The following is a 72,089-nucleotide window of genomic DNA, read 5'->3' on the forward strand; positions in this document are numbered from 1 at the left end:
ACATTAATAAGAATAATCACCAGTAGATGGAACATGTACTTACTTTTCTCTTATGTGTAAGTAAAATGTTATAATCCGTTCACAACTTATACAAACGCACAGTAATAACACTAGTATTAATACTTGTAGAAAACAGATGGGATCGTGGCGTACGTAAAGCACATGTGCTGTAGTATTACTATCATTATCTACATAATGATATTAGTATTTTTTAGTAAAATAATTTTAATTTGAACTAAACGTGTATTCCTAACATCTACTACTTTCCTTACTGAATTGGTCGATATAAATTATTCCCCATGTATACAATCGCTCAAGGCAATATCATGGAAAAACAAACTTTGTGATCTCAGTCTGACATCAAAGGTTGCAAAGATGCAGCGCCGTCCTCGAGTTTATATTTAAGTCCACTTTATGCACAGAAAGGCTAATAGGGACTGGACCTACAGTTTGAAGTGGGATCCGAACCACTATGTGTTTCCACCGGGTGCATGGCTTTTTTTTAAAAAAAAATAAGAGCTGGATTTTTGTTCACAAGAATTAATCGAAGTTACTTCTGCAAAACATATATTGCAGAATCATGGGCCAATTTAAGCCAAGATATTAGTTATTTTTATGTCATTATGTAGGCATTAAATAAAAAACTTAGCTACAATGAACGTGTTCTTTAACAGTAAGACATAAAAGTATTTGAAAAATAAGGCTATTATTTTTCGCCATTAAAGCCGTAAAACATGGCCAAGGACGTAATTACGGAGAGAGTTCAGGGGATCCGGACACCCCCCCCCCCCCCGTCGAAAACTTAGCAAGTACATAAATTAAATAATGAAAATATAGTTTTAATAGCATTTATGTTTATTTATTTCCTCTGAACTTACTGCCGGCCCCCGTCGCGGAGTGGTCACATCGCGCTACGACGCCAGGGGTCCCGGGTTCGAATCCCTGCTTGGGCATAGATGTTTGTGAGTGTCGATTCATCAAATCATTACTTGTCGCCATCTTCGCAAATTAGCCAAAAGTGGCACAAAAATCGAAGTAAAATCAATCAATCAATCAATCTGAACTTACTGGAAGGGAAGGATTATATTGTGGTTATACGGCTCTGAAAGGTACTATCCACTACTTATCATAATATGCATAACATATTAATCAGGAACTTTACTTTTCGTCAACTTGATCTAACATCCTTTTCTGTTATTTAATAAATATTCAATTCCTTATCAATTTGACATTAATATCCTTGCACAAGTAGTTGTATCTACACAAATTTTGGCGATCTTAACAACATGTAAGCTAAATAAGGGATTAATTCATTCATTCCAGCTTTCCCTATTCTCTGCCTTGCGCTTCGTAATAGCATACGACCCAGTTAATTTAAAATCATCCATAAGCTGATATCTCTTTCTTCCACGGACTTTTCCTCCTTCAACCATTCCCTCCAAGGCATCCCTTAGCAGGCAGTTCCTTCTTAAACAGTGTCCTAACCAGTTATGTGCTATTATATCTCTATTATTATACAGTCTTGTTACCTATTGATGCAATAATAACAATACATTAATTAATTTACATACTTTATTAATATTTTAATTTAAGCATATTATTATTATTATTAGCTGGGACATTGGTTCGGACCAACCGAAATATTTCTAGATACGTGCCTGAACATGGCGTGTTTTAGATTGGATGAAGTAGGGGGCGCCAAAATTCCAGCTCGCCCGGGTGAAAATTTTGTCTTGTGCCGCCCCTGTAAACATGTATGACTGCTCGAAACTCTGGTACCTCAGAAAGGTGCTTCCAATGAAGAAACCTGACCATGCAATGATAACAAGTGCGATATAGTGGTTTATGTGAGCGAAGCATATCTCCCGGTTAGTCCGGGAAGACGCTGTGTATACCTACGCAACATGGAGATGTAACGTTGACCCACGTACAGCGAAAAAGTCAAGCCCTTCGTACACGCAACGACATAGCGCCCTTGGAGAATCATCCTGATAGTTCAGCAGGCACACAGCGATGTCCATTGAACCGTGGAAACTGCGGGCTGGCACGCAGAATAAAAATCAGTGTAAAATCGGTTTCGCAATGTGAATTGATACTGGTAATGGATTTTAAAAACAGATGCAAAGAGCTTCAACACAAAACCAATATTGTATTTGGAGGACTACCCAATATTAAGAGAAAGTTGTCTCGCAAATTTGAAAAGAACTGTTTCTGTCATTTTTTACAAATCTGAAATTTGAGAATTGTGTTTAAAATCTTTCCGTCTGCACCGTACTAAAATTTCATTACGATCGGACAACCCATTTTTGATTTGTAGAATTTCACGACGATAAATAATACAGAGCATTCCCTGACATTCGCTACGAGACTCGGCGGCAAGCGACCCGGCATCAGTGCTTGTCTTTCCCGGTGAACGGGTCCACGACAGTCGGTAGAGTCGGCTATTAAAACTACAGTTTTCAGATTGTGTACTAACTTTGACTACAGAAGGTGTTGAAAATTATGTCCCTGTGCTGCAACACATTCCTGGCATCTCCCAAGAAAATTCGGATTTACACGTGCAAATTCGTCTACTGTAATTCTCCCGATTTCTCGTACAATACTCTCTTTTAACTCACGGATGGTGTGCGGATTGTCTTTGTATACTTTATTTTTTAGATTTCCCCATTTTTCTTTCCACTTTTATTCAGAACTGACCCTGTTACTCTAAACTTTTTTCCGAGGTTTAATATAGTGGCCCTATGTGGAACGGGAACACCAGGAAATTTCGTTGCAAAACGTCGTCGCACTTCACAATTCCTTTTTCCGAAGTAACACTGGACAAGATAAATCCTTTGTTGTAAACCTTTGTGGTGTCATATTAAGGCACAATCTCCAACATACGGACACGATACAACACCACTTCCGAGGGAGGATTATACTGGCGTCAGTCTGCAACAGAAAGGGAAAGAGAGCGAAGGCAGGGAGAGCGAAAAAAAAACAGACTGAAGCGTGCGACTGTCGCGGACCCGTTCACCGGGAAAGACAAGCTCTGATGCCGGGCCGCTTGTCGCCGAGGCCCGTAGCGAATGTCAGGCTCTGTATAAGGCATTCTCGAAAAAAAAAAAAAAAAAAAAAAAATGGTTAGCATAGATTAACGCAGAATTGAATAACCTAAATTTTGATATAACTGGTTTCTATGTAGGTCTATTAGTTAATATTTAATTGGAGTCTATACTCGAGTATCTATGATTTTTAATCCATCTTTTTGCGATCATTTTAAAGAGTTTGGATTCCATATAAAGTTTTCCAAGAGAACAGATCAACTGAGATAATTAGCACCACAATCTAGTACAATATTTCAAGGTGATTTTCGTTCTTATTGTTGGAGCGATAATGTGGACAAAATAAACATCTTGCGTTTAGTTACTAAAAAGGAGATTATTTTGAAAGGTGCGTTTGTCATTTGAGAAAGGTTTAAGGGGTACAGTTCGAATCGAATGATTTAGAGGGCATATCTCCCGTTCCTGCGTCCCCGCCACTGTGCAGCTCAAATTTTCTCCAGGACTTCTGCATCTGATATTTCTCGATGGTTCTTACGATCTTGAAAGATTGTGAAGAAACTTGTCCGATTAGGTTCCAGTGCTTACGTCACACATGATCGATATCTTATATCCGGTCTATGCCTCGTGAAATGATTTTACTAAGTAAATAGACAGGCGATTAATTGGTTGAGGGAAGATGAGTCCTAGAACACGGCAAGAACGCCATATCCCAGTTTCTAGCACTACATATTCCCTTGTGGCAATGCAATCCTATTTCGAAATTAAATTTGCTGTAATTTTAAATGTGGAGCTTTGTACTTTACTATTGTGCTAATTTTTTTAATAACACTCGTGTATCGTACTATATGGCTTTGTGTACTAATCGCAGCTCCAACCCTCACTCCCTTACAATAACAGAGCCAATTTCACTCCCGAATCTCAGTTGAGAACGTAGTTCGATAGTCTGTAACAGATGGAGCAATGGTCGTTATATTCGTATGGAGTGAACGGTGATGCTCAATACTCGCGTCTTATCCCCCCCGGTTCAGCCTTCTCTAACACCCGTGCTCATGAGATAAGACAATTATTGAACCTGTATCCATTTTATTTGCATTTGTGTTATATTTTAAGAAGCTGTAGGCCTACTTAGTTAAGGGCAGGCCATGTGGCACGAATGGAAGAGGAAAGAAGAGTTTACAGGATTCCTGTTGGGAAGAAACCTGATGGTAAGAGACCTGTAGGAAAACCAAGACGAAGATGGGGAGATAACGTTGAGATGGACCTAAATGAAATCGGTAGGGAGGGAAAAGAGTATATAGTTCTTGCTCAGGATAGGGACAGATGTAAGGCCTGTGTTGCTGCAGCCATGAACCTTCGGGTTTAAGAAGGCTAGAGAGTTAGTTAGTTAGTTAGTACTTAAACTTCAAACCAGGGTGAGAAATTATTAAAGACTGGTGAGGGAGGAAGATCTTAATTTACACTTACACACGACATATATATTTATATGTATATATACACATGTATTTGAGTTACCACATATAAAGATAATCACTAAATATTTAAAATTTTGCATATTATCAAACATATATCAAGGAATTTGTTTGTTACTTTTATATCAGATATTTATAAAGTAGCAAAATTTCCTTTAGTTAAAAATGTCAATAAATTATAAAATAGTTTGAGTTTTTTTAGTTTTTGAATTGGGACTTGGCCTACAGTTTAAAGTGAGATCGAACTACTATGCGCAGTTGAAATGATTTTATTGTGTGTAACTTTTTTTTAACTTTTGTTCTCTATTAATATTATAAATCAATTAGGTTTCATATATATAGGGTGACCAGACACATACATTCAAAAAAGAGGACACAGCATGGCTAAAAAGGAGGACAAAGCCCAAAAAAGATTACACTTACCCTTAACCTTAGCTTATCCAAAGGGGGGGAGGCTGTCAGGACCACTACCTCTACTTCTTAGATTTTTCAACTGAATATTTTTAGAAAAAAAATGAAAATAAATTACATCGTTCCCTTAAGTGTTCAAAATATTTGGGTATTACATTTGTTCATAAAGACATAAAATGCAACGTAAAGGGAAAATTCACTTGGTTGGGCTATCAGGCAACCCCCCTTTTTTTTGGAAGCATGTTATTCGTGCCATTGATAATGGCAGTGTACAAATGGTTAGTTATTATAGTTATTATTATTTATAAATAACAGCAACTACATAAACACGAAAAAAAACATTTATGGAAAGATAATATTGTTATTGTGAGGTTCAGTGTATAAAATGTGTGTGTGACAATCATACAACAAGTGGTTATTTTTCTCATTTATGATGTTAATTTTTGTAATTATTACAATTATTAAATAACTGTACTTATGTTGATTGATTTTGTTTGATTTTCTTTATTTTACTTCGTGCCACTCTTGGCTAATTTACGAAGATGGAGATGAGTGTTGATATGATAAAATTGATGAATGGATGCGCGTAGCGTGATGTGTTAACCACTCCGCCGGCATCTGTACTTATATAAACAACAAGAGAATCAGTGACGGTTTCTTGAATTTTAGTGATAAAACAAAGTATGGGCTTTTGAGCCCCTCAGGTAAGTAAGTTTCTCGTACCGCACGGGTAAGCTAAGGTTACCTTGCTTATTTGTGAGAAAATTCTCTCAACATTTGTATTAAGTTGTCGCGGCACAGAAAATAAATATTTTGCTATATTTTGAGTAGTTCTGAATGACATTCGGCAGACTAACTTGAATGGAAATATTTAGTCTATTTCTCATTTGCATTTTCTAATTCAGAATTACCACCAACAAACTGCTTTAAGATGCAAAATTAGTAAAATCCTTAACACCATCAATATAAATTCCTTTAATTTAAATCATATATATTTCATACATTTTTTTACATCACTGTATTTCCGATTTGTTTTATTCCTTCACTTAAAACATTCAAATTCATCAAAACTTTGTATTCAACACAAAACTCAGAAGCAAAATGTATTGTTCTACCTCTTTAACAAATCCATCTTTTTCAGCACTTTCAATAATTTCCTCTTATCTTTAAACACAGAAAGCAATCTTCTAATAAATTCTCTAACATCTAACAATCATAGCTAAGAGTATCTATAATTTTAAGCACACAATTTGTTCCTTTTCAAATTCTTGGATTTTGGAATGAAATATCCCCATATGTGAAGAATACAAATGAAACAAGTAAGTTTCGTTTAACCTATTTCCGAAAAAAAAAAAAAAATTAAAATTTCATGTAGTTTAGGTTTGGACAAGAAACATTTTAATGATGCGAACATTTCTGGCACTCTTTCATCAACACGAAAATGTGACACAGATGGGGAGGGGGCTGATGGGGCTGCAGTCCCTCCACAAATATTGAGAAAATCAAAGTTTTCAAATGAAAACAGCAATGGACTTGTGAAAAACCAAAGACGTAAATGCAAACATCTTTTAAAATGAGCCCCGATTACAAATTTTGCATTTGCACAACTTTTAAAACGAAAGTTAAAAACTGCAATTATGATATATATTTTGTACTGTATCCCGTTCCGTCCCACCAGAACGCAATTGCAGCCCCCTCCGAAACAAAATCCTGCGTACGCCTATTTTACACTCTGCCTCATGTTTGATTCTTCCATCCTTTAAACGTTAATATTTTCAAGCTTTCATTGTTGAATTTACACTCTCGTAAAAGTAAATATTACTCAATAATCAAAATTCTCAGTATGCATTTCTGTATTGCGTATGTATGACTCGAAACAGAACTGCAGAGACTGTATGCGTTCCCGCAGGCAATCTGGGGCTCCCTCAGAAGGAGAAGCAACAAGTTAGTAAGTAATATAATACTGATGACACGTTCAGAAAAAGTGATCATGCGCTCCATGTAAAATAGCAAATGATGATCGTTAGCATTGATACATTCCCTGTGCAGCACATTCGCTATAGTCGATGCTGTACTCTTTCCGAAAAAGGGGCCTCTCCGATGAGGCAATGGTAGCGTCGTGGCATTATAATCAAGGGGCCCCGGGTTCGATACCTGGTGGAGACGCACAGTGGTTCGGATCCCACTTTAAACTGTAGGTCCAGTCCCAATTAGCCTTACTGTGCATAAGTGGACTTAAAACACCAACTCAATGGATCAATCAATCTTTCCGAAAAAGGAGGACATTTAGCGATTTCTAAAAAATCCGCCCGGACGCCGGACAGACACCTGAAAAGGAGGACATGTCCGGATAAAAGAGGACGTCTGGTCACCCCACATACATATATCTTTCTCGCATTATTGTTTTACTTTTGTTGTGGATACATTGTTACTGGTTATTGTTTCTCGGTGAAAAAGAGAGAGAATTATAGCGAAAGCATGCAACACAATAACACACAGAGAGAGAAAATATTCCTTGTTCTTGGTGTGTGTGTGTTTCGATATTACCCTTACTAAAGTATATTTCACACCTTTATCCTTGTGGTTTTCACAAAACTCTACCACCACCGGTAATGTTTTACGACATGACTGTTGTTGAGGGAAATCACCCCCATCCTTCTCCCCAAGATTTCGTATCCTGCTTTGAGCTAATAGTGACAATAAAAATATCGAGCTTTATGCTGAATGTTGATTGCACCACAACTTCACTGAGCGATATAAATATTAAAAATTGAGAAATTATTTACATTTTGCAGGATTTCTTCCGCGTGTCTTTGTTTCAAGAACCAGTCTGCTGAGTTAACATCTTCCCCAAACCATGTTTTTGCACGCCGTGTAGCAAAAAAGATTGCATTCCCTTCCAGCATGTGCTATCTTAGCCCCAAGTAGTACGGCATTCTCCCACAAGATGGCAGAATGTTGAAGGGTAGCTTTAGCGCCATCTGTTATTGGAACTCTGAACTATGTTCTCAGCTCTCGAGTTTTCAAGTTGATCCTGCACAGATTGCAAGCATTATTATGGTCTATTTTGAGCCTCTACGGAGTGAATTGGCTCTCTGTAATTATTTTTTTTCGGGGAGGATGATGGGGGGCGGGTTAGCGAGCGATACAAATGTTTCTGCGTGGTCATTATGGAGGCCGAGGGCAATTATAGACTTCGATGTGTAAGCTCATTGCGCAAGTTTTTTCATCCATGTGAACTGATCTGGTTACCTCTGATAACCAATTCCGCGAAACAATTGTTTTTGGCCAACGATATATTTCCGCTGCAAATGGAATAACATTGCAGAAAATCTGACACACGTGATTAAAAACGTTGGAATCAAATGAACACAAATTGTCCTAATAAACAGGTAGGCTCGTAGTTTAACAAATTGGTTTACATTGAGGATTAACCCTCGTTTAAACATGGAGTTAAATATCATGAAAACAGTTTTTTATTAAGTACCGACCACCATATAATATGCGCATATGTAGCTCTTTGTGAATTATTTTCTTTCTGTGAGTTCACGCAGTTCTGGATCCAGTGAAATCGGTCAAGGTTTCCAACCTTGAAATTTCGATATTCAACAAACATCGTAGGGGCAATTCGGGAAAAAACACGTAAGTAAAAAAAAAAATGCAAATTTGCAGCAGACAGTGTTCTATCCGGCATTATAAAACAAGTTGGTTCATCACTGGTTAGAATCCTTACATGTGCTCAGTAGCGGCGATTAAGGGGGCACTTGCCCCCCACACACACACACTTTTCGCCACTTTTGCCCCTGCACTATACTAAACCTTATCTACAAATGGAAATATACTGTCATTGCACCCCAGTTTTGGCACCTGCCCCCCCCCCCCGCCTTGGAACCCAATCCCCGCCACTACATGTGCTCAATATAAAATTACCCTTATATTACTTTCAACTTGACTCAAACCAAGGCAAAAGCAAATCTCAGTTTGTAACTTATGTGTCTTTTCCCGAACACCCTAGAATTGAGGAGCTACTTTATTAAGTGAAGGCGTGTATTCCGGTGCGTAAAGCGTGGACTAAAGACACCAAACAAAAATACGCTTGCTGTTTTCCTTAATGGAGAGTATACTGTTAGTTTTATTTATTTCTGAATTAAAAGATTATCATCGTCAGGATTATTATTACTGTTCGATCACGGAACATGTGCCAAGCCTGTATGGACAAAACCAATCACGACAGGGGTAGGCATATATGTACACGAAACTATTCTGTGGATTTCTGATTCACATTTCTCTTCTATGCGTTCGATTATTTATTTGGGGGGGAGGGTTGTGATTTGTGATCGCTGTTACAACTCCTAACATACTCTAAGATCATGATCGCGGTTCATTTGACTTCATTTTATAGCTTTCAAATGGATCCCGAACGTATTGTGTACATACACGTTTCCAAATTAAGATGTCTTGAAAATTTTTGTACGAAAAGTTCTGTATTGGAAATATACCACAACTTGGTTTTAATGTGAAAAATATTTCCTAATGGAATTGCCTGCCACTGTGCGACATGCTAAGTACCTGACTAGAATGTTATCTCAATAATAGAACAACTGTGAACTCCGAGATTTATCCGAATTAAGAACTGCAACGCAGTAGGCAATAATCTTAAGTGTCGTTGTGGTGCATGAGCGCCCAATGTAATCGCACGAATGCATCCCTCGATTCAAAACCGATTCGCTATACCTTATCTTAGAACATATGGAAACGGGCGCCAAGATTAAGAGCGACCAAGGAGCCTTGTAGAGTTGGATCCATGAGTAATACCGTGCAAATTGTCCATGACTATTTTCATTAATTTTTCTCTTACATTCTATGTGTTTTAAGCGATGGATGTTTATGTATGCTGGTGCAGAAGTTGTCAGCAGCTTGTTTTGAGTTTTCTTTTAATTCTTGAAGCTCTTATTGGGTCAAATAAAGTGCACGAGCATGGTGATGGACAATTTGCACGGCAATACTCATGGATCCCACTGTACCATCACCAGCAATAAAAATCAGATACCTACATCCTGAGATACTTGCTTCGCTGCAATCATTGTGCGTGTTGCTAATTCTACGGAGATGAACGAACTTGATCAATAAGTAACAATATGTTAATTTTGCAACTTGCTCTTCTCAATTTATAATTTGTTTAGATCTAGAAAGAACAAATTATAAACCAGAAGCCTCAAGAGTAAAATCTTATTCATAGTTCTTTCTAAAAGCTAGCACATGTCGTATTTTGTCTTTAAAATAACATGTGAAACAATTCACTTCGACACAACAGAATCAAAATGATTGATACTGACGTGCTGCATGTGAATTGACAACTTACAGTACTGAAACACTAGGAACATCTACTATCCGTTTCAATAAGCATCTAGAAAAACCGCAAATACATTTTGTATGAACCATTAGGCTTCCGTCTAATTTCACATTATCGTAGTAAACAAAAGTCATAATTACGGTATGACACGTTTCGTGACGATACTACTGTTGAGGAAATAATGTTCATGAAGTATACTTTTTAAAGAAAATAATAAACTTCCAAAGCAAGATGCGCAACAACGAAAACATTGCAGTAGAAAGGAATGTATGTACTTACCAAACGGCAATGAAACCTTCAAGATGGTTGACGCAGTTTGAACTTCTTACCTGCGCAAGGAAACAAAGAGTTAAAACTAATAATTCATGGCTAACGCGATATTACAGCTGAAATACAGGGTGAACATAAAGTCCCAGCCCATTTTGCAGAAATAATGAATGCATGGTTTTTATATTTCAGGTGAATGATACTCCGAGGAGATGCTAACAACAGAAGAACGAATTGTGATTGTAACGGCACGTTTGCGTGGTCAGACATTCGAGGAGATCAGGGAGACGTTTCGTAGAAAATGTGGACGAGAGGCTCCAACACGAGGTAATATCAGAAAACTGGTGAACAAATTTATGCGCACCGGATCTGTACTCGATGAGCAACGTACAGGTCGACCATCGATGTCGGGTGATACAGTAGCACTTATCCGTGAAGCCATTTAGCGTAGTCCCACTGCATCAACTCGTCGCTCAGTCGAGAACTGGTGATACCTCAATCATCGGTGTGGAAAGTGTTGCACTACACCTTAAAAAAGAAAGCGTACCACGTCCAGGTTGTCCACAAACTGGAACCGGAGGATTACGCTGTACGGAAAGACGTGTGCTACAAACTCTGCGTGGCTGCAGCACAGGATGGATTAATGGAGAACATCCTTTTCAGTGATGAGGCGACCTTCCACACCTGTGGAACTGTGAACCGTCATGACTGTCGTATCTGGGCTTCTGAACACCCGAATGCAACTATCGAATGGGAACGGAATACACCCAAGGTGAACGTATGGCTTGGTTTCACGAAACAAAAACTCTATGGGTCATTCATGTTTGCAGAAAACACCATCACAGCAGACACCTATCTCGAAATGTTGCAAGTGTTCCTCCAGCCACAGCTACAGGATGATGGGATTCTTGATTCCGTGATCTTCCAACAAGACGGCGCACCACCGCACTTCGCCTTGACTGTGCGGGAATACCTCAACAACATGTTTCCAGACAGATGGATAGGAAGAGGATCCACACGTGTTTGGCCATCACGGTCCCCCGACCTTACACCATTGGATTTTTTTGCATGGGGTTTTATCAAGGAACAGGTCTACAAGAGTAAGGTTGCAAATGTGGCAGTCCTCAAACAACGCATAAGGCACGCATGCGAACTCATCACCGGGGCGATGTTGGACACAGTGTTTCGAGCAACACTGACCCGTTGGGAAACGTGTTTTGAAATTGATGGACATCACGTTGAACAGCACTGATATGTTGTATACTAATGTTGTAATATCACATTCATGAATACATTATTTCTGCAAAATGGGCTGGGACTTTATGTTCACCCTGTATATAGATAAAACTTTCAATTTGAAATTTGAAATTTTATCATGCATAAAGATAGATAATGATTATAAATTCCAGTTGTTTGCACTGTAAACATATTTTCTAAAACTAAATAATGAAACTTGAACTAGTTAGGTTAACTATGCAATAAGTAAATACTTTAAAAACGGTCACGCCAGGGATCCCTGATTGGAATCCCGGCCTGGGCATGTTAGTGTCCCTCAATTTCATCATGTCATCACTCGTGCTTATCAACGCGATTAGCCAAAAATTGGAAGAGCGACGATAAATAACAAAACTAAAATCAAATCATTCTAGCCAACTCACAGAGATGCGGCTGGAATCACTAAAAAACGGTTGAGTTCCTGTTTATGTAAATTAACAGGCAGACCGTTGAATTTTTCACATGAGACAGACACTAGAGAAAAAGGGGGAATATAATCAAAATGTCCATCAGCTATTCGTTGATTTTAAAAAATCATATGATTCGGTCAAAAGAGATAAATTATACAATTTATTAGTCGAGTTTGGAATACCTAAGAAGCTTGTCAATATGATGAAAGTATGCACAAGTGAAACAGAAAGTAAAATTCGTGTGGGTATTAATGTGTCTCACAAATTTACAATTCATGATGGATGCAATATGAGTCAGTTTTGACCCTAAATTTCAGCCATTTGCATTATATGTAGTGAAAAAAGATACGGAACATAAAATGTTGCCTGAAATGTACTGAAAACAATGTTTTTTACCCCACATTTCTATAAGTTTTCTTAGCAGTTATCATAATTTTCGCAACTGTCTGCATAGGCCAAAAATGTTACAAGTCATGAAACAAAAATGGCCGCCATTTTCAAACCAAGTCTAGTTTTAGAAAAATAATGCCTGTTTTGAACTACCTTTGTACAGGGGTTACAACGACAAACAAATAAAAAATTAAAAATGGTCGAGCGACCAGTGCTGGACCATTTGGTACGGATTGACGCTGAAATTTTAGGCAATTTCCAAGGAACGTAAAATTTTCGTTAGAAGGAATAAATAAACCAAAAATTTTATTTTTTGTAGAGAAAGAGCATGTCTTTGCAATGATTTCCAACATCAAAAGTTTTAGGTTCGATCATACCCACATGATGAAAATTCAGATTTTCGTAACCTAGTTTTCCCACCACAAAAATTAGGCTGCAAATCCATTCTTAGTCTTTTTATTGGCATTTGTAAAATTTGTTTAGTGCTGATGTATTTTTTTCTGGAATCCTCATTATTTCATTGAACTTTGTGTAAAATTTCAAAGAGATCTGATGATTGGTTAAGGAGAAATGAAATAAAATATAAGCAACGGTATCTTGTGTCGAGGGTCTCAAGAGTGACAGACAATACTGATTTGATGACATTTCAAAGTGCTGTAAAATGAAAACCGTTTGAGATAGAGTGAAAAACATTTAGGGGGTTTCTTTCAACCATGATAGAAGGGTGTATACCAAATTTCATCGAAATCGGAGTTGTTGGGTGTCATGACCTCGTTGAAATGGCGTGGAATGACCCAAAAGTTAAAATTTACAAAACAGTAATTTTGCCTGTAGTATTATATGGATACGAAACTTGGTCCCATACATTGGAAGAGGAACATAAATTGAGAGTATTTGAAAATAAGATCCTTAGGAAAATCTTTGGACCTAAAAGGGATGAGGAGACAGGCGAGTGGAGAAGGTTGCATAATTTAGAAGTACATAATTTGTATTCATGTCCAGATATTATTAGAATGATTAAATCAAGAAGATTTAGGTGGGCACGTCATGTGGCACGAATGGGAGAGGAAAGAGGAGTTCACAGGATTCTTGTTGGGAAACCTGATGGTAAGAGACCTGTAGGAAGGCCAAGACGAAGATGGAGGGACAACGTTGAGATGGACCTAAAGGAAATCGGTAGGGATGGAAAAGAGTGTATAGATCTTGCTCAGGATAGGGACAGATGGAAGGCCTGTGTTGCTGCAGCCATGAACCTTCGGGTTTAAGAAGGCTAGAGAGTAGTAGTAGTGGACCGCTGAATTTTAACGTCAGAACATTATAAATATTCTTTTAACATTTAACAGTATACGCGAACTAATTAGAGAAATCTTGACACTCTGGACAAAAAGGGAGGGAAATCATTGATAGCATCCTCGTAGGGAGGCTAGAACCTTCGAAGCGGACATTGTAACACAATCAGGGTTCTGCAATTACGCATAAAAAAAGTTTTCTACATGAAGAATTAGTAGTAGTAATAGTAATTTAATAATAATCACTAACAGAAATAATAGCGACAATAATAGCAGTAATAATAATGATGATGATGATGAAAATAATAATAATAAAATTTTCTATGACTGCCACTGAGAAAAAAATCATGCGAGCGCCCTTGACTCTTTAATTGAAATTTTACAAACTTTGATATTCATATTCACATCATAATTAGCCTACGCAAGTGTACAATACGCATGGAGAAGGAATTTGAAGCTGTTACTAAAACTTTGAAATCCAATCCAAATAAATTGTCGTAAATAATTATGTTACGCCATAAATACAAGTACTAGTGCAAAACGTATATATCAACATGTTTCTCAATTTGTAAAAATATGTGAAACAACAGTTCTATTTTTAAAAATCTGTTGGTGTGGGTGTGAGGTGACTTTATAAACAATTTTCAGAAAATAATCATTTTGTGCTGAAATATGTAAAACAAAATGTAAGTTTAAAATGTAATATAATTAAAGTAGTCTTTATATTACTAATTTACGTAAGAAAATTAGTTCTTTACATGTGCGTAAAAAAAATGGTATTCTACGTGAAGCAATTTAAGTAAAAAACATAACAAGTAAATTACTTTGGGCCTCCCCGATGGCGCCGTGGTAGCGTCTTCTCCTTGTAATCAATGGGTCCCGGGTTCGATACCCGGTGGAGGCACAAGTGGTTCGGATTCCACTTTAAACTGTAGATCCAGTCCCGATTAGCCTTACTGTGCATAAAGTGGACTTAAAACAACAAATCAATCAATCAATCAAGTAAATTACTTTGCAAACCTTGAAAATGAAAATTCAGTTTTAGAGGGAAAACACCAGCGGTAAACCTCGAAGAACCTTCCCCACAAACAACCCACAAAGCTCTTCCATGGAGTAGAAATCTCCATTCGTTCGGCCACAAGAATAGATGGAGACTCTTGATATAACCAGGCTCCAACAAGGAAACAACATGTTTGAGTTCATGCGGAGAAGAAGGGCAAACGTCGAATTGCAAAGGGAAATGTGAATGGAGAAAAAAATAGTTGAGATTCTGATTTTAGTGGCGGTGGGGAACTTAGGTAACTCTCCCAAGCGGTTTCTCTCCCTCCTCTCTGTGTCTATCGTCACCTGTCCATTTATCTTCCTTTCGCTCTAATTTCTCCCTCCCCCCTTCCCCGTACTGTTTCTCTCCTCTCTAGGTCTTCCTGACTTTCCCTTTCCCAGTCTTCTCTCTCTCTCTCTCTCTGATTATCTCATTGCATTTACCTTTCTCTTCCCTACAGACGAATTATTCTTCCAACTAATTACAACTCGCTTCCTTTCTACGTTCCTCCTGCTCTCCCTTCTCCTGTCACTTTCTCTCTCGTACTGTCTCTTGGTGATTTTCCTGTCTTTCTTGTTGTATCTCTCTCGTTTCTATTGTCTTCCCTCGTTCTCTCACATGTTATTTTAAATTCCTTCCTCTTCCTCTCTACGTGTGTTTCCCTAGCGCTCTCTTTCCCTACCTCCTTTGTCGGTCACATGCCGATTTTAATTAATATCCTGAGACAAACTTTTCAGTTCTCCGCTCCTTGTCGTCCGTGTTGTGAGATGATGAGTGATTTAAGTAATTAAGTACTGTTTTTTTACCTTTCTGAGAAGCACGGACCTTTTATACTGTCTCGGAGGAAATTTTAAACGTTTTCTTATCTTTTTAATGTGCCGTGTATGTATATCCTCTGCTGGTCTCTTTACAATCTTTCTCAAGCGACTTGTTAAACCCCTGTTCTAATTTTCAGCTAAAGGATTTTTTAGGCAAGGGATTTTTCCTCGAAGCCCATATGTACCGAAGCACCCAAAAATTGTAATTAATTCCTTCTTTGTGTGTTTCTGTCGCCATCATACTCTCTCCTTGGGTGCGTTTCTCTATCTCCCCTCCTTTGTGTACGTGTGTGCGTGCATTAGTAAATTCTCTGACGTCTAATTTATTTGAAAACGAATGTCTATCTCGAGATTACCTTGTTTATTTTACTTTGAGCTTACAAATCGTGATTGAACTTCTGTTGATATTCTGATGGAACAATAACAAAAATAACCTTCACCTCAGAAATCACATTTTTGGAAAAGTAGAACACAGAATGCAAAAGTGAAAACTAAAAAATCAGGCACATATCCCACTTTAAACTGTAGGTTCATTCCCGATTAGCCTATCTGTGCAAAAAGTGGACTTAAAAAAAAATTCATAATTAAATTTAAACACTCCTGGCCACAGTCGACACAATTGCCATACCTCAAAAATATTACATATACAATTCGGAAAAAATAAATAACAACAACAGTATCAGAGGGCAGGGCACTTTAAAAAACAGATAAGAATACAGAAATAGGAATTGAAAGGAAAAGAGAAAATATAAATAAATCTGCAACAAAAACAAATGCATGGAAGGTATAGAAAGAAAAGAAACAATACATTCCAACGGAACATTATAGAGGGCAGTAAATGAAAAAAGGATAACTTATTATTGTCCATGAAGAATAACACCATCTTCTACAAAAGCGTCACTCCATTAGAAACCGCGCCAGAAGGAGAGCCAATTACCTGCCGCCTCTGAATCAGGTGACAAAAACTGATTGGATGTTTCAGTCACGTGGACGCTCTGACGTCAAAGTTTTGGCGCAAAAAGAACAGAGTTACACCTCACACACTATAACTAAAGGAATAAGAAGTTTAAAAGTAATACAAGGAAAAGAAGATATGAAAACTAGAATGTACTATAAATAAATAAGGAATCTTATTAAACAGCAGAAAGTTTAAAACTAGAACTAGGGAATACATTTAGGGAACTGTCTCACCTGTGAAACGGCCAGTCGGAATCCGTCGTAGCTGGTGCCGAGGTGCTTCGTCCGGGAAGGCTAAGTCGGGGAATTATCTTCAACGTGATTGGCCGCCTCCTTCGTAACGCATAATCTGCAACAATGGAAGATAAATTAGCAACACCCAACAAAGCTAGAGGTGATAGCGAATGAAGAGAGAGAGAAATGTGAGGAAAGTGAATAACCAACTTCACAACTTCAGTATTACTGTTGTTGTTAATTCTACTATTCAAGTTTTCTTACTGGCCTGAGCCTCCGGGGTGTAGGGGATGAGCATTTCGGAACACTCTCAAACGTCAACCTCTCTTCCACGTACTACGAGTACTACCCTGGACAGCACTTACAGACTAACGAGGCTATGCTGTCTGGACTCACAGCTAGAATAATCCTCTGTGGTGTCTATGTTGTGTGCCGTCCATGTGTGTTTGTTGATTTATTTTGTTTATTTTACTTCGCTTTTCTGTCACTTTTGGTTAATCGCGAAGATCAGGATGAGTGATGATATGATGAAATTGATGAAAGAACACTGGCAAAGAACATCCATGTCGGGATTCGAACTCGTGATTCCTGGCGTCGTAGCGCGCTGTGCTAACAACTCAGTCACGGAACCATATGTGTTTGTGATTCTCCTTTCATCCATTTATCCTCATCTTCGGAATTAGCCACAAGTGGCATAGAAGTGAGGTAAAATTAAACCAAATCCAATCATGGGCTTCATCCCCCTTCCCCCCACGAAAATTTCTGGCGACGCGCATGCCCTGAATGTGACTCAAACTACCCCATCTCTGCAAGATATTCCTTAGAAATTAACAACAACGAGGTCATTTCAGAAACCCAGGGATGAACGTAACAAATCTCTCCCCCCCCCCTCTTAAAATCAACATCTGGGATAAGCCACAACCGCAGCATCCACCTAGGAACAATATTTTGCCAAGGTTAATTTGGGTGCCGAGACGAGAACAATATGCGGATTTTTACACGTCAGCATCCATTAAATTGAGAGACTTCGCATTGCCTAGCAACGCTCATTCTTGTACAGTTTCTCAGATGTTTTCAAGATCATTTCGGTCACCCGGGCTACAGATACGCTTCACAATGTCATCGTTGAGGTAAGGGGAATAGGGGGATGTGACAGAATATGATTCACAGGGTACAGGAGTGTGTTGGAACGACGCGTCACTTATTAGCAGTTAGACTTAACCTGACATTTTAACCTTAAGCTTTCCGCTTTACCTTGACAAATAACGGTTTTATTGGAAACGTCTTTATTAGTTTCGAGGAATCGAAACGGGCAATTTGAAATTTGGGAAAATTTCCTCTGCTTAGAATTTGTTAATCAACTAGAGCAAGCCTCCGTGACAGATTGGTCAGCCTAATTCTCACAAAGCCAGTGGCCCTAGATTCGAATCCTTGTCAGCATGGACGTATCACTTGCCTTGTCACACTACCATGGTCGTATATACAGGGTGTCTCACAAGTAATAGCGCAAACTGACACAGGTGAAAGTACACGATAATAGAAGCAAAAAAAGTCTCAGTAAACATTGGTCTGCAAACGAGCCGTTTTCGAGATAATCGCGAATGTGTGATTACAAGCCGCCACTGACTTCATTGCTTGTAAACGTCGTCCTAGTTGGTAAAATGCTAATAATACAGTAAGAAAAGTCAAGATCTCATTGCTAGACTGTGTACTGATTGATTCCAACGCCACCTCTCGGAAATCTTCTGTTTTGTAAACAAAGAGCAAACCTCGGACCGCGCAAGGAGTAAAGCACTCGGTGTTTACAAAATGCAATCAATGACAGCTTATACCCACACATTCGCACACATTATTAGCATTTTACCAACTAGGACAATGTTATGGGTTCGATATTCGGTGGAGACACATGTAATGGTTCGAATTCCACTTTAAACTGTAGGTCCTGTCCCAATTAGCCTATTTGTACAAAAAGTGCACTTAAAACAAGAGTCAAACTCAAACAAATAAAAATAATGGGTGGGGTTAAAATTTAAGTTAAAAATATAATTGTTACCATTAATTATTAATAAATAATTTTACACACATCAAAAAAAAGGTTGGAAACACCGACAGTACCGGGTATTAGAGAAAGAAAACGAGGTATACGCGTCATGAAAAATGAATAGTGTATTTGAGGAAACCTTTGACCACAGTACAGTGAAACGATATGACAATCCCAGTCAAGTGACAGGCGATAAAACAAAGTATGCCATTATGACGAAAATGGAACAAAAAGAGACAGCACATGACCTGATCTCTGCAAAGCACATGATCCATCTCAGTAGCGAGTAACGTCTCCTCGTACGCGTCTCAGGTCATTCACACGTCGTGGCATACCATTGATGAGGCTGTCAATGAACTCTTGGTCCATCCTATCCCACTCGTCTTCTGCCGCTTATCGGAGGTCGTTTAGTGTTGAGGGAGGTGGTACACGCTTCCGGACAGCTCTTTCATCTTGTCCCATACATGTTCGATGGGGTTCATGTCTGGGGAAAATGGGGGCCAGTCCATTCGAGTGATACCTGCATTGTCGATGAACGCTTCTACAATCCATGCCTTGTGACAACGAGCATGTCATCCTGCAACACGAAAGCATCTTTCACAGCAGCACGAAAAGACGCAAAAAGACGTTCCAAAATACAGTCCCGATATGTGACAACATTCATAGACCCTTGGACAGCAACCAGTGGCGTGCGACGGCCCATCATGATGCCACCCCAAAACATGACTGAGCCACCTCCTTGTTGATGCCGCTCCAGCACATACCGAGCTCGAGCAATGCTACCCGACTCTTGCCACACACGTATTCTACCATTATCAGGTCGCAAACACAGGCGGCATTCATCAGTAAAGAGAGCACTGGGCCATCGCTGAATGTCCCAGTCGTGGTGTTGTTGAGCCCACCGATATCGCACACTACAGCGTGTCGTGGTTAACGGGGGCGCTCTCCAGGGACGTCGTGCATGCAACCGTGCATTATGGAGCCGATTGCGAATGGTTTGTGGGGTCACGTGTACACTTGTAGCTCCGAACATGTTATTTCTGATGTCTGCAACAGTGCGTTCGGTTTGTTTTTTTTCGGACAAGAATTCGGACATAGCGGTCCTGTGCAAGGGTCGACGAACGGGAACGACAACTGCCAGGACGATCGACGATGCCTCCAGTCTCCACATACCGTTTTGGACACGGCAGATACACTCACACCCACTCGTTGGTTAGGTTGACGATAAGAATAACCTTCCTCCACTAAGGTGACAATTCGAACACGATTGTATTCTGAGATCGTTACTGGAGGCATTTTTCTACTCAGGCAGGTGCGTTTCACTCACTGCAACACACGGAAACACAGCCGTACTGACAGCTCGGAGTGGTTGAGAGTTGCACTATTCCCACCCACGCCGCACGGTGGTGCTGCTATTTCTGTCTGCTCTGCTGGTATTGTCTGGCCTGACATCTACCATGAGTCAAATGCCAGGCATCGTTCCATATTTCACTGTTTCACTGGGCAACTGGGGTGTTCCCAAACTTGTTTTGATGTGTATATTATGACCAATAAAATTTCCACTTCAAGCAAGATATAAATATTTGCTTGTGTGTTTATTTTCATAACTTTCAAAACCTTTTCAACCAATGGGGTATTGATATATTCTTTCTTTGATCACACAATTAGTGTAACATGTTTATTAAACCAACAAGGCGTGTTTGGACCCCTCTCCTTATATACGGCCATGCATACTATTGAGTTATTCATACATCCTCATCGTCGTGATTAACCCAAGAGGCAGAAAAGTTTCGAAACGCAACAAAATAGAAATGCTCCAAAGTGCTCCCCTGTGCATAGCACCACGCCATGAAGGCGTATAGGGGGTGTGGGGGTAACGCCCCACACTTACTTGATCCGGTCGTGAGTGGGGGTGATGTGATCAGCATCACGCCCCTGACCGCCTTTACCCCCCAGGGTTTCCCCCAGGTACCCATGTTATTCGACGCTGGGTGGGCTCCTGAGAATTTATTTCACTGTTGTCTGTATAATTGTAAAATCTCTTTCACTTTAATCTCAGATTGTCTGGTTAGGACTGGGCCTACAGTTTTAAAGTGGAATCACAACTGCTGTGCAATGTGGCTCCACCGTGAATCGAACCTGAGGCCCATTGATTTCAATATGTCTCTTAGGCTATTGGTGGCTAGAAATAACGGCGTTTCTACTCTAAGGTAGACAAGTAGTGTTGCAACTAAACAATATACACGTGCAGACCGACAATCTAGAGGCTATTGTGCTTTCATTTAGAGTATATTACACTCTTGCCGGTGGCTGTAACAATTCTCACGGTGTTTACTTCATATTTAGAGATTGAGTCTGGATATTAAAGACACCAGTGGCGATAAAAGGGGTACCTTACCGATCGGTAGAAGGCTGTTTATGGCACCTTCGATCGACTGACTCGATAGGCCGAGGGAGTGAGGTCTCGAAGAGATCTCGGTGAGAAAGGTCTACGGCGATTTCCTCGATTAGCAAGTGTGCCGGCAGCAAACCGGGAGCCTCCGAACGCGGTTGCCATGGAGACCAAATCGCAGACCTCACCTGAGGGCACATTTCATCCACGGTAACATGGAGGAGATGGGGTGAGAGTGGCAGATACCGGAGACGAAGGTAGCAAGGGCGGTTATAAACGTCCTAATGGTATGTGCTCTGCTCAAGGTGATAACTCCACAGTACAGGTGAATTGAATTGAAGAGCTTCAAACCTGGCGCCCAACTTGGGCTGATAACCTTGAAACAGGATTTTGCGATTGGATGATGCACAACCAAGATATTTACAGATATGATGCCATGAATCCTTACAGAAAATTTTCGTCATCTTACAGTACCAGTTTCAGCCGTTATACTGATACCATTTCAGAGATAATATGGAATTACTTTGTGGATGCTAATTTTCTTTGAAATATTTCCAGTTTAAATAATCAATTTTGATCTCACAATACATTGTTTTAATAGCCATGGACTCACAGTTCAAAAATCTCAGTTCATTATGATTTTTGTTAATTAGAGACTTTACTGCTATTTTTTGCTAATTGAGACGATGCGTATGATGACATTCATGACGGAATACTCACAATAATGTCCAGGTCGGGATTCGAACCCAGAACACATGCCGCCATAGTGCGCTGTGCTAACCCCTCCACTACTTCGGCGAGAAATCTTAGTTGAATGTTAGTTATGGTAAAATTTTAGTGACCTTATCTTGAAGGCCCAGAGGAATTTTGCAAGCACTTTGTATCTTTACAAGTCTTGCAATTCCCGATACGGACAAAACAGGAGGATATCCTTTTTGATCAGTTTCTTTAGTTGAGTTTTGAGTTTGATGGAGTTTTTGTTTTCAGTCCACTTTATGCGCAGACAGACTAATCAGGATACGACCTACAGTTTAATATGGAATTCGAACTACTATGTGCCTCCAGGGGATGTCCAACCGGACACCTTGATTACAAGGCGACGATGTTGCCACTACATTATCGGTGAGGCCCAGCTTTCTTTAGTAATGCTCAATGCTAACAACCCGACTATAAACGGTAACATAATGGTTTCAATAAATTTGTATCTGGCTAACACCAGGGCAGTGAAATGTCCAGGAACAGGCACGTATCCAAGGAGGGGGCTTAGGGGGCTCGAGCCCCCCCCCCCCGAAAGTTTTCAGTTTACACTAGATACAATGAGGTTTTTGGTTCCTTGTGGTGTGAAAAAAAATATATGGATAATTTAAGGAGAGAAATAATTATCGAGGAAAGACGGAGAATGTTCTGTAACCCTATTATTGATAATAGCATGTATCCAAGTTGGAAATCAGGGGGATCGAGCCCCCTCCCCCAAGGAAATTTTTCAGTTTAGACTAGATAAAATTAGGTTTTTGGCTTCTTACATAATGTGACAATATTTAAGGAGAGAAATAATTATCGAGGCAAAACGGGGAATGTTCTATAACCCTGTTATTGTTAATAGCGCGTATACAAGATGGGGATCAGGGGCTCGAGCCCCCCCCCCTCCCCAGGGAATTTTTCAGTTTACACTAGATAAAATTAGTCCATTGGCTTCTTGAATAATGTGACGATAATTTAAGGAGAAAAATAATTATCGAGGCAAGACGGAGAATGTTCTATAAACTTGTTATTGTTAATAGCACGTATCCAAGATGGAGATCATAGGGCTCGAACCGGCCCTTCAGGAAATATTTCAGTTTACACTGCATAAAATTATGTTTCTGTCTTCTTGAATAATGTGACGATAATTTAAGGAGATACATAATTATAAAGACAAGGCGGAGAATGTTCTATAACCCTGTTATTGTCAATAACATGTATCCAAGGTGGTTATCAGGGTGCTTGAGGCCCACACACACACACACACACACACACACACACACACACACACACACACACACACACACACACACACACACACACTCACACACAAACAGAAAATTTTCAGTTTACACTACATAAAATTATGTTTTTGTCTTCTTGAATACGTAATTATAAAGACGGAGAATGTTCTATATAACCCTGTTCTTGATAATGTTGCACGCAAACTTTTCTTGCGCTTTCGGCGACTTCGGTGCTGTCGCAGACAACTTTTTGGAAGTTGCACAACAAAGGTAGCGCCACAAGTAGGAGGATTCGTTGTAATTTTTAATCTCTGGAAAGCGCGAGAGGAAACGTTCTTGAATAAGAGAAGGAGTCGAACTACTGGCAATATTAACGAATCGTTTTATCTGCGGAACGTTCTAGAATATAATGAGGATATAAATATGCGGCTTCAATTTACCGGTTGATCTGTACAACAGAATCGGTTAATGAGACTTCAGAATTTTCAGAGTATGGCAATTCATACAGTCGATTAGTGATCTGTGAGTGTCCATTGCTTGCTTTGTAAGATCTAGTGATTCGAAAATAAAAATAAAAAACAACTGAATATCGTAAAGTAACGAAGTCTACTAGTTCGGGTTCAAAGCTGAAGACATTGACGACAGCGGAACTTCTGGAGCCTCAGTGTAGTGCAGCTAGTTCAGGTCGAGGGCCGATGAGATCGAAGGTCTCTCTTTCTAAAGTGAATATTTCAGCTGTTTATTGAAACAGAAATAAGCTTCACAGGTCAACTGAAAATCAAAGTTTTGAGTGATGATTTAGCTGTGCCCGAACAAAATTTCATGTATGCAGTCCGAGAATTTCATGGCATAAAAGAAATAATTTTGTTTAAGCCTACTAGGTTCGCACACAAACAAATACTTAACTACCATGAAGGGACAGCCGAAAATGTTATGAATGTCGAGAAGAGAAAGCAAGAAGATGTTGCAAACGCAGTTATTTTAACGGAAATTGCAGGCTCTACCAGGACCCGAATCAGGGCTCTAGCATACCATGCCATTGCTCTACCAACTGAGCCACCGATCCACCCTTGACTTCGACTGAGTTTGCGCTAAAATGTATAGGCTAGGCTACATAGTACATGTTCTGTGTATGTCAAATTGTAAGATGTTACCAGTTTTATTAACAAGCACAGAAAATAAAGGAGAAAGAAGAAATCTGAGGGGCATTCCCTCCGGTTGAGGAAAAATTTTGTCTTCGGTGGTCAATACGAGCTACCGTTTCGAGATGACGATGACAGTGGCCTCCTAAGGGAGATTTCACACTGTGTTGCCTGAGGATTTCACAAGTCGAACGTTTGTTTGTGAGGCCTTTTGTGTCGCTACGGTGTGAAACTTTTTTTGATTGGCTCATTCCATACGTCATGTATTGCGCATCCCCTCGGTCTGAAATCTACTTAAGTCTTGAAGATCCAAGTCACAAGGATGGAAAATTAGGACTTCGTTAAGGTTAGGTGCGAAGGCAGGCGAAATCACCCTAAAGGATAATATCCAAACCTGCAGGAAGAACGCACTTTACCTAAGTCTCGAATACGAAATGATAAAAACTTCTGGTGAGTTGATTTAAAAAAAAATGTGTCCGAGATAAAGAATGGCGTGACCAGGATTATCGGTAGGGAGAAGGGTTACGAATACTATTTTTGGTAGTCAGTACTCATTTTGCCATCTTTTCCTGTCTTTCACGTTCTTTTTTTAAGGAATACTGGATCAAATGGGGTTATGACCCCACCAATCCTCCCTTGGGCACGTCACTAGAAATAAATAAGTAAGCATTTGATCATATTGGGAGACGAAACATTATATGTGTTGGGAACTGAAGGGTTTTCAGAGGCCTGAATATGAACAATTTAGTGGGTTTCGGCTTTGATAAGAGCTGCAAACATGGGAGGACAAGACACAGTAGTGGTGTTCAGGCTCGAATCAGAGAAATATTAGAGAACTTTCTGCGTCCACCTCGTAGCCCACAGTTTGAATCTCGCGTTGTTGAGTGGATTGTCCATCCCGTGCATGTGTAACGGCTTCGTAAAAACACCCAGACACCATAGATGTGTTGATGCCCGATGAGAAGAAATGGACAAACACACACACTCAGATGGTTCTGGCACACAATATTAATGCATGGAAACAGGGGAGTCGAGTGGTAAAAAACGTTCCGATTTCACGTTCTGATTAAAATGGTAGCCTTAAACAGTGGCAACCATTTAAGGGATAGTTGCTCCCCATTTTTTGCCTCTTAATCCTAGGCCTTGGAACCCAATCACCACCACAGGCCTTAAACATACAATTGTGAGGTTCGATCAATACCCCTTAAAGATATGTAGTTCAGCCCCCCCCCCCCCCCCCCGCCATGGGGAATTCCTGGATACGTGCCTGTACCGTGCCATTCTTTGTTCTACCAAGTGAGCTACCGAGTCATTCTTGGCTTCGCTTGATCTTTTGCTGTCGCTGTAGAGGAATGGCACAGTATGCCTGGTGGAGCCTACATTTTCCGCTAAAATTTCTGCATGGCACATTTCTTGTGTATGCCCAACCGTAAGATGTTGCCTGTTTAATTAACAAGCACAGAAAAAGGAGATAGAATAAAACTAAGGGACATTCCCACCGGTTGACAAGATATTTTTCTTCTGTGGTCAACATGAGCTGCCGTTTCAAGGTGACAATGAGATTGACCCACCAGGTTTCACACCGAAGCTACAAGCTATACGTGTAGCTTGAGGATTTCACAAATCGAACACAGGCTTGTGCAGCCTGTCTTGCCGCTACGGTGTGAAAAGTTTCTGTTGATTGGGTCACTCATTCCAAACGACGTGTGTGTGCCTTCGGTCTGAATTCTTACTAAATCTTGAAGATCCAAGTCACAAGGATGGAAAATTAGGATTTTTGTTAATGTTACGTTTCGAAGGCAGGCGACAACACCATAAAGGATCATATCCAAACCTGAGAGAACACATTCGAATGGGCCGGACCCTGTGGCTGAGTGGTTACCACATCGCACTGTGACGCCAAGAGTCCCGGGTTCGAATCTCGCTCGGGCATGGTTGTTTGCGAATGTAAAAGGTAGAAAAAGGTAAAGCATTCCCCTGTGCTTAGCACCACGCCATGAAGGCGTATAGGGGATGTGGGGGTAACGCCCCACTTTTTTTTGATCCGGTCGTGTGTGGGGGTGATGTGATCAGCATCACGCCCCTGACCGCCTTTACCCCCCAGTGTTTTCCCCAGGTACCCATGTTATTCGACGCTGGGTGGGCGCCTGGGCCGCTTCCAACGTTAGAAAAGTTTCCGGATTTGAACCCCATTCATCAATTTCATCATTTCATCACTCATCCCCATCTTCGCAAATTAGCCAAGAGGCACAAAACGCGAAGTAAAATAAAATAAATCAAATCAAAACATTCGAATGGATTGTCCATTGCATAACAGCTTCGTGAAACGGACACATACACATACTGAGATCGTTTCGGCACAAACACAACGTTCGTACATTGCAACAGAGGAGTCGAGTGAAAAAAAAATGTCCCGATATCACGTTCTAAAAGAAAAAAAAACAGCAGCTTAAACAGTGGCAAATTTAGGAGACAGTTGCTCTCCATTTTTGGCCCCGCACTATGGCTTTTTAATGCCAACCTTTGTCTACCAAGAGAAAGTAAACTTTCCTTTCCCCCTCCCCCCCAAACCGTTTTGGAACTAAATCGCCACCATCGACCTTAAACCTTGTGAGGTTCTATCTATACCCCTGTAAAAAAAATGATGTTTAGCCCCCCCCGAAAAGAATTTCTGGATACGTGCCTGTCCAGGAACACATAAATTCTAATGAGTTCCGCTGCAGCACTGGAACCTTTCTTCTAGCACAATTTAAATTCGGCCCAAGTTGCGTATTGTTTCACTGAAAAAAGGATCCTGGACCATATTTAAGTTCATCCTGAAAAAAGGTTCCCGGATCGAATTGAAATAATTTGTACATTAAAAGGTTCTTCACGGCCTAGAACCCTTTACATTTGCTGATTTTCTCTTCCGGACCGGAATTGAATTTATTTAAAATACCTAGAAATTAACAACCCTGGGATGGAAACCTTTCTTCTAGATCCAAGTTGCGTTTTGTTTAATTGAAAAAAAAAATGTTCCTGGATCGTATTTAAATTGATCTGGAAAAAGGGTTCCTGGACCTTATTTAAATACTTTACAAATAAAAAGGTTCTTTACGGTCCAGAACCCATTTACGCTTGCTGGACCGGAATTGAATTTATTTAAAATTCCTGGACCTTCAACAACCCTGGGTAACACTCGTTGAAATCTGATACCAGAATAAATCCAATACAGTTGTATCTACATCAGACTACCGCTATTCATTTTCAGATTTGATTTCTTCCATCTTCCAGTGCTGTGAGGTTATCGGCTTCTGTATTATGAGCGCGTTACGTATTCATTGTCCACTGATTGCTTTGTGAACCCTCCACTTTGCCCTAATTGTCACGTAACAGCCACATTACTGATAATTGTTTCGATGGAATGATGTCAGTGCGTTGTCGCTTCTGCTGGTCGGCGTGTTGTGAATACTTCAAGTCTGGTCTTGTGTCGAGATACGAGAGAACCAAGTCAGGCCTGGTCAACCAGCCGTATTCGTGAAAGAGCGCTCTCCTATGTACGTGTGGGCTGCACAGCGAGTAGCGGTACTGTAGCGTTGTAAGAGTGGTGGAAAGGAAGGGAATGACCAAGGCAGAAGGCTTCGTCGGTTATGTTCGTGCAGTGTGGAACTTATCGTCATCTTGATTCCTGAGTACGGTGTGACATTACAATCGTAGCAGAAGGAGCAGGAGGTGGTACCGTGAAAAGGGGGGCGCCTTCCCCCGCAGGGGTCTGATGCGGGGCAAGTTCACCTGCTAACAGTCACAAAAACTAATTGCTAAGAGTTCTAAATCTGGCTCTCCTACCTTAACCACACATTCACTATTAGAACTAAGCGGAATTGTTAGTTTAAGTTAGAGCCAATAATTCGCTGAATATTAGTAACAAAGGTTATACATTAAGATGTAATGTTAATGGACATAATACATTGTCTCCTTCCCTGTGTTGGCGTAATATTACGCCCGCGAACATCTCTGACTGAAGTAACCTGTGTTGAACGGAATAATACGATTTTGTTGGTGAAACATATGTTTTGAAGAAACAATGACCTATTATTTAGTCACGATTTTCAGTGCCTACAAAGAAGAAGAAAAAGAAGTTCAGAGGAAAGTAAACTGTTTTTGTGTTACGTTGACAAAGTGCAAACGTGAGTTCGTTTGTGTGCCGCGTTTAGTCAGTTGCTTTATGTACATTTTTTGGTGTTGCGTTATTTGAACTGTTGGTGATTTATTTTTGGTTTTTGAGTTTCTAATAGTATTGTCAAACAGGATTGCGAAATATTTTTTCCCTCATCCCTCATATCTATTGAAGATATTGCAATGAAACTTGGCGGACGCATTACGTATACACCATAGTATTTTTCAAGGTAGATTATAATCGGGTACCTATATCCAGGGCCGGTCCAGAGGGCCCCAAAGTTACCAAAAGGGATTTTTCGGAGGACAATTTCCCGAATTATCCCCGATATCCCTTTCCTCATACTTGATGTACACATGTGCGTGGTACCATTTGAAAGCCTGTTCTATTCTGAAGAGAAAGACGTATGAACCATGATACTCGGATGAATTGTGCTCAAGCAGTAGCTACTTGAAAATATTACTACGCAAACTCAGGAAAAAAAAATACACAGAACGGGAAACCATTTTGTCAGAAAATTTCACAGCGAAGGGGTTAAACGGGGGCGCCGTGGAGTAGTTGTTAGAGCAACGGATTTGCAGTAAAAATCACAGGTCTATCATAGGTTCGATTCCCACCACTGGCAAAATAAATTTCTCCTTAAGACGTGAGAAAAGGTGCTCTCTCAACATCTAGTGATAGAATAACTATAGTTTAAACCACTAGACAATGGATAACGCCCAATTGACATTGCATGCTACCTTAGAGCTCCCAGAAATTAATTTTAGTTAGCAGCTGGATGTTTCCCGCAACAGACCCAGTATCTTGTGTTACAGTCACGGACACTACTGGGTTGAAATTTCCATTGACTGTCAATGGGATCGTTAAAACCCAGACGTTTCCGTGACTGTGCCTCTGAACGCACTCCTGCTGTCCTTGAGGTTAGTGTGCAGGCGTGAAGCTCACACAGCACGAAGCAGTCTCTGGCCTCCACGTGTACGAGCGCTTGTCTTAAACTTTCTTCGGAATAGTTGTCGTAATTCCGACTTCCGGGAGTTTTCTGGTATTTTTATCTGACCATAGCAAGTTACTCAGCACCAAAAATGCCTGTTTAAACAGCATTACAATCACAGGAAGCACATGTACAATACAAAGTACAAAGTATTTTAACGTTGTGACGGTAGTTCTAAACCCACTTGAAGACCTATGAAATATTAACCTCATTTACGTAAATATTTTTGAATGGCATGTCCATTTTTTCTATGTGAATCAAAACAGAACCATTCGATAGTTATCAATTCCATAGAAACTATTTCAGATACAAATATGAAACTTGGTACACTATAGTACAGTTCCGGTACTATTACAAAATAACATAGCTTAAACAGTAGCTACCTTCTTCCTCAGTTGGAGGAACTCCAACCAACCATAATTTTTCAATAAGATGGGACACCCTCTCATTGGTCCAAGGACGTTCGAGGCATTTCCCTGGCTGGTGGATAGGCCGTGATGGACCTATTCCCTGGCCACCGCACTCTCCTGATATCACACCCTTGGATTTCTTCTTCTGGGGGTATGTCAAAGATGGTGTTTACCGCACTCCTGTTCCAGATGTTGCTACTCTTCGAAGAAGAATAACGGAGAGTATCCTAACTGTTACTGGTGATATGCTGGGGCCTGTATGGGCAGAAGTGGATTACCGCCTTGATGTTCTGAGAGCAACTAGAGCAACACATTGAGGTGTATGGCATATAATCGTGGAGAGTTGTATCTCATTTTGCAACCAACAGCATTGTTCTATTGCATGTAGTTTCCGAGCTATGTTTTCTCGTAATGGTACCGGGACTTCATGAACATTCTGTACAATTCAAGTACTATTTTGGTACCGTATAAATTATTTCCTTTCATCAGTTAGTAACTAATGAACCTTTATTATTTGATTATTTGAGTTCTTATTTTTAAGCCCACTTATGAACAAACACACTACAGTTTAGAGTGCGATCCGAACCACTACATGCATCTACCGGCCATCGAACCCAGGACCCCTTGATTACAAGGCCACGACGTTACCACTGGCGAGATCCTAGTAACTAGTTAGTACTCATGGAGCATCTCGTGGTTTAGAAGCACACAACTCCAACTTGCTTATGACTGACGAGTCACATAATTTACTTAAACTTGCCTCAGAGATCCAGTTAGCTAGAAATGTCAACGATTTGCTCACAGTTTCTAGAACTCCTCCACCAGTTACAGAACTTGTTTCATTTGCTGCGATGGAAGATCTCGAACCGCAAGAATCGATTCTCGAAAACTATCACGAAATTAAATCGAATTCTGTGCGAATCTGCGCATCAGATGTGCCATAACAGGAATTCAATCTGTCTCTTGCGGGAGGAAAAGCTTCACGCAGGTATCTCCCTTTCCTATTCGCCTTAATAACGGAAATGAAAATCCGAAGTCGGGGGAGGTATTTCTGGAAATCTTGGAGCAAAAATTGTTGGCGTTTTCATATACTTTATTTTGTGTTTTTCTTATTTTGCGGTAATATTCTTCTCTCATGGGCCCAGAGATTTATCAAAACTCACTCCTCCAAACTTACTCAACACTCCCCTAATTTTCTTCTCACAATTTCCCAAATTTGGTGGTTATGGTTTAAACTTTCCCTTACACTCCCTAAGTACGAACACTCTCAGGACAAAAAAACATTGAAACATATGCAGTGCTGTAGTTTGGGAATGAAAATGTCTAAACTTAAAAAAAAAAATCTTACATTTTGGAAGTATCCGATCATAATCAACCTTCAATCATCTGGCAAAGATGTATGACGGAACAGGACTGATACACTTGTTATTTACACAGCATGTTATCATTTCCATGCCCTGTAGCCTACCTCCGTGGCAGAGTGGTTAGCATAGCGCGCTACAACCAGGGTTGGCCCGGGTGGGTCCAGCCCAGTTTTCCCCACACGTTTTTTTTTTTAACAAAAACCCACCTTGAAAAACCCACCAAAAAACCAGTCAAAATTGGTGTTTTTTTTTCAGAAAATGTAAATTATTGCTTTAAATCCTTGTGAGGTTCTATAATTGTCATTTTTTTTTGGAAAACTTGTAAAGAAAAGGCTTATCAGAGCTTATAATACTAAAAATAGTGAATGTAGTACAAGTCATAGTGGGTGTTTCAGGCTGTTTTCCTCAAATCATGCTAGATTGATTGATTGATTGATTTAGTTTATTTTACTTCACGTTTTGTGTCTCTTGGCTAATTTGCGAAGATGGGGATGAGTGATGAAATGATGAAATTGAGGAATGGACATTCACAAATAACCAAGCCCGAGCGGGATTCGAACCCGGCACCCTTGGCGTTGCAGCGCCATGTGCTAACCACTCGGCTACAGGGTCCGGCTCAAATCATGCTAGAAATGAACATTTAACACAAATAGAAATATCATATATCTAAGAAACAAAAAAGAAAAGGTATCGGAAATTTTTAGATAAAACGTTTGCATTTATTGATGCAGCATACTTGAACAAAGCTTATAATTTGGAAATGTGGTAGCACTTTGGTTATCAGTCACTTCCTTATGTGGGGGAATCCATAGTGGCACATCATCATTTCTACTGTGATGATCAATTGATACAAGAAATTTTTGCATGTTTAAATATTACAAGGGAGAATTGAGTAATTTTATTGAAATGTCGTTAATTGTGACATAATTAAATTGGAACACTCTTTAAATTATTTTTGTCATTTATCATCCTAATGGGTTGCTTGCCTATGCAATAAAATGTTATTTATGTCTGGTTAGGAGCTCTGTAGCCATGCAAGTCGTGCATCTTCATAATTACCACAATGTCAGCTTTGTGCATGAAACTTACCGCAGCAAAATTATCAAAATATAGTGCATGATTTAGGAGGAGCATGAGTTAGGGTGGATGGGCACAGAGGGATAAGTCTTTAATGATGATAACTGCTGTAAATTTAGAATCATTTAAATAAAATTATTTCTGCAGCTGAAAAACGTGTGAACAAAATTGAACAATTTGTTTCAAGATGGTGGATGAAAAACTTATTTTCCACATGTTGCGGGCAGGCTCTATGCTATGCTCTATAATGTAGTAAAACTTATAAAATAATATTTCATAGCTTAGGAGAGGAGTGGTGGTAAAAGGTAAAATCACACACGTTCTATTTTTGATAACCGGCATAAATGCAAAACTTTTGAGTTGCAATTTTTATAGTTGCAAGATAACTTGTTGGTCTCACATTGAATTTGAGAAAAAAATGTCATCATGTTTAAAGATAGTAGATGACAGACTGGTTTAACATGTCTTGCGAAAACTTTAAATTATGCTCATAGTATTTGACTAGGTTATATTTTCGTAGATTAAGAAACACAAGTCTCAGCAATGTTACGGCATCACTTGAGTTTTAAGTTTTTAGTAAAAACTCTGTAATGTAGAGTGTGTTCTAAGAAGGTTAGGTAAGTCACCAATTTTGAGACCACAATAACTGCAGAAAATTTAGAGATTTTTATCTGAAATTAATCACATCTAAATACACCTCGGGAATGATTTTGTTTTTCTTTTGCATTTGTTCAAAATATTTCAAGATTGTAGATAAAAAAATAATTTTTCTTATGCTGAGAATTTTCCAAATTCTGATGACACATTCAAATCTCTGCCTAAACTACATTTTTGGAGATTAAGAAAAGAGACTCTTTAGAATTTTAGGGCTTGGCTTAAGCTATAATTTGACAATAAATGTTTTGAACTATAGTGCACGTTGTGAGATCGTTGTGGACCAAATTGGAGGTCACCAATGTTTTGACCATGGAAATTGCCATTCTCATAGCAGCCAGATATTTTGGAAGATGTATAAAGTATTCCATTTGGATGAAATCATCCAGACAATTAAATACGGCTAATTTGGAATGGTTAATACACGGAGGAGTTATTTTTGCTTGAAACATCCAGAAAAACAATGGGAAAACACAACTGTGTAGCAGATTTAAAACATTCTGTTACATAGTATTTTTGGATAATTTAATGGTCTATGTCATATGAAATAAATGAGATAAAAAAAACGTTTTTGTAGCTGTAGCATAATTCATTCCAACATAGGCACAACACTGCCTGCATTCACAAAATAATGTGTTTCATAAACTGAAAGTTCAGAATGGTTTTGATTGATTTGCTTTATTTTACTTCGCTTTTTGTGCCACTTTTGGGTAATTTGCGAAGATGGGGATGAGTGATGATATGATGAAATTGATGAATGAACACTCACAGTCACAAACATCCATGCCCTGGCTGGGATTCGAACCCAGGACCCCTGGCATCGTAGCACGATGTGCAAACCACTCTGCCACGGGGGCTGGCGAAGTTCAAAATGGAATATTCACTAATCGTATTAACTAAAAATGTGCTTCATCTTGATAAACATATACTTAACATGTCTAAATTTGAGTATTATTATGGAAGAAAAAGGTAGCAAACCTGATTGTTAAAATTAAGTCTGTAAAAAGTTACAGTTATTGCTTTTTTCTTCTGGGAAAAAAGGTTCGGGCACTATTCAAGTTGATATGTTACCTTGTTGTTTGTTAATGTGTTCATCAGAACAACTACTCAAAATTGTGTTATGTTCATAGACGATGATGCATCAAAGCATACACACACACACACACATGTATTTCTTTTGTTTGTTTCACTGATTGATTGATTGATTTGCTTTACATTACTCCTCTTTTCTGCCACATTTGGCTAATCGCAAAGATGCAAGTGATGATATGATGAAATTGATGAAGGGACACAAAGACTACCCATGCCCAGGCCAGGATTCGAACCCAGGACTTCTTATCTGGGATCGTAGGTATTTCTCTTGTTAGAATAAAATGTTATTAGTCCTCACGTATAATAAGATGCCAGGATGGAGTACCATTGTTGACTACCAGGGGGAAAAAACACTGGTCATAACATATTTTGTACCGCCCACCCCTCGGTAGTCTGACTCTTGGATACACCAAAGTATGCAACCCTGAAAACTGATCACAAAGCAGCAGCTTTAACTATTACACCCTCCTGGAAGAATAGAATCAAACTGTTCGACGAATATTTTAGAACAGATTATGTTAGCAGAATTGTTAAATAGTTTTTGATTCAGTCAACTATTCCCTGTCACAGTTATTTCTGGAGAAAGGGTGCGCATAGCATCAGAAAAGGGGAGGAAATCGAGTGGGCAGAGCGAAGCTGTACATGCTGCTGTGAAGGCTGGTAACTGCAGTCGCTTGCCCCCCTCCAGGCAATCCAATTTTCTCTCCGGTGTTCATTGGTGGAGCTATCTCGCGTTACTACTTGCGCAGAGACTTGTTTTCGTTCCTTTGCTCCAGAGATAGTTGGGACAGGGTATAAAGCAATACAAATTGAATGTTACAATGCATTACTACTAGGAGAAAAAATATTTCATTTTTAATATATATATTTTTAAACATAACCTGAACAAACCCAAATAATCCCAGTTTTGTCCGGGTTTTATTGGGTTTTATCTGAAAAAAAAACGGGCAGAATGCAAACCCTGGCTACAACGCCATACGGTTCGAATCCCGGTGTGGGTGTTCTTTATGAGCGTCCAGTCCCTTCATCAATTTCATCATATCACTCATTCTCATCTTCGCAATTAGTCAAAAGTGGAAGAAAAGTGAAGTAAAATAAACCAAATCAGTGGATCAAAATTGTTTTTTAATCTTGGTCTTCATAAGAAAGATTGAAAGCTTAAGTACACGAGGGAGAAGGAAAATGCGACCTACACCAAATCACATATTGAACAACATCATCTGCGAATGTGCTGTACAAACTACAAACGAGCGAATTACGTTGTGTACTAAATGAATTTAGACTTGTAAAGAAAACCAGTCGTCGAATTGGAATTGGCACTCAGCCCAGTAGCATATCTATTTACGCAGGTAATGGGTTTAAGTCTACAATCAAAGTACCTAGCGCCCTGACTTCGTGACCCAGCAACAAAGGATTACAAATGCAATATACCTCCATCTTCCGCAATATGACGTAACATATGCTCCTTGATGTCGCGTTCCCAGAACACAGACTACTACATTCTTTCCCCCTTTCTGCCAATTTTTTCCAGCCCATCTTCCACGTCCTCGGTCATAAGCAGCTTACAAGGGTTGCCATGGCAACGGCTGCATTTCACCAGCATCACTATTGCTCATCCCGAATGAATGACATGCTCTTTCCCACTTGTTGCGCGGCATTTTGGGACAAAGGTTCCCGCATCCGGTTATTTCCTTCGGGCGGTCCTGGCAATGAAATCTGCGAAATGATGGTTCTCTGTTGGAACTGAATGTTAAGGCAGAGAATTACTTCGATATTTACACGCCTCCGGTGTTAATAACTTTCAGCAATGTTGATGCTAAGCTTAGATTTCAATTACGACTGAAAGAAGACTGTGCAATTCGGTCAAATCTCTGTGATGAAACACAATAGTCTGAAAAATAAATTGAACAGCAATATGGCATATGTTGATTATCAATGATTGTATAAGAATTAAATTGAATGAAAATATGTCATGGCTTGATTGGCAATGATTGCATGACAGGTAAATTGAACAGCATTACATCCTGGCTTGATTAGCAATGAATGTATGATTGTGTAACATTTAATTGAACAGCAATATGTAATGTGCTGATTATCAATGATTGTATAATAATTAAATTGAACAACAATACATCATGATTTGATTGGCAATGATTGTATATCAGTTAAATTGAACAGTAATACATTATGGCTTCAATATCAATGATTGTGTGATTGTGTAACATTTAAATTGAACAGCAATCTGTCATGGCTTGATTAGCAATGATTGTATATCTGACTTCTGTAATTTGAAGTTTTACCTCTGTTGAGGCAGTAATGAAATAAAATAAAATAAATAAATAAATATCTTGATTATCAATGATTGTAAAACATTTAAATTGGACAGCAATTTATTATGTCTTGATTAAAAATTTATAATAATTAAATTGAACAACAATATGTCATGTCTTGATTATCAATGATTGTATAGCAATAAAATTGAACAGCAATATATCATGGTTTGATTATTATTGCTTGTGTAGCAATTATATTGAACAGCAATATGTCATGATTTGATTTTCAATGATTGTATAAGAATTAAATTGAACAGCAACATGTCTTGGATTGATTTAAAATTATTGTATAATAATTAAATTGAACAGCAATATGTCATGGCTTGATTTGCAATGATTCTATAACAATTAAATTGAACACAAGCATATTATGACTTGGCTACTTGTGGATCTACAGAGATTGTTTGACAATTAAATTGAACAGAAATATGTCTTGTTCACCTAAGTCTGACCAAGTGCTGTTTCGACAACTGAATTTAACAACAGCAAGCCTTGACGTGGTTACCTTTACTTAGGACTGAACAAGAGATGTTGACAATGGTATTGAATAGCAATGTGTTTTAACCTGGGCACATGAGACCGAACAAAAGTTGCTCAACATTTCAAATGAACAGCAATATGCCTTCAACAAGGATTATCATGTAATGTTAATTGGTCATTATCCATTGTCTAGTGCTTTTAACTATACTTATTCTCCCGAGCACCTCTTTTCCCTTCTTCTGGTAAACAAATTTGTTTTCCCGCTAGTGGGATTGAGCATATAGCCGACCTGTGATTTTACTATAAATCCGATGCGCTAACCAACTGATTAATTACTTGATTGATTAATTTGCTTTATTTTACTTCGCTTTTTGTGCCACTTTTGGCTAATTTGCGAAGATCAGAATGAGGGATGATATGATGAAATTGATGAATGGACACCCACAAACATCCATGCCAAGGCCGGGATTCGAACCCGGGACTCCTGGCTTTGTAGCGGGCTGTGCTAAGAGCCGGCGCGCTAACCAACTTCTCCAAGTCGCCTTCCGGAATTCTATACTAATATTTCTTCTGCTTGTGCTACTATTTCTAATTTTTGAGGAGAGAGATCCATATTTACAAACAGAAATTTGTCCACCAGAAGACGAGAGAAGAGGTGCTCTCTCGATAAGTAGTGTTAAAATCAGTAGAGTTCAAAGCATTAGATAATGGATGAGTCCAATTAAGCGATGGATTTTGATGTATGAGGGTGCAGAAGTTGTCATCAGCTTGTTTTGAGTTTTCTTTTAATTCTTGAAGCTCGTATTGGGTCAAATAAAGTGCCAAACATGGTGGTGGATAATTGGCACGGTAATACTCATGGATTCCACTGTACAAAATTTGTTCATAATTGAATTGAATTAAACAGCAATATGCCTGGACTTTGATGCCTAAGGCTGAATAAAAAAGTTACTTGACAATTGAATGTAACGGGAATATGCTTTGATTTGGTTACTAAAGGCTCAACATAATTTATTTGACAACTTTATTAAATAGTAATATGTCTTGTCTTGATTATCTACAGCTGAACAAAAGTTGATTGAAATAATTGAACAACGATAAGTTTATATTTTGATGTATGTATGTATGTTTGTTTCACATATTCGACAATGTAATGCACCCAGGAACATGAAATGACTTTCATTCGGTTGAGAAAGGACCATTCTTTGAAAATAAGGCTAAAGTTTGCGTCCCCTTCCCAAAATAGCGGGCGAAGAGGGGGCAAATTCCCCAATTTTTGATTTCTTCATGGAAAGTTGGGGGCCGCGGACCACCCAACCCCTCTTATTGGCTTTGGCGTTTTGATTTCTGCACGGTTGCATGCCCTGATGCAAAACAAAAGTTACCCGAAGTTGATTGGTCAAATAGTCCAGTAAATCCAGTATGCAAGGAATAAACCTTTCAGTAACGTTCATATTCGGCTTTCGTTTTTCACTATAACCTGAGATAGCTCATTGCAGTGTATCTGAGTTTTTCTTTCTCACCGCTAGAGAAGCCAGGAGCAGTAGCGGCTTGTGGTCTGGCTCTATGGATGTGCACTTCAGTCTCGCGTCCAGAAGTGTTATACCACTCCTGTCAAATGCCCACACCCGTTTTTGCGTACATAATGATGTTTAATACATTGGCAACCCAAGTTTTGATCACCTTTCAATGAAAATGAGCCTATGACAGAGTTAGATATATTTCATTATTATTTAACACGGATTATTTTACAAATTTCAAATATTTCTGAAATTATCCAGCCAATCAGGAGAAGAGCGATGTTATTGTGCAGTATATAATTCAGCATTCGGTAATCTGTTAAAATCACTCAAAACATAGAAATACCGATCTACAATATCAATACTATTGTCAATTTGCAAAATATTTCCTAAAAACGTCCTCCCCCGCTCCGCTGATATTAATGAACAAGGAGAATAATACCATTGACGTACACTAAAGGAGCCGATCCAACTACCACATGGAGGAAATCAGTTGTAATCTATCTAGCTGTTGTTTATTTCTAATGTCAGATCAAGCGAAGTTAAGACAATAATAAATGTTAAAGCAAATCAGTACTCACTAAGTTCACACTGCCCTGTTACGTAATCCAACTTCAGAATTTTCCTTCTCTTCCTCCATATCCATATATTACTGCAGTTGCTACAGGCTTTGTAGCTAACTTTCCTCCAAAAAATCAACAACGTTAAATATTAAGCCTCTGATTTCGCTATGTAGAGTTTCCCTATTCATCATGAAATCAAACACTTTACACTGAAACAGGAACGACCCTTTGACAGCGTTAAACAATTTTGTAACGCAGTAACAGCCACACAATGCAAAACAGCTGACTATTTGATGCACGCTCCCTCCCCGCGGGTTGATAATTCGGCTACTGCGCCACAGCTACTTCCCCTGTTATGCTCGGGACTGAATGGGAGAGACAATATACCATCGAAATTTCCCTTTTCTAAAAAAAATCCCTCAATTTACGATGAAGTATGGGTTGGCTCGACTCCGTCACACGATCTCCAAAGATATGGGTTTGCAACACTACATTTGCTAACACACCGATCGCTGCGTTCCTGGCTTTCACACGGCGCTCAAGCCAAAAGACCCAATCAGCATCCTCTACGGCCTACGCGACTGCTGCAACAGCGTCATAGGGAGCCAAACTAACATGTGTTCAAGCACCGATCGCGGCTCTGAATACGCGGGTTGATATCACTGATCGCTGGCTTCTCCACCATCTCTCTTGGTAGAGCGGCGTGGGAAGACTTTATGTTTGGAACGAGATAGAGTTCAATAAATAAGTATAATAATAATGATTTGCATTACATATTTTTTTGGGTGCGAATAGTCAGAAGCCGTTACTAGCCAGGGGTACTTTCTTTCAGTGGCGTGGAAGTACGTCACACCCTGTATGGGGGTGGGGGAATTAGGACATCGTCGACCAATTCCTGAAGGTACTTTCGCGTCACTTTTCGGCTGATTACACATACTTCCTCTGTGCACAGGATGCGGACAAAATACTCCTACCGATTGGACAGTCAGACGGGGATGGTGGGGGCGAAGCTACTCAAAAACTTTTCGAGATGGATCCTGCAATCACACTGACCACTTCGTTCAAAGTCCACTCCTTCCCCCTCTCTCTTTGTTCCACATATCCGTCGGATATTGGCCTCTTGATGCGAAGCAATCGCGGAATCGAATGAGGTTGTTCCAACTGCAATCTGGCTCGCAGCATCCGGACGTGATCTGGACCCCGCAAGACTATATGATTCCCCTCATCTCCTTCCTCTCAAAATGCCAGGAGTCATCTCCAGAGCAACCCCCTTTCGTCATTATGTTGCTGCGGGGCGGTGGAGGTGTGTGGGGAAAAGTCCCTTCGCAAACGATACGTAGATCCGCCGTGATGAAGATATGATGTTCTCCGGTTACAGCGTGCAGAGCAGTCAATAATACGAGGGCCTCGTGATTTCAATAGGATGTGTCTATCGGATACCACTAATTGTCAGAGAGCCGTTTCTAGTTACTATAGTTACAGGATTGGTCATACTCAAGCGTTCTGAAACTGGGCACGGTGACGAAACAGTGTCTGTCTTTCGATCCCTTTGAATGAGTTGAGTTGTTGTTTTAAGTCCACTTTGGGACTGGACCTACAGATTAAAGTGGGATCCGAACCACTGTGTGTCTCCACGGGGTATCGAATCCGGGACCCCTTGATTGCAAGGCGACAACTTTACCACTACCAGGAGGCCAGATCCTTTAGAATGCGAAAAGTCGTACGTAGTGGGATGCACAAGTATTGCTCGGCAAATTGTCCACGCCTATAACTATCAATGTTTCTCTTTCATTCTATGTGTTTTTAAAGAATAGATGCTTAGGTATGCTGGTGCAGAGGTTGTCAGCAGCTTGTTGGACATTTTGTTTCAATTCTTGAAGCTCTCATATGGTAAAAATAAAATGCATGAACACAGTGATGGACAATTTACTTGCTAATACTTAAGCATCCCACTGTGCAGTCCATCTCAAACATACGTGTACTCGAATTGTCCAAGCCGACCTCCGTGGCGGAATGGTTAGCACAGCGCGCTACAATGTCAGGCGTTCCGGGATCGAATCCAGACCTGGGGTTGGGTCTTCTTTGCGAGCGTTCTTTGAACAATTTCATCATGTCATCACTCATCATCATCGACGCGATTAGGTGAAAATGGAAGAAAAAATCAAATTACTGTGCAAAACAATATTTCACACAAATTATTTTGTGTGATATGGTTCCAGAATTAAATAAAACTGTCAACATGGCAGAGAGCACCATCTAACGACACCCGTATAAATCCACCTCGAGCAAGTGCATATGATAATCAATTAAATTAATTGAATTTAATGTTAAGGTACACACATCTTTGAACTCTACCCAACTCGTGCGGTTCCAATTATTTGACCTTTCTCCTTTCCGGTTTAAAATCATGTGAAAAACGGTTTCAAAAGGCGAGACTGAAAATCAGTTCTGAGGCTCTGTCCGAAAGCACAGACTTGTAGTATGGTCTTGACGGAAGTGACGTCACCTAGTGTAGTTCGAAAGCGTTAAGTTCACGAGGATCTAGACCACAGTGCAGTGCACGCCAAGTTGCAGGCTTGGTCACGTGACAAGTGGACTAGTTGTTCATTTGTTTGAAATGTTGGAGGTAAAAAGCTAGCAAGTTGTTTGTTGCAGTTCTAATGTGTGGAAATGTATGTATAGGAACATTTGCAAATGCTATGTGATTTCTGTGATGAAAAACAAGTATTTAAAACGTGGAAAACCCACGTATCCTCGGTTATATCTACTGATCGTATTTGGCGCTGCAGTCGAAGTGCAGTTCGAAAGATCTTCACTCACAGTCCACGACTTTAAGACCGAACTGCGAGACCAATCTCGAAGTATGCTCGCTTCAAGTACGGTCTTCCACCTTTCAAACACGGCCTGAATCCTTGAAAGCTATTTGTTAAACTTGTGTCTATCTCCTCTTCTTTATTGTGCAGAAGTATCGGCAACTTGAAATCAAACCTCCCCTTGCAGTTTCGAAATTTAGTTCTTCGTTGAGCATACCAGGTGGATTTGTGAACGTGTTGTCGATAGCGCTGCAGAAACAAGAACTAGTGAGCAGAAAGAAGTGTGGTGAATAGTGCAGATATACTTCTGTCAAATTAAAAATTATAGATACTCGAGTTTAGACTGCACTTAAAAATTTGCCAGTTACATCACAATTTAGCTTACCAATTTTTTTTCGAATATACCTTATATTTTTTATCGTCTGAGAAGAAAGAAAGGGCCTTTTTTATTTTTCCAAACGATCGGGGTCTCCGAAATTCTATAAATGAATTCTATAAATTGTAGAGCGTGGCAAGACGGTACACAGGGATGTCCGTTGAACCGTCGAAACTACGGGCTTGCACTGCGAGTACAGCGCCTTGAATAACGTAGTGTGGAAAACGACCCAAGAAACTGGTTCCCGAAACGATGAAAATATAGATGGCAGTGCGATCGGAACAGGTGCTAATTTTGTTATGAAAGTAATGCGGCTTAGTTAGTTTTTGGAATATATTGTGTAGATTTGTTTGTCTAGAAAGGCGGTAAGTGAATTGATGGAAACAGCTATTTTTGTGGAGTGATTTGCAGTCACGAAATGACATTCATTTGGAAAGATAAGTAAAATAAAATTAATAAATAAATAGCATGCGTAACACAAGAAGAAACATCGCCAAGGGATTCCGGACGTCAGGTGTTGACTTGTGTACTAGAGTTTTATTTTTCTATGTTATTAGAATATAAATAGTATTCTCAGAGATATTTCATACCGAGGCGACAAACCAAAAGTGTCGCTTGGAAGCGAGCAGTCCGTAATCAATGCAGCCTTTCGAACCGTAGGGACACAAGCTCTGACTGCACAGTTTCCTCAAGGAGATTTTACACCAAAGCGACACGAGACAAACGATACGAGGATTTCACACCAAAGCGACACGGGTCCTTCGGTCCAAGGCAACTTTCACACCGAAGCGACACATGTTGCTTGGAACCGAGCCAATCAAGAGCAACATTTCACATCGTAGCGGCATGACGGGAAGCACAGGCCAGCGTTCGGTTGGTGAAATCCTCAAGCGATAAGTGTCGCGTGCCGCTTGTCGCTTTGGTGCGCAATCTCCCTAAAGCAAGACACTCATTGCATCGCGCATGCGCGAACAACAAACCACGGCAACATGTTGCAAGCTATTGAGGAAATGGCCCAGTTTGAGCGACGCACAAGCGACAAAGCGACACGTGTGGCTTCTCGTGTCGCCTAGATCTGTTGTTGTAACTGTTAATGTGCGGTTTATCGTGTCGCCTATCTGTTGTTCACACAATTAGCAGCGAACGCTTGCCAATAGACTGAAGGCACCATACCGCTTGTCACTTAGTTGGGAACTCTCCCTGTAGCGCTTCGCTTCGGTCTGAGCACCCTTCCTTTAAGGAGCTCTCCGACCGAAGTAACAAGTAGCACGCGAATACGCCATATGAACGTGTCGTTTGCTATTTGGACCCTCATGTGCAATGAATGCTATTTTACAGTCTGCAAGTGTGTGTCACTAGTGTGACAGTGTGAACATCCCGTGTCGCTTGTCCCATTGGTTTGAAAGTTTCCTTACACTCATGTCGATGGCATTAAGGAAGTTTTGTGGGTTTGCCCTTGTCGTTTCATGCAATCATCATTATCATCATCGCCGCGATTAGTTTAAAGCGGAAGAAAAGAGACAGTAAATATCCAAAATACAAATGATTCAGTGTGTATATCTTTAAAAGAAATGATGATGATAATAATAATGAACCTAATTCATACACAAAAATTTAGTTGCCAAGAGCATTCCACGCGTATTTTTTCTCCCGTATTATTAACAAAAGTATGACGATAACAGGACATGGTCGACTGTCTAGAATGTTCGTTAATATCTTCGCGACCACTGTACCAAATATCATAGCAATTATCACATTCATAGAAATGCTTCATGTAAAAGAATCAGACCTTGCAGCGAAAACTTCATTTACTTCCATTATAAGCAGACGAAAACCACGAACCGAGACCAACATCAGCGCCTCTAGCGGTATCATTTTCGAGTGGAACCAGCCAGAGATGCCAGAACAGTGCCGTTTTCCACACTACGTTATTCAAGGCGCTGTACTGCGAGTCAATGCATGCGGCGTTGCCACGTTCCACGTACATCTTTACTCCGCTGAATAAAAATCTGAATAAAATCGGTTTCGCAATGTGAATTGACAATGATAATGGATTTTAAAAACAGATACAAAGAGCTTCAAAACAAGACCAATATTGTATTTGTAGGTGTACCCAATACTAAGAGAAAGTTGTTTCGCAAATTTGAGAACTTTTTTTTGGCAAATTTTGAAAACCTGAAAAATAATAATTGTGTTTACAAACCTTTCTGCCTGCACCGTACTAGAATTTAATCAGGATGGCACAACCCGTTTTGCATTTATAGAATTTCAAAATGAACGATCGTTTGCAGAACTCCCAAAAACCGGACATTTTTTGGTTCTCATGACGATGAAAATGTAAGGTACACTCAGGGGTTAGCATAGATTAACGCAGAATTGAATAAACTAAATTTTGATGTAACTGGTTTTTATGTAGGTGTAGTGGTTAATTTTTAATTGGAGTCCAAACTCGAGTATCCATAATTCTTAATCTAACAGTAAGAACTACACTCTGTAAAAAAAAAATTAGCATCACTTCATTATTTTTAGTCGTCAGCATCTCGCTCATGAATTATCAGTTGTTTTATTGATTTAATTTGACTTGTCGATTTGTTTTCCTAACAATTATATAAAACACTATATCTGTACAATATAGTTTTATTATTTAAGTCATAGTTACGTACATAATGCACTTTACAGAACTAATAACACAATTATTGCAAATATAGCTTGCGGAACGTTTTCGCACAAAGACAATTTTTCCAAGTAAAAAAATTAAACAAATGTTTTAAATGCATCATAATATGTCAATTTGAAATGATAGTAAGTAAATACATTGACTAGTACTTAGTGTGGCCATCCCTGGCCTTCCTAAGTGCTTCCAACCTTCGAGGCATGCTATGAATGAGATTTTGACAATATTCGACCTCAATTTCATTCCAAACATGTACAATTGCTGCCATAAGTTCCTCTTTTGACCTGTACGTCTGATTATCAAGTTTTTTGCACATCATAGCCCACAGGTTTTCTATAGGATTCATGTCTGGAGAGTTGGGCTGCCAACAAAGTCTTTCAATATTCATATTATGAAACCAGTTATTCACCACCTAAGCACGGTGACAGGTTGCATTATCGTCTTGAAAAATAAAGTAGTCCAAATTCTGTCCAGAAAAATGATCTCCTGCAGTTTGTAGAACTTTCCGATTCAGGATTTCCAGATATTGATCAGCCTTAACGGTCCCTGCGCAAATATGCATCCTGCCAATCCCTTTTGCAAAGAAACATGCCCGAATCATAACACTGCCACAAAACTTTTGAGTTTCTAAAATACAAGATTTTGCAAGTTCTTCTCCCTTCCGCATCCACAGTTTAACTGAGCTGTCCTTCCCCAGCAATTTAAATCGTTTTTCATCATAAAATATCACATGTTCCCAATCTGTATCATTCCATGCGACATAACGTATGACAAACTCACGTCTAGCCTTTGCATGTGCGTCAGTTAGTCTGTTTTTTTTTACGCGGGACGTGTTTAGAAACACCCTGTTTCTTTAGTCGGGATACTATAGTAGCATGAGTAAGATTAACTCCCAACTCATTTTGAAGTTTATGTGCAATTTGGCGTGAACTCATTCCTCTGTTCTTCAGTGCCATGACCTTTATCATACGATCCAGTCGAGGTGATGTCTTTTTCTTTTTGCCACAGTGACTTCTCAGTGATGATTTTCCATGTTCTTCTTGCTTTTGCAGGCAGCGGCTAGCGGCTAACTGTGGATTGATGCATTTGAAGTTCTCGACCAATTTCTCTCTGAGAATGACCATCCATATGCAAAGCAAGAACCATTCCTTGCTTACGTGGTGAAATGTCACTTTCTGCCCATTTTTTTTCGAGAAAACATGCTCAAATACACTACACACCACCAGAACACTTCACAAATATGATAACGTATCCAAACTATCAATAATGAACATGTAGTTTGCAACATAAAACACGTCACAAGTTGCACTACGAACAATCGTTTTACAGATTCCTGACAATTGATTACAAAGCCTTGCAGCAGTAACTGATTGCATCACCCTCTAGCGGACACTCCAAACACTAAATCAACAAAAGAATAACACCACACTACGCAGTGATACCAGACCAATGCTTCAATCAATTGATTTCAAGTTGAGCAGGAGAGATGCATGCATGCAAAAACTCAAAATTGTCAACATCCGTAATAAGAATACAGTGATGCTATTTTTTTTTACAGAGTTGAATAAGCTAAATTTTGATGTAACTGGTTTTTATGTAGGTGTAGTGGTTAATTTTTAATTGGAGTCCAAACTCGAGTATCCATAATTTTTAATCTAACAGTAAGAACTAGTAAGCATAGGCATGTGAAGTTGATAAGAGAGTAAAGATACGAAGAACTAGGAAGAACAAGCATATGCGGTCAATATACAACTGTAGAGATAAGAATTGATTGAGAATCTTTTGTTTTGGTCTACGTTTATGCAAAGATAGGCTAATCAGGACAGGATCTACAGTTGGATCCGAACCAGTGCTCCATCGGGGAGGCATGAAGATATAAGAAAAACTATTATAACAAACAGAAACAAGTACAGTCGATAGGTCTGCAGAAATAAGAACAAGTAGCTGGCATAAGCATGTGCGGTGGAAAGAATTAAAGAGATAAGAAGAACTGGAGAGCAGATACATGTGTATGTGTGGTCAATTGGTCTGCAGAGATAAAAAATATCAAGTAGCAACAATTGTAGTCAGTATGTTTGCAGAGATAAGAAGTAGGAATCAGAGAGTTTGATAGGAATGTAGCGAGCAGGAACAAGTCTGATCAATAGATCTGCATAGGCAAGAAGAAATAGTAAACAGAAATAAATGTGCACAATTGATCTGAAAAGATAAGAAAAAGTAGCTATCAGAGCCATGTGAGATTGGCAGGACTTTAATGACAAAGACATTTTGCTTCCACTGTGCAATGTGCCCCCACCGGGGATAAAACCCGGGGGCCCTTGATTACAAGTCGACTCTGTTAGCACTACCCTCTTGGAGGATCACATTTGCTCTTGAAAGAACGAGAGTTTCTCTCCATAACCTTATCTCGCAATTTCTCCTCCCACACAATAGCGAGTAACTGAAGCATATGAAATGATGCACGAGCTCAATCAATTCTCTAACCAAGCAATGAGTTTAACTGAAAAATCCAGTTTAAGAGAAGTCCTTTAAGGCACTACCTTTAATTAAAAACCTTGGAGGAAACAAAACAAAAACGGTAAGAGACACAGAACAATGTCAAAGGTAATTGTTCTCTCTTTGAATACTATTCTTTATAAATTCACAAGACAGGGTTATTAAATATGGTATTGATCTTTAATAACATGTTGAATTCATGGTTGAGTGCTTATTTCAAGTAAAACTGAACCACATGCTGCAGATCAAAATCATTTATAACTGAATTCGAAACGAAAGTGGGAATGGTGGTTGGTGCAGGAACAGATGTTTCGGGTGAGGTTTTACTGTGTGGTGAGGAAGGTACCTTCTGCAAGAGAAGGAAAGGAATGGGAATGATGGTTGAGGCGAAAAGGTTTACATGGGTGTGCGAAAAATGATTGTCACGTGGTTGGTTTTTGTCCTGGGGTCGGCTGATTTAATAACTTGAGGCAATCTATTAGTAGGGACGTGAAGTTTTCGTTTTAATGATAACACCGAAAAGTTGAAAAAAAAAAAAAAAACAGAATAAAGTGTTTAAAATGTATTTGGATAGGTAGAGGAGGCAAGTTTTCGGTGTTTCGGAATCGCGAAATAACGCGAATTCTGCCATTTTTTTTTCAGAATAACACCGAATTTTGCACATTAATATGCAAATATAAAGTGGATAACACTTCTTATATTCAAAAAGAACTTACCTGAAGCTCTATGAGATCTGCCATTTCTAGTCTAGCTAGTGAAATTTCGATTCAAGAGAGTTTGTCACGCTTCATTTATTGCAGTTTGGCGTAGAAATGACTGACAATGCATTGACCTCGCCCTGAAATATAATTCCCTGCTGGAATCTTCTCTGAAGCAAAGTTTCAGAGAAACAGGAAAATTTTCAGGGAGAAACACCTGTTGATGGGAGGTGTTAGGGGTATGTACACAAAAGGGTATTTTGAGGTGTAAGAGGGATTTTTTGGCATTGTTAGGGAAATTTCAGTCAGTCAGAATCCCATGGTTTGTGCATCGTCTTGCATTTACTTTTCCTCCTGTGACGTACTTCGCAGTATGACAAAGCCAGTAGTAAATGCATTAGTTTTCTTCTGAAATACTTTATGCTTAAGGCAGAACTATATTATTTTGTAATCACTGAATTACAAAATAGCGCGCAACACGGGAGCGGAAGGATTTCTTGATTAAGCGCAACGGAAGTGAGAGGTACATAGATAAGAAAAGTTTGTTTGTTTGAATTGTTGTCTTACGTCCACTTTATGCACATAAAGGCTAATCGGGACTGGACCTACATTTTAAAGTAGGATTCGAACCACCGTGGTGCTCCACCGGATATGGAACCTAGGACCACTTGATTTCAAGGCGATGACACCGTCGGGAGGCACGAGAAGAAAACTAAGTCGAGTGAAACAAACCGGCAACTTTCTGCCGTCCAAGGCTTGGAGAAGCCTAAAAAAGAAGGAAAGAAAACAAGAAGTAGCTACATCGCACTTCCAATCGTGGAATCCTTTGTTAAAGCAATGATTCCATTGGAGTGAATGTGAAATAAAAACTTCTGTCTTTCTCTTTGGAAGTGCGTTTTGCACAGGAAGGAAGTATTGTGAGTGAATAGGTGTACATTTACTACACACCATCTGTGCATGGTTATTGTTAACTGAAAAGTGAATTTAAGAACAACAATTTTTGAAAATGTTATTCCGTGAGAGTGAAAAGTTCGAAATATGATTCTGTTGAAATTTGGTCATTTCACACAAAGATAAGCCTTAAATTTCTTTCTTTTTATCTTTAAAACTAAAATTTGCATCAATTTTCCATAATTAAAGCAATGTGCAAATATTATGCATAGAAGAAACAGTAAAAACGCAAGTAAAAGTAACACCGATTTTAAATAGCACCGAACTTTGCTTTAAACCGCGAAAAATAACACCGAATTACAGTATAAAATAACCGAAATATAGGGGAAAATAAAACGAATAGATGATAAACCTTTTGGATAATAAACATTTCGTCCCTATCTATTAGTGTTTCCATTTCAAAATTTCAAAATCGCGAGTTAGTTCCTACTCGTATAAATATAAGCAAAAAGCGAACCGCCTGCCAATTCACCGCGCTCTAATATGTTTATATGATTTATATTTATATATTGGTGGTCTTCATCAGTTCGTTTATATAGATTTCCGCAAAATACAACCATATCGAAATGTGTAATACACACATCGCCATCAGTTGAGAGATTTTGTTTGTAATGTTAGCATTTTCATGTTTCTAAGCCGAGAGGTGTGATCTTTAAAGGTATCAAAATTTTTAAAAAATACCTCCGCCCTCATTTCCCACTTAGGTGCTGAATTTCGAAAAGAAAACCTCCTCTTAGTGTGTGCTGACGTCATAAGAAAAAGACATCTCTAAACTTTCAGGTTTCTAACAGGGAATTCAATCCAGAGTAGATTATATAATACCGGAATTCCGGGACTAGGGATTCCAATTCCGGGATCCCGATCTTTGATGCTGACAAATAATCCTTCTTTCTTCTCTTCATTTTCGATCATTCCACGCGGCTACGAAATAGAGTTGATATGTTCCCAAAGCGGAAATGAAAAACGGATATATAGACTGTCATAAAACATAATGGAAAGAAAAAATAAAACAAGTTCTGCCGAGGGTAGGCAGTCTTGACACTAATCAATATTCAACAATATTATTATTTCCTTTTTCACCTGAATTACAAAATAATAACTGGCGTATTAAAACAATGTAATTACGTTTTTTTTTCTGGCTACATCTGGGCAAAAAAGATGAGACAACATAATTTTATTATGAGAGGATTTTTTATTCTGGTAAAGTAAACAGTGCTAAATTAGTAGTAATAATTAGGGGATGGATTTTAAGGTACAAAAGATCGTCGGGAAATGGAAAAAAAGGTTCTGAAAATGTTTTCAAAAGGTGCTGCGAAAATGTCTTTATTCAATGCTCTGTTTTTTTCTGCGCCTTCTTTATATAATGCGCGCGGACCGCATAGAGAACTGTGTATATAATGAGCGCGGACCGCGTAGAGAACTGTGGTTCTGCTGAATAGGTTGTGTTGAAGTTTGTGGTTTCTCTCGCGGGTTTTGCTACATTATCTTGGTAACTATTGGGGCTGCAGTGATTATAATTACACCATTTTATAGCTCTTGTTCTGCTCTACAAAATGAGACTATTGGATTTTATGTAGCTGCTCAAGAAGAGTGAAAATAATTTATTTTGGTGTCCAATTTTAGTAATAAAACATGAAAACAAGGGAAAAGGTGCTGAAGCATCAACGATGGGGTAAAAAGAGGGATAAATATGCTAATCTCACGAAAAGGTGCAAAAAGGTGCCAAAAAGTGTGTTCATTTTACCTGATTTCATATCTCAAACGATCGTTATGAAAACAGCTAAATTTTTGCAAAGGTGCTGCACCTTAAATCCGTTCCCTAGTAATAAGTGCAGATTTGGCGAGGGTAAGGTAAAAATCCTGGAATTCGTGATCCCGTGATTACATTCCCTAGTTTCTACGTCAATTGGTTTGGGCTATGCGTTAATGAGTCAGCGAGTGGGGACAGGCTATTTTATGTACTAAGATGAAAAATAATTGTTTTGAAAACTTACCGGAAACGGAACTGAGGGAGTTGCGGGCGTAGCAATGAGGGCTGAGGTAGTCTGACGTCATATTCTTTTCATCGTTGTCCACGTGTTCACGTGTGATTCGAATCAGGAACCCAGCTAGCGCCGGATTCTCCGCCAAGCTCTGAAAAATCGAAAAAAGAGTGATATTACACTAGATGTCACTAAATGTCACAAAACTAGGGTGGATAAAAATCATGATTATTTTTATTTCAATCGATTTTTAGATAAACACGCTTAAAATTGCACGTATATTTTCTTTTAGGCACCGTACATATAGATATGTATTCTATTTATGGAAAGGCTCTTTCTGGCAAACCGCACTGTAAAATATTTTACCAGTTTGATTAAAGTAAATAGAAAAAGTGATCCGTTTGAGATGTCAGAAAAGTAAACCTTTATACACAAGAGGTTAATGTACAGGGTGGGAAATAACCTTTTGCTAGGGGTCTGCAGGAAAAAGTAACAACAATTAAGGAATTATGGTAATACCAAATGTTTACTACGATAATTGTGGTTACAAAAACAAAATTAAAAGTTAGTTCACGACAAAGAACCTTGCTTCAAGGCAAATGATAAAACCAAGACCTTCTTCGGCGAAGTGGCATTAACTTCACCGGACCTGAATGCTGCGGAACACTTTGGGGCTATTCTAAAGGATGCAGTTGAGTCCTTGATGATAGTGGAACGCGGACCAGACCGCTATTCCCGGCCAACACTCCTTGCACATCTGGAACAAGTCCTCCGTGACATGGAATATGGACTTGTTTGCGAATCCTTTGAGCTCCTACCCTGATCGTCTTCGTGCTGTGAGAGAAGCAAACGGCGGACATACTAACTTTTAATTTTGTTTTTGTAACCACAATTGTCGTAGTAAATCTTTGGTATTACCATAATTTCTTAATTGTTGTTACTTTTTACTGTGGACCCCTAGCAAAAGGTTATTTCCCACCCTGTACGTATCTCCGAGCAGTTTGTTGCTCGAAACTTACATCCTTTGTGAAAACATTACAACAAACTGCTCACAGATACGTACATTAACCTCTTGTGAATAATGGTTTACTTTTCTGACAACACAAACGGATCACCCGCTTGTACTAGTATATGAACCTATTTTGGAAAAGTTTGTGTTTTAATGAAACTATAATAATTTCAAAAACTCTTCTTACAGTGAAAATAAAACATTCTGGATGTACTATGTAATTGTTAACTTAAAATATTTAATATAGTATTTGTAGCTGAATTTTGGCGATCAAACTATCAAGGATAGTTTGGAAAATATCAGCTGCCATGATTATTTAAAGCTTATCATTAAAGCTTAATGATAATTACACTATTTATGGTTCATTTGGATTGATTTGGTGTTTTAAGTCCACTTGATGCACATTAAGGCTAATCGGGACTGGACCTACAGTTTAAAGTGGGATCCGAACCACTATGTTCCTCCACCGGGAATCGAAACCGAGACCCCTTGATTACAAGGCGACGACGCTAACACTGCGCCATCTGGGAGGCCTCTATTTACGGTTCAACATGATTAGTATTTTGTATATTATTCTACACAATTTTTTTTATTTATTACTACAAAAATTATTGAATTTTAAATCAAGATAAATTTAAGTGTGTTTATAATAATATAATAAAATATAATCCTGTGCGTTACAGTACATGAAGGGCCTTGGACTATTTATGGTTCATTTGGATTGATTTGGTGTTTTAAGTCCACTTGATGCACATTAAGGCTAATCGGGACTGGACCTACAGTTTAAAGTGGGATCCGAACCACTATGTTCCTCCACCGGGAATCGAAACCGAGACCCCTTGATTACAAGGCGACGACGCTAACACTGCGCCATCTGGGAGGCCTCTATTTACGGTTCAACATGATTAGTATTTTGTATATTATTCTACACAATTTTTTTTATTTATTACTACAAAAATTATTGAATTTTAAATCAAGATAAATTTAAGTGTGTTTATAATAATATAATAAAATATAATCCTGTGCGTTACAGTACATGAAGGGCCTTGGCTTACCTACCGACTGCCGGTCTCCCTCCCACGCTTTACAGTTTACATATTACATTTTCCTTTCATATAAGCTTCACCCCAGCAGTACACAGACTATATATTTTCCCCTTGCTTTTCCTATCTTCTTAGAGCGTAATAAACATCATTGAATGATTATGAGATTAATATACTTTTACCAAACGTGATTCTGATATATACAATTACTTATGTACATTATTCTATAAATTATTTATTGAAAGTGATTTAAATCCGTGATTTTTTTTAATGACCTGATTTAAAACAATCCACCTTGCACAAAACACAACACAAAATGTTAGGAAAGGACAGTGATGGAATTTTCCAAGCAATGTCCCTCCATGTGTTTCATTTTAAATTTTGTTATTAGCGTGCAATAACTCTGGCCTAATGTCACAAATGCAGCGTTCGATGTTCAATCTTAATGCATCAAGGGTTCGTGGTCTGTTTGCATAGACTATAGATTTCAAATAACCCCACAAAAAGTAATCTAAAGGTGTTAAATCACAATTTCTTGGAGGTCAACTAACAGTTGCATTTCTTGAAATTATCCTTTCACCAAACACTTGTTGCAATACGTCGATAGTGGCATTAGCAGTGTGACATGTGGCACCGTCTTGTTGGAACCACATGTCCTCCAAATCAATTTCATCTAAATTTGGTCACAAAAAATCTGTTAACATCAATCGGTACCGCTCACCAGTCACTGTAACTGCATCTCCTACCTCGTTTTGGAAAAAAATAGTCTGATGATGCCACCATGCCATACAGTGGCCTTTTGCGGATGCAAGGGCTTCCCGTGAATTTCTTGTGGATTGCTTTCAAACCAAAAACGACAATTTTGTTTGTTAACATATCCACTTAACCAGAAATGAGCTTCATCTGAGGAGATAATATTTTTGCCCAAAATTATGATCTGTTTCAAGTTTCAAAAGAACGTATATATTCATAAAAGTTTTGGATAATAACCAAACGTTCTTGAAGAGTGTATTTAGCCATGATGAATTGTCACAGTATATCTACTAAACACAAATGACAACTAGTGAGAGTTATGACATTTGAAGCATAGTTGCCAGTTCATTTCAAAATCATATCATTCCTATTGGAAAACCCTAAACCTAGTCTGGCCATTAATACTGTTAAAAACTTTCGGCTTGGACTGTACATCCGGTAGTCAGGCTCATGAACCATGCGTGTATCTTCTTGTATTTAACATGGAGCAGGGCGAATATGAAAACAGAGTGGCCGTAATTGTTCTGCATATTGTTAGAAAGTCACCCACTGAGATTGTGTATCTATATGTAAGTGTAACATACTAAAAGAAAATTAAAAACTTGAAACCATATTCAACTTATTCACAATTCCTCGCGTTCAGCCCACCTTGTTTCTCAAAAGTTAGCGCCACTGAAAAGCAACATTTATCTACACCTTATATTTAAGTGGAATTAAACAGTGACGTTTTTAAAATATCAAACCAGGTGAACATGGAAGTAAGTCACTTACCTCTTCGTGTTGTCCGTTGCAATCCATCTTGAACGGACCTCCTATGTACCCTAGGACCTAGAATTCTTTCATGGGAAACTCTGACCTAGTCTCTACTTCCTAGTCTCGATTTCACAGCCACTTGAAACCTGAAGAAAGAAAATTCAATTATGATTTTAATACCCAATTTGACGGCTTGATTTATAAAATACAATATTGCACATTTCCTTAACAAGACTGTTTTACTAAAGTTTATTTTTATTGCCTTATTAATAGAAGATAAAGAAGCATACATAATATTAACTTCAGAACAATAAATTTTCTCTCTTGTTGAATCCATAATTAGCAAACTAGAAAAATACATATCGCATATAAATCTAAAAAATATTCTCAATGCCACCTAGTGGCATAATAATGAACCATAACATAAATCGCAAAATTGCGCGTGCAATGTTCTATTGTAATAAAGACTAATAATATTTCATAACATAGTAGTATTCAATTATTGTCCAAACATGCATTAACAATTTTTTCTCAATGTTTGAGATGTAATAATATCCCACTGAACGTTTCTCTAATGAAATCACGATAATTATAACTTTACTGAAAGATTTGGATGGATTAATTCTATCAATTAAAAGTGGGATTGACAAGTATTACCAAGCAAATTGTCCATCACCAGCTTTATTCTCTTTAATTTCAAGAATTGAAACAGCACTCTTAACAAGCTGTGGACAACCTTTGCACCAACATGCGTAAATATACATTCCTTAAAACACATGCAATACAAGTGAAAATAAGTAGAAATAGTCATGGACAATTTGCCGAGCAATATTTTGTGAATACCACTGTACAGTGGGATCCATGCGTATTACCGTGCAAATTGTCCATCACCATGTTCGTGCACTTTATTTGACGCAATAAGAGCTTCAAGAATTAAAAGAAAACTCAAAACAAGCTGTTGACAACTTCTGCACCAGCATACATAAGAATCCATCGCTTAAAAACACACAGGATGCAGTGGCGGATTACCAACTAGGCCCACTAGGCACGTGCCTAGGGGCGGCAACTCTTGGGGGCGGCAAATCTTTGTTCCAGAATATCAAGAATAATAAAAAGTGTCTTATGATCACAGTGACAATATAGACCTATGAAACCAATGTTTCAAATCAACGGTTTGCAACACTTTCGCTTCATACGAAAGAAACCTTGATGTATCGGATTTATGTGTTATCAAGAAATGTTTCGTTGCTCTACCTCCTTCAGGCGCCAATCAATTTGTTTTTAACCCGTGCTGTGGCTTTTATTGCTTACAATGACAATGCAAGCCGACCAGCCTTTGTTGATTTGTTTTTGTAAATACATACCACTCGATCTTCCACTAAGCTTTTGTTAATGGCCAGGCAGGAAAGAAGACTGATTGTTTGAAACTCGCATCTGTAACAATGCCAGTCTTAAAAAAATAAACACATAAACACTGCTGATAAGTGAGTGAGTGAGTGCAGCTTTCGCGTGGACCGCAACTAGTTTTTGTCTTACTGGATTCTCTGGCAGGTGCATTCAGTTTGTCGCTAGTGCGTTTGCGATTTGGTGTTTTTTTTTTATGCAGCAGGCAGCATGAAGCAAAAAAAGTTAAGTGGGGCGGCTTATCGTAAACTTGCAAACGAAAAGCGTGAAAGAGAAGCAACCTTACAGAAAAAGCTTGGTATAGTGGACACGTTTTTTAGGCGAAAGGAACAAGTGATTTCCGAAAGCAGTCCAAAAATTGAAGTGGAAGCGGCTACATCGAGTGAACTCTGTGAAACGCAAAATGTCGGAAATATTGTGGGTTTAGTGGAGGAAGAAAGTGCACCTGAGGTAGTGTCCCCTCAGTTCGTAGGAGTTCCTGATTGTGACGGTGAGAGTGCAAATTTCGTTAGTGACGATCCTGCCGAGTGGTGTCTGAATGAGTCTACAATTGACATTCTTCTAAGACGTGGAATTAATCAGAATGCTGAAAACGATTTTTCTAAATCGCAAAGACTCATAGCAGGTAAGACAAGATTTTTAAATAATAGTGTTTTTTTCGTAAACTTGTAAATGGAGAATCAATTTTGCGTAATTATTTGGTATATTCGTGCAGCACTGGTGCCGTTTATTGTGCATCATGCAGGTTGTTCAAGGGCAAGACAAACATCGCAACTCACGGCATTTCAGACTGGAAAAACATTTCAAATATTCTATTTTTTTATAGCATCACACGAAAATTCTGAAGAACACAAAAACTACGAGTTGGCACTCTAACCAAGGCAGAAATCTGTTGGGACCTTGGGGAACCATTTTCAATCACATATTCAGACGGAACTTACGTACTGGGTCAGTGCAAATAAGTTACTACTTTTCTTTTGAGAAGGGCGCACATTAAGTTTGTGCCTAGGGGCGGCGAGGAAGCTTAATCCGCCACTAACAGGATGTAAGAGAAAAATAATGAAAATAGTCATGGACAATTTGCACGGTAATACTCATGAACACCACTGTACACTTCTGTTCACAAAAAGTGGCACACTCGTTTGAGTTGAAGTCCAGCTTCGTGGCCGGAAGTACAGCCGAAGCAAGTGTTCGGAAAGCAGCAGTGTTGCTTACTATCAATCAATTTAACCATATGCAGGGAATTTTGTGTCTCTCAGACTCAAAGAAAAGGGCTAACGGAAAGATTGCAGCGTAAATATTAATTAACTGGAATTTCCACGTCTACAATCAAAGTAATGTAAATGTGAAATATTCCTGAAATTTATTTTATAAAAGAAACGCAATTTTGACGTTCGTGACGAAGTAGTTATCACAATTCGTTAGAATGCGAGGGCCCCGGATTCGAATTTTGCCTGAGCTTGGGTGTTCTTCATCGTCGCGAGTAGCCGAAACTGGAAGAAAAGCAACACTAAATAACAAAAAGGAAAAACTGCAATAAGAATAAGCAAGACAGAAATAGTGCTGTTGCAATTCCTGAAAATGAATGCAAAAAAAAAACTTTCGGAAATAGTGTTATCCTAGTCCAGGAGAAGCCTTGAACAATAAATAAACTCCTTCCCCATACGCTTTGGCAAACAGAATCGCAAAGTTTGCACTGAATATGCGATGGGAAAAATAATAGAAATCCTAAAGCAAGATGAGTTTATGTCACAGCCAGGGGGGCACAGCAGGAGGTACCCCCCACCCCACATCAGTCATCCAGGCTATTAAAAATAAGTCAAAGGTTGTCCTCTCATTTAACTTTAACAGTAAATGGAATTTTTGTAAAATAAAAATTGTCGGGCTTAACTTGTTTTACACGTACACGTTGGCTTCGTAATGGAGCACAAAAATAGAATTGTGACTCTCGTAAAATTCTTACCGAATGAATGAATGTCTCCGTAGATTCCAGAATAATGACTCTTCATTTTGAAATAAATAGTTTAAAATTAAAATAAAAAATTATGTGCCGTTGGTTAATGAGATTCGTCGTCACATAGCAGAATCCACTATATTGACGGAAACTAGAGAACGGTTATCATTTAGGGTTGCAAACACACAAAAGCACGATTTCCCAAGGTCTTCATTAATTTTCATGCACAAGCGTCACTTTTATTTTGTCAGCAATGTGTACAGCATATGAACCCTATCTGATGAAGCGTATTGCTTTCAAAGTAATGTAATTAGCGAGAAGCGACATCAAAATTTCGAGCTGGACAGGAAAAGATGCAATCTTAATGGATAAATTACTCGAATAGCTTGGTTTCTTCACCGTGGCTTGTGGCCATGTCGGTTGAAGGCCAACTTTGTAAGCTGAAATCCTAGGTTCGAATCTCCGTGTCTCCAAAATATTTTTCTTACCAAATGGGTGCTACATAATGTATTTAATTCTCGTCACACCAATTGCAGCCTGAAACTTTGTTATTGTTTGCGTGCCAATAAGAAAATATGTATTGAAGCTATTACTCATTCAGAGAACGTGACTGTTACTCGAGATTACTTGAAATTGAGATTTTTTTAGTTGCTGCTAAGCCTCGATATTTACAACAAGTGCTAAAATTGAAAATTGTTGTGTGATAAACCACACCGTTAATATTCTGAAAAAGAAAACCACTGAAATTAAGTGAGTAAGTTGTGAGGAACATCAGCAGATGTATTTTAAGATGTTCCGTCATTCACCTGTCACTCTCCTCGTTTTATACATAGATAGATATTTAGAAGTGACCCACTCGATGAATGCTCGCATCTTAAGAGTAATTTTCTGATGGAAAAAAAAGAAAGCCTGGTCCAAATTGAAAAGTCAAGACGTGCGCAGATTGTAGATGATTACACTGGGGAACAAAAAAAGATTTTATTTTGTGGCATAAAGTTTAATAACAGTTTCAGCACACAAAACAACTGTGATTGCCAATTGTATGATTGGTTCAGTTGAATTGACTCCAGTTTAAAAAATACACACACCATGGAAAATGTAGGAGGTAAAATTACTCCACGCTTTTCTCGGTAATATCAAAATTTGATAATGGGCTGAAATTCCCATTAAGAAACTTATTAATATATTTTTAAATTGTTCCTAGGCAACTTATGAAGCATTACTAGGCAATATATCTCCTATGTTTGTGGGATAGTCGTGCGAGTCGTGCTAGAGAAAAGCATTGGACGATAAAAGTTTGGCTTCCAAGGGAAAATATTACAGTGGGAAAAGCTAATATCAATCATGAACCGCTGATAGATAGGGACAAAATCACCCTTCCGCCAATGCATATTAAACTCGGTTTGATAAAACAGTTTGTCAAGGCCTTAGATACAAGTGTTGATTGTTTCAAATATATATGCCACACTTTTCCAGGACCAAGTATAGAAAAATTGAAGGCAGGAATCTTTGAAGGACCACAAATTCGTACACTTATAAATGATGCCAATTTATCTGAGGCCTGGCTGAGCTTTGTGTCCGTCGTCAAAAACTTTTGGGGGAATCACAGAGCAGAAAACTACCGCGATATAGTTGGAAATATGTTGAAAAATTTTTAGAAATTGGGAGCTAATATGAGTGTGAAGATACATTTTCTACATAGCTGCATTGACAGATTCCCTGAGAACCTTGGTGATTTTAGTGAAGAACAGGGAGAAAGGTTCCATCAGGATATAAGGATAATGGAAGAAAGGTACCAGGGACGGTGGGATCGCCACATGATGGCCGACTACTGTTGGAGCTTACAGAGGGATTGTCCTAAAAAGCAATACAGCAGGAAATCGTATAGAAAACGTTTTACACAGTTTGTTACTTCATTGTGTACATATTTTCTTAATTATTATGATCATAGGCCTATATAAATTTATATTTATAATAATTATTGTAATCACAAAAACAAATATTAAATTGTTGTTGGAAGTTCATTTATATGTATGTCTTATGTTTCCGCCATTTTGATTTAGTTGCATTTATTTCATAAATTAGAGCCAATTCAGGAAATATATTATTATATCATTATTCAGCAGCATGAAATCGCCCTAAATTAGCTCTCAAACACTGTGGCGCAATTTCACTGTTCCCCAGTGTTATCAGAAACAAACAGAATTAATCAGTAACTACAATTATTTACCTAAACATCACTCATATGGCACTTATGGCACCCCTCCTGAAAGTGACTATGTCCCGCGGGAAACAGCAGTGTCAGTTACTTTCTGGAGCAAAGAACAGTAGTGAGTGAGCGTGGGAAGTCTTTGGGAAGGCCGCGCAGTTTTCTTCGCGTGAAGTCGGCAAATGCGCTCGCATTGACTAAAGAAACTTTGAATCATTTTATTAGTTCGTTTTTACGAGTAGTTTTCGGAATCCAAGAAAATAGTTGGTTCCAAGTTGGTCGGTCCAGAAACTGAAGTGAGGACGATGGAAACGTGTGTCTGCCAGAAGCATGGGTCTGATCTGATGACGTGATCATCTCGAAGAGATTTTGTCAACTGTTCAAGAGTTTTCTTCAAATTGGATCCGAGTTTGCAGAAAGGAAAGTGAAGTGAAAAACTTAGTGCTAACGTGAAACGTGATTACTTTGATAATAATGAGAGCTCTCGTATTCAGTGATTAAAGTGGTTGTTACAGAAGGGTGAAGGAAAAGCGCTATTCAGAAAAAAGGTAGAGATCTCAAAACAGGCTTTGGTTATGTAAGTAAATGTAATAATATTCAGTAATTACTTTTAACTCAATCCTTACAAGAGTGTGTAGCTACAGATTTTTTTTCAATACAATCCAAAGTGCCGCTTTAATCCTCGTATTAAGTTGACTTTTATAAACCGAGGACAAGCGGAAACTCAGCGATTTTTCACTTTAAATTTTATAATTGTTTACTAAAGGTTATTCTTTAATAAATGTAATTTTTATTGGATACGCAACTTGACAGTATTAATAAAACCTGAAAAGGAATTGTTTCCCGCTGAACGAAAGCTAGAAACGACTCAAAATCCAGCTTTATCACATCAGGGCATAACCCCGTGCGTTGAGAGGTTTAAGAGAATGAGAGATCTTGTTGTAGAGTTGGTCTTTGTAATCCATGTGATACAAACTGACAATATTTGCTCAAAAGGCCAGGAATGACACAAAAGTGTCCCTGAGAGAGATCTGTCTGACGCTCGAACTAGGCAACGCAGCCCGGTTGACGTTGCAACACGGTGCGCGGGAATCAGCAATTTTTGTCCCGCTCTCGCTTTGATTTTCCTATATGCGGCACCAGCGCAATTCTGCTCATTTTCATGACCGTCCGTATAAGTAATCATTAAGCCTTTGAAGTAAGTGTCAACTAGCATAAATAGGAATTGAACCATGCGTACAGTGGGATGAACAATTATCATTCCTCGGCAAATTGTCCATGACCATTTTTATTATTTTTTCTCTTGCATCTTACCTATTTTTTAAAAACTATTTTTACGTGTGCTGGTGTAGAGGTTGTCAGAAGCTTGCTTTCATTAAGCAAAGTGCTTGAATATGGTGATGGACAATTTGCTTGGTGTGGTAATACTTATGCATCAGTGGCGATTTCTCTGGGTGTGTAAGTCGTGTGTCAACGGCCAAAGGAAAATGAAATAAAGAATAAAGTATCTGTACTTTTATGAATTACGATTTTGAGCATTTTTCTTTAATTGTCAGTTTCGAGCGCCCGGTAGTTTTCGAACGCGGCGCAGCGCGCAGTGGTTGTCAGGCAGGCAGATCGGTCCCGCACCGCCAGGGCGTTGGAGAGGAAATACAACGTCTTACCACTGCCAAAACATAGGATGACCGCGCATGCGCACCCTGCCAGCCACCCCCATGGTTAGCTTCTCAAGGCGTTGTATTTCTTCCCAACGGTTTGGCTCTCATTCACCCCGCGTTTCGCGTTGTTTTGCTCGTGATTGTTGTGCATTATTTTTTAAACGTGTGTTGTGAAGTGATGTGATTATTTTAAGATGGAGAATAATGAAAGTGTTGTGCAAAACTATTTAAATGATTCCTTTTCTTCGCTTTCGTATTCAGAGAAGAAACAAGTGATTGACAATGGTCGACCATGTCCGAATCTCACGATGTCCACATATGTTAAAGGAAAAAGTGGTGCTGGAGAAGGTTTTGAGAGACATTTTCGAAAAGAACTCTATGAAATTTCAGACTGGCTTTGCGGGTGTGATGTGGTGAATAAATTTTACTGTTGTACATGTTTATTATTCTTACGGGAGTGGGGGATCCCGAAAAGTCGGCACCGGGATCGGGAAAAAAAATTCCTGTCCCGATCCCGACTTCGGGAAATGACTTCCCGACTTTTTCGGGATCCCGAGCAGTCGGGAAATACCGAATGGTCATTGTAAAAAGTTGTTAATTCTCGATGTTTTCGGCATTGCAAATGTCTGGAACTTATCGGAAATTCTTAGTTTTTGTATCAGAAATGCAAAAACAATCACTTAATGTGAAAATGACGTGTAGAATTCGATTTTTCAAGAGCTTCGGAAAATTTTGAACATTTCCCGTTCCGAAAATTTCCCGACTTTGTCGGGAAATTGAGAATTTTTCCCGTCCCGAATGTCGGGATTTAAAAAATATCCCGTCCCGACTTTCGACTAAAAAAGGTGTTTGGAATTATCAAGGGTATGCGGATTTGAATCATCTTAATACTGCAGTGAAAAAACACAGTGAGTCTGAATTGCATCTTTCTAGTTTCTTTAAATTTAGTAGTTTTGTTGCCACCCCTACTAGAATTGACGGTCTTTTGGATACACAATGAAAAAGTAAAAAAGAAAAGGAAAATATTAAAGAAGTTGATTAACGCCGTCTACTATTTAACAAAGCAAGAACTGCCGAGGCCATGAGGAAAATGCAGCATCTCTAAAATAATGGCAATTACATGGAATTCCTTGTTGCCAGTGCCGAGTTTGATCCCTCAATAAAATAACATTTATTAAATTCTACAGTTTTTCGCGGTACTTCGGCAGGCATCCAAAATTATTTAATAAATTCAGTTTCGATGTTCTGAGTGATGAAATCTACAATGAAATTAAAAACACATACTTTGTGGCTATCATGGTCGATGAAACATCAGACATTAGCAATAAATCTCCGGTGTCAACGATGTTACGTTTTTTTTCGGACTCACAGAAAAAAGTCATTGAATGATTTCTAGGGTTTCATGACATGAGCGCCGATAAAACTGCAGCAACTCTTTTTAGTCACGTGACTGAAATAATGGATAAATGTAAGTGTGGGGATAAATTATTTGCCCAGACATACAATGGATCTTCTGTAATGAGTGGTCAGTTGAATTATCTCCATCGAGAAGGAATTACTTTATAAGCTGAGAGAAGGGGATGAATCCAAATTTTATGAGGCGGTGATCAGTGTAGGGTAAGGGGAATCAGGTGATCAGGGAAAGGGAAAAAACCTGGAATGTGCATTTTAGCGATTTTTCAATGAACGGGTCATTCTTATGTCCACGGTGATTTTTGTAGGGGTGATGGGAGTTCCACCAACCCCTCTGGTTGCAAACTGCTGCTTTAAAAATTAATTGTATGGCGAAGTATTGAGTATTGAACATTAATTTTCTCCTTTAAACAGTCCTTGCTTGTCCTTACCCTTCAAAAATATTAATATTTTAAATGAAGTAGTTACTTCATTTAAAATAATTTGTAATTTAATGTTTTTCTAAATATTTCTAAATTTACACCAAAAATGTTCGGAGAAAATGAGTAATATTGGGTCACAGAAATGAGAGGGGGAGGGGTTAACATTCCTTCTTTGACAACGCCCTAAGTTCAGGGTCAGGAGACGCCACTGTTATGCATCCCACTGTATCATGGTTAGTTCGGAATTAAGTAATCGAAACTTGGGTAGTCAATTTTCAGCTTCCATAAGAGGACGGTAGATGGCACATTCGAAAAGCAAATAAATAATACATTTTTGTTACATATTGACCAGCAATATTTGTAAAAATAACAAGATATCTAGGAACATTTATAAGAGTTTTATACTTCGATGCTGCAGATAAGGATATGTTTTACTATTGTAATTCAATATTCATGTTGAAACCAAGCTCTTAACATTATTTAAACTTGATGTCAAGATTTATATGTGAAACGAGATTTAAATACTATTTCTATGGTAATTCGTTGACCTGGATTAGTATACGAACAAATCTTCCTTCACGTCTAAACTTTATCAATCCCCCTTCCCCGAAATGTCTAAACCCCACAATAAGTTTTCGGTGAACATGATGGAACAAACGTAAAAAAAATATTGAGTTTATATCTCCCTCCCCTTCCCTTGCTGGTTTGCCTGTGATTGCACTCTTGGAATGTGTGGAATGTTTAATGGTCCAACTGTATTCATTCCTAGGCGTTAAATTTAGTTTATTTAACTTTAAGCTATTCTAAAGCCGGCTTTAGACGAAAGCATTTCCTTTAACATTTTTGCTAGCATAAATGCTATGTAAATGCTTCCAAAACTCTTATAGCAGATAACACTTTATACGAAAGCATTTCATGGAACATTTCTGTTAGCTGCCCGACCCTGTGGCCGAGTGGTTAGCACATCGCGCTGCGACGCCAAGGGTCCCGGGTTCGAATCCCGGTCGGGCTTGGTTGTTTGTGAATGTCCATTCATCAATTTCATCATTTCATCACTCATCCCCATCTTCGCAAATTAGCCAAGAGGCACAAAACGCGAAGTAAAATAAACTAAATCAAAATCAAAAATTTCTGTTAGCTGTTGAGATTACATTGTATGATACATACAGCACGATAGACACATAGAGTTGCACCATATATGGCGAGTGCACGGTGTTTACAATTGAAAAAACTAAAATATTCTTCCATACGTGTATAGTAAACGTTGTAAAGTATATATTTAATCAGCGCCATGCTTCTCTAACTAAAACCATTTAATACGAAGCGTAATTCCTCTCGGTTGAATAACACTGGTCTACATATGAAATATTTTTTTCTGCTGACTTAGATATTTTAACTGATTCTATATAATTTGAGGTCGCTGATTCCAAATATGTAGTCAGAAAAAGTGTATCACGTCACAATTTTTCACAAATCACATTTGAAAATTTTCACAATATTATAATACTGGGCTAAACGCCAACAATTTTCCACATAGATATCTGCACATAATGAAATAATAGGACTAAAAATAGGTGGCGTAGCTGATAACAGATATTAAGTTGCATTGTTTCACAAGTCACATTTCCAAATTTTCAGAAAATTATATCCGGCTACATTCCAACAGCACTTGCAAAGAGATTGCGTCGTAGTCAGATGTCCATGCAGAGTATCACGTCACGTTGTTTACAAACATACGTTTCTATTTTCTCAATAGGGAGTTCTTAATGGACAAAAAGTTTTAGGCAATTCCGGCAAATTGATCAATTTGTTTCACGAGCACATTCGGTCAACACCTGATGCCTGTACTTATGCTAAACTTAACATACACCACAGAATAGCACAACATGCATACCTCCTTAGGCAAAAATTTTCGTTTCTTTGATTTTCTGGAGTAGGTGGCCTCATGAACGTCACGCTGCAAGCACCAGCAATAGTCGGCCATCATGTTTTCATTCCATCTCCCCTGATATCGGTCCTCCATGGTTTTTATGTCTTGGTGGAAGCGTTCGCCCTGTTCTTCAAGATTGGACGGAAATACATCTAAGTGGCTGTGCAGGAAGTGAAGCTTGGCACTCATATTTACTCCTAACTTTTGAAACGTCACCAACAAATTTTCAACTAGAACCTCGTAGTTCTGCGCTCTGAAGTTTCCAAGAAAGTTTGTAATGACATCAGAAAAGGCACACATGCATTTTTCTCTGTGCGGTTCATTGTTTGTAAGAATTCTTCATCTTTCATTAGCATCCTTATCTGAGGACCATCAAAAATACCTGCTTTGACTTTCTCATGCGTCAATGCAGGAAATTTTGAGCAAATGTATTTAAAGCAAGCCCCATTCTTATCCAGAGCTTTTACATACTGCTTCATTAATCCCAACTTAATGTGCAGTGGAGGAAGTAACACTTTCTTAGGATCAACAAGCGGCTTGTTCTGGATGTTTTTCGCCCCGACTTCAAAGCTTTTCCTAGCAGGCCACAGTCTTCGTACCCAATGTTCGTTCCTTGCTCGACTGTCCCATAAACACAAAAAGCATGGATATTTCGTGAAACCTGCTCGTTGACCAAGTAACATTGAAATGACCTTGAGATCTCCGCACACAAGCCAACTGTCATTTGCATACTTTATGTTTCGAAGCAGTTCTTTCATTGTTTCGTAGATTTCCTTCAAATGTACGGAGTGGCCAACAGAATGGATGCTAACTTATTGCCATTATGCAGCAACACACACTTCAAACTCCTCTTCGAGCTATCAATAAAAAGCCTCCATTTTTCTGCATTATACGTACATCCCATAGCTTCAATTAGTCCCTTCACATTTGTACAATAGACAAGTTCTTCGTCCCTTTGAAAATATCTTAATAGATGCCTCTCTCTGTCCCGATACATGTTCCAGACGCTAACATATTTCTTTCCTTTAGTCTACACAGGTCCTGCATACTTTATGAGGTGCCCAGGATTTATCTTGGTCACCCAATTTAATTCTGAAATATGCACTATATGCTTTCCTTACAATGTCAGTAATATTTGTCCTTTGTTTTGGGGTTAACAATGCTCGAATAACTGATTGAAATAATATTCATTATAATATTCCATGTGCTGCCATCTTGTGACCTCTTTACGGACTACGTTGTTTCATTGCTCTAAATATACATCCCTAATCTTAGATAATTTTCTATTTTCCTCCGAAACCTGACGTGATAGAAAAAAACGGATTTCGGTTTTGGATTTACCACCCCCGAATTACTAAAGAACAACCATCAGCCTCCAGTCAGCAAAATGGACGTAGACCAGTGTAATTATCGTGTTTTAAAAATGTGAAGTGATACATTGTTTACATCTCACGCGGCCGCCATTACAACTGCGCTCGTGACCTAGAGGTCGCTTCTGATTGGTTATGCTACAAAAAATGCTACGGAAATAGGACGAATCCTTTCCTTGAGAAATGCCATGAAATATGCCATGGCATCTGAAATGCCATAAGATTTCTCACTTTACATGGTAGCATATTGGTCATGGCACAAATGTTAAGAAAAATGCTAAGGAAAATGCTTTCGTCTAAAGAGGGGATTACGAAAGTATAAAATGTTCTAAAATGTTTAAGTCACGAGAGATTTTGTGTTAACTGAAAGACATCTTCTGAATCTATATCGTTATATTTCATGCAGCAATTCAATTAGAAAAGAACAGAGATTGCTTTCAGGAAGAAATGGGCTTGAAATAATTTGAAGCGAAATGAAGAAGAAGAAATTAAAGAAAATGTTAAAAATTCTCTGAAGCAAAAATCCTAGCTATAGCCTTTCCATATTAAGCGGAGACGGGGATGGGGATAGAAAAGTGGGGGTTTCATCTAATTTAGGGCCAGTCATGAATGTTCAATGAGGTGATGAAAGAATTGCAAAGAAGGGGGGGCTTAACTCCCTCCCCCATCCTCTAGAAACACTGAAGCCAATTAAGGCAGGCACGATATTACAAAGAATAGAAGGTTTCAAAGATCTTTTTCAGCTAGTAATTGCTTTCTTTCAAAGACAGTCTAATAAGGGTGTAAATAGTGTCTTTATGTGGTTGAACGGGCCACAGACAATATCATTTTTTTAAAAATTACTGCAAGTTTTAAATAAAACATGCCCAAGGTATTGTTAATTTTCACTAATTCGCTCTTCTTGTACAGAATTCGATTAATTTTGATAACTAATGAATGACGTTCACAAAGAAACTTCTTTGCATAAGTATTAACTTGCCGTGGTCTGTCTTTCAAATTTCGTGAAAAATCTTGTTTTATTTTTTAGATGGTTGCGGCGCCACTCAATAGATGTTTCAAATAAATAAAAATTAGACACTTATCTTCAATGGCAAGTTCGGCCACCGCCGTAGAGTAAAGGTACTCGCATAAGACATTGCAGGTAAGTGAGTATTTCAAGATCTAAGTATCTTAATACAGTATTTTAAGTATTTTTTTTAGTTTGTTTGAAATGTGACACAAAATACAGGGTGATGCAAAAATCAGGTTATATGGGTGAATGGCCACCACAGTCGCCAGACATTTCCCCTGGATTTTTACTTGTGGTTAGACGTAAAAGCCATCGTGTACTCTAAGAAAATTAAGAGCCTGGGCCACTTCAAATCTGCCCCACCACAGCGTCGAATTCAAGCATACGTGGGGAGTTTATTGAACATGTACGGGTCTCGTGGCGTCGTAGCGTGGGCGCTGTGGAGCGTTACCCCCACACCCCCTATACGTCTTCATGGCGTGGTGCTAAGCACAGGGGAGCACTTTTTTTTACGGTAACTGTAACCCATACATGTCAATCCTGTGTATGTATGCACGCATTTGATTTTCCTATTTAACCTGACTTTTGCATCACCCAGAATATTGTTCATCATAAATTAATATTTATTGTGATCATTTAGAGATAAGTGTCATAGACGCCGGTTCGAACCTCGTTCTGTCGATCTCCGTGGCGGAGTGGTTAGCACAGCGCGCTACGACGCCACGAGACCCGTGTTCGAATCCCGATCTGGACATAGGTGTTCTTTCCTTCCTCAATTTCAACATCACTCATCCTCATCTTTCCGATTAGCCAAAAGTGGCAGAAAAGCGAATTAAAATAAACCAAATTAATCAATCAATCTAACCTCGTTCTGTTAAAAACAGCAAAAATAAACAAATATTTTGAAATTCCTTTGAATTATTTTTATTCCGAAGAGTCCGATTATCTGATAATGTGTTTACTTCCATCCAGGAGGGAAAAATTATGCCTTTAGTAACAAAGTTTTCCTCCAATAATTGTATGCATACATATTACGAAGGTTGCTATTTATGTATCCGGAATAACAAACAAAAAAAATAGGTATCATTGAAAATGGTTTTATTGTTTTTCAAAATATTCTCCATGATGATCGATGCACTCTTGCATACGTTTGAACCAATTCTCATAGCACTTTGTCCACTCCGATTGAGTTATCTCGAAAACGCATTTTGAACGCATCAATCGCTTCTTCTGGCGTCGAAAATCGTTGAGCACGTAGCTTATTCTTAACGTACGGGAACAATAAGAAATCATTGGGTGCTAAATCAGGGCTATACGGCGGATGACCCATCATTTCAATGTTTTCACCGGTCAAATACTGAGTTGTTTGGACCGATGTGTGACAACTCGCATTGTCATGGTGAAGAATGATCCTGCGTCCCTGGTTGTTTTTTCTGATTTCCCCAAAGACTTCTGGCAAACAAATGGTTCTGTATCATTCAGAATCGACGGTTCTACGATTCTCTAGTGGCACTGTAGCCACATGTACATTTTCCCCCAAAAAACAGGCGACCATTTGCTTCGAAGTGCTTCTTGCACGAACAACTTTTGTTGGGTTTGGCTCATCTTGGAACACCCACACCGTCGACTGCTGTTTGCTTTCGGGCTCATATGCATAGATCCAAGATTCGTCACCTGTGTAGATGTTATACACGGCTTTTGAAGCACCACGATTGTATTTTGTGAGTATTTGTTTGCACCAATCGACGCGAGCCTTTTTTTTGAGCGATTGTCAAATTATGCGGGATCCAACGCGACCAAATCCTCTTCACGGCTAAATGTTCATGCAATATCTTATGTATGCTAGTCATACTAATGCCCAGGGATGCCTCAATCTCACGATATGTCACATGACGATCTTGCATTATCAGTTCTCGCACAGCATCAATGTTTTCTGGCACAACAACCGATTTTGGACGGCCTTCTTTAGATTCGTCCGTGAGCGAACGACGGCCACGATTGAATTCACTAAACCAGTGATATACAGTGCTTTTAGATGGTGCTTTACCGCCAAAAGTCGAAGTGAGTTGATCGATGCACTGTTGTTGAGATAATCCATGTCGTAGAAAATCATTGCTCGAAATGTTCTAAAGTTAATTCCATTGCTGGCCTCCGATGAAATTTTCAAGTCCCTGTAACAAACAAAAATAGCATCCGTAAGCACAACGTTGTGGGTACACATACCATAGAAATATACAACTTTACGATGGATATATTAGATGTTACCTAGAAACATTAGTGTTGCCAGTTCCGGATACATAAATAGCAACCTATGTATTACACGCTAAATTCACTAAACCCAGTCTTATTTGCTTATCAACTTCAGAATACACCATCATTCAACGTTGATAGTCTGTTCATTTAATTATTTGGAGACCAAATATTGTCCCGGAATGTTAATATCGATATTTGATCGCTATGGGGCTGGATTTCACGTTGTAGAAAAGTAGTTTCCATAGCAACCAGAATTCCACGGGGACTTGAGTACGAGACCCCGAATCAGAAAAAGTAGAAGACAACTATTCTACAGCTTCTTCCAGATTCGAGTGGGAGGTAAATTTACAGCCTCAGCTTTTCCTGGAATATTGATAAATTATGTTCGACGTTGTTTTGCGTGGACAGGTAAAAGACTTGTCAAGAATTATAGTATCACCCGTTTGCATCTGTTTATGCAGCATTGTACATACATGCTACTTTATGAAGCTTTCAGACCGAAGCGACAAGCGACACGCGACAGGGCCCATTTAGTCTATAAGCAAGCATCCACCGCTCATTAGCGAGCAACATACCAGGGTGACACAGTGCACGATATTGCGAAAATGGTCCAGTCCGAGCGAAACGCAAGAGACACGTGCAACTTGTCGTCACTTTGATTCGAAAGGTTGCATTTATTGCGGAAGTTTCGTTTCAAGTGTCCCCTGTCGCTTCGGTCTGAAAGCTCCCTTAGTTACGCCCGTCAATTGATATCTCGCGAACTGTTACACCATGATACATGAACAATGCTGGATAAATACATGCCAACGGCTGATACTAAAATACCTCCGCAGTATGCTTTATGTGTCAGATAGTGTAGGATGAGCAGCTCTCGGGTGACTGGATTGGTCGGAGAGGACCAACCAAGTGGCCACCCCGTTCTCCGGACTTTACGCTCCTTGACTTTACCTTTGGGGTCATCTTAAGGCCATAGTTTATCAAGAGAAAATCAATGATCTCCGACATCTCCAGTACCAGATCCAACAAGCATGTGACTGTCGAACCTGCAGTGTTATTGCGTGTCCATGAGGACTGGCTGAAACGTCTTACGTTGTGTGTATCACAGAACGGGCAACATACAGAGCGCATCTTGTAGGATGCCAAACGTGACCTTCAACTGTCAAAATATCCTCACCAAATAAAGTTAGGGGGAAAATAACTGCATATTCTCATTTCTGAGAAAATGCACATCTTCTCATTTAAAAATCTGGAAGTAATTCCAATATGGCGGCTATCACGATGTCCACCATGATACATACTATAGTGGAACCACGAGCAAAACAACCTGCGCAGACCCGCGAGTCATGTGCACCGTACCCCCGCGAGTAGGGGAGGGGGAGAGTTCACCATGCTTCCTTATGGCCCGAGGTGGAGGGAAGAAGGGAAAGTTGCGCGGGGACTTCTCGTCCCAAGGTTTTTTTCCTTGTGGTCGATCTATAGCTCCATCTGGTGTGCCTCCACCCGCATTACCCATATCCGAAGTTTCATAGTCTTCTGGCAAGCCGTTTTCAAATTAAAAAGGTGGTGCTGGACTTTTGCCTCGCCCTGTACTTTGCTTTTCTGCCACTTTGGCTAATCGCGAAAATGAAGATGATATGATGAAATTGATAAAGGGACGCTCAGAAAGAACACTCATTCCAAGGCTTCGTAGTGCGCTGTGATAACCATTCCACCACGGAGGTCGGTCCGATAGGTGAGAAGCTACAAGGTGATGATTTCAC

General features: G+C 39.1%; 1 long non-coding RNA gene across 1 annotated transcript; it reads right to left on the minus strand.

Moving 5' to 3' along the window:
* Window positions 1–16,955: 16,955 nt before the first annotated feature.
* LOC145983862 (uncharacterized) lies at window positions 16,956–54,848 on the minus strand. Its single transcript, XR_014441268.1, has 3 exons — window positions 54,726–54,848; window positions 51,162–51,300; window positions 16,956–17,074 (listed from the first exon to the last, which is right to left on the minus strand). It is a non-coding gene; the product is annotated as an uncharacterized LOC145983862 (long non-coding RNA).
* Window positions 54,849–72,089: the final 17,241 nt, after the last annotated feature.

Source organism: Lepisma saccharinum, chromosome 1, assembly GCF_977018435.1.
Source record: "Lepisma saccharinum chromosome 1, izLepSacc3.1, whole genome shotgun sequence".
NCBI lineage: Eukaryota > Metazoa > Arthropoda > Insecta > Zygentoma > Lepismatidae > Lepisma > Lepisma saccharinum.